At 32.9% G+C, this 51,632-nt stretch overlaps 4 protein-coding genes across 4 annotated transcripts; 1 reads left to right on the top strand and 3 right to left on the bottom strand.

The window, feature by feature from the left end:
• Window positions 1-235: 235 nt before the first annotated feature.
• Window positions 236-27,390, bottom strand: LOC140060238 (dermatopontin-like). Its single transcript, XM_072106364.1, has 5 exons — window positions 27,265-27,390; window positions 2,856-3,035; window positions 2,475-2,621; window positions 1,785-1,937; window positions 236-322 (listed from the first exon to the last, which is right to left on the bottom strand). The coding sequence occupies exons 2-5, from the start codon at window positions 3,029-3,031 to the stop codon at window positions 277-279; spliced, it is 522 nt and encodes a 173-aa protein (XP_071962465.1). The 5' UTR covers window positions 3,032-3,035; window positions 27,265-27,390; the 3' UTR covers window positions 236-276.
• LOC140060933 (uncharacterized) lies at window positions 15,957-30,153 on the top strand. Its single transcript, XM_072107304.1, has 19 exons — window positions 15,957-16,142; window positions 16,443-16,525; window positions 20,652-20,772; window positions 20,861-20,989; window positions 21,098-21,217; window positions 21,542-21,660; window positions 21,761-21,862; window positions 22,050-22,176; window positions 22,508-22,712; window positions 22,970-23,114; window positions 23,423-23,587; window positions 24,531-24,595; window positions 24,850-24,931; window positions 25,164-25,233; window positions 26,680-26,905; window positions 27,105-27,195; window positions 27,546-27,659; window positions 29,078-29,301; window positions 29,671-30,153. The coding sequence occupies exons 1-19, from the start codon at window positions 15,957-15,959 to the stop codon at window positions 29,817-29,819; spliced, it is 2,523 nt and encodes an 840-aa protein (XP_071963405.1). The 3' UTR covers window positions 29,820-30,153.
• Window positions 30,154-30,720: 567 nt separating this feature from the next.
• Window positions 30,721-33,580, bottom strand: LOC140060233 (uncharacterized). The gene is made up of 3 exons (XM_072106358.1): window positions 33,527-33,580; window positions 31,731-32,917; window positions 30,721-31,440 (listed from the first exon to the last, which is right to left on the bottom strand). The coding sequence occupies exons 2-3, from the start codon at window positions 32,882-32,884 to the stop codon at window positions 30,981-30,983; spliced, it is 1,614 nt and encodes a 537-aa protein (XP_071962459.1). The 5' UTR covers window positions 32,885-32,917; window positions 33,527-33,580; the 3' UTR covers window positions 30,721-30,980.
• A 4,249-nt stretch (window positions 33,581-37,829) lies between these two features.
• LOC140060232 (sodium-dependent multivitamin transporter-like) lies at window positions 37,830-49,013 on the bottom strand. The gene is made up of 16 exons (XM_072106357.1): window positions 48,953-49,013; window positions 48,166-48,331; window positions 47,021-47,240; window positions 46,532-46,649; window positions 46,354-46,421; window positions 45,613-45,767; window positions 44,703-44,843; window positions 43,949-44,034; window positions 43,799-43,834; window positions 43,203-43,255; window positions 42,507-42,595; window positions 40,956-41,086; window positions 40,532-40,685; window positions 40,202-40,304; window positions 39,144-39,283; window positions 37,830-38,723 (listed from the first exon to the last, which is right to left on the bottom strand). Exons 2-16 carry the CDS (start codon window positions 48,288-48,290, stop codon window positions 38,642-38,644), a joined length of 1,701 nt encoding a protein of 566 aa, XP_071962458.1. The 5' UTR covers window positions 48,291-48,331; window positions 48,953-49,013; the 3' UTR covers window positions 37,830-38,641.
• Window positions 49,014-51,632: the final 2,619 nt, after the last annotated feature.

The following is a 51,632-nucleotide window of genomic DNA, read 5'->3' as shown; positions in this document are numbered from 1 at the left end:
ACAACGCTGTCTTGATTCGACATCAAAGTTGGTGAGCATCAGCCAGCTAGATATGCCACTATTAAATCACCGCATAATAACAAATAATAAAAAAACATTCATGCAAAATTATATAATTCGTCTTTGTTTCTTTAATTAATCATTGTACTTTTACCATTTAAAGAATCAAACTTAATTAAAGCGAGTAGCCATTACGTGCTATTATTATAACGATACTTTATTATTTCGATAGTTTCTCTGAAATTGTTGATAACTTTCATTTAGTTTTGTGAGAGTTTAAGCCGCCTGTGCTTGACAGACGTGGTACTTCCATCTTCTATCCCTAAAAAACACAAATACAAACGAAACTTTATTAATAGAGCTAACATAAAACAATTAAACCTAACTAAAAATGTATAGACATATTGTATTGATTACGCTTGATATTAAAATAATATATTATATCCAACAGCTAAAAATGTATTTAATATTACATAGCTTGGTTCCCACTGGGAAGTAACGTAAGCGAATAATCAATAAAAGATAAAATTTGTATTCACGAAGCAGTATCTCAGGGGAGATACTTGTAATTATATATATATATATATATAAACACAAGAGGCAAAGAACATTAATTCTAAACCGCCCGGTGATATATATATATATATATATTTACACACATCAGGCAATGAACATTAATTCTAAACCGCCCGGTGATATACTGAAATTTAATTAATTAATTTGAAACGATAAAGATGAGGAAATCTGTGAGAATGAGAAAAAGTCGCCCCAACCGAGACTCGAACTCGGACCGCCTGCTTGATATGCAGATGTCCTAACCATTAGACCACTGGGGCTTTCATGGTATTGTTCAAACTCGATTGGATAGCGACTCTTATATATATATATATATATATATATATATATATATATATATATATATATATATATATATATATATATATATATATATATATATATATATATATATATATATATATATATAACACATTAGACACAGAACATTGACAATTTAAATCAAGAATAATTAAATCAATACAGATTTTATTTTGTAAATAATAGCTTCATTAACCATGGAGGTATAATACCTCCATGCATTAAACTGTGACCAATGCAATCTAACAACAGGACGCTGGAACGCGCTTTGTCAAGATGATAGGAACATTTGATCTTTGTCTGGGCTGCGATAAATATCAAGGCTGTTATTGTAAAAATAATGCATATATATTACTTTGAAATAATTAAACCAGGTCATTACTTGTCTTAAATGTACGTTTTATGATGAATTATGATAAAAAAAGAGAAACAATGCACTATGTACTCTGGTGGGCGGTCTTTAGTTTAGGCCTAGGCTAGCCTTGATAGGCTTAGTTTTGTAGCCTGACGTTGTATAGTTGCTGCATTAATTGTCTTTCTGTTTTTGCCAGAATCCGTTGATGCAAATTGGGGAAATTCGGTAATTTAGCTAAAAAGTTTGGAGTCTTCCATTTGTTTTGGCCTCACGATCGATCGAAAAGTGGGTGAATTACACAAGAAAAACAAAATTATCAATCCGGACGCAATGCATGTTGGGATTTATAGCGGGCCGCTTAAATGATTAGAATCGACTTATTTTAAAAATGTTTAACAGTTGATCACCATATAGTATTTATTTTTACATTAACTGTAGTTTGTGACATTAAACTAGATCTAAAAAAACGTATGGAATGGGACTTTAAGCCATTGTAATCTCTGAACTCAGGCATCCCTGTTGTTAGATTACTTTGCTGTGACAGTATACTTACTCCATGCTGTTGTCATGCATGCCAGCTACACCATGGATGAAGTATCCAGTGGGTGTAGTATATGTGTGATAGTCATCCCAATCGTTGATAAGAGGTGTGTCGTAGCAGTTGATTGCATTATAGGCAGAACTCTGACAACATTTCAATTTCCATCTAACAACAGAAAATATGAATGAATATTGTGTCTGTTTGGTTCATGCTACACGTACTGTGACAGTGTGATAATGTTTCGTAGGGTCGATCATATAGGCCTAATTAATATAATTATCTATTGCCGTTTGTCTCAATTGATCAGATTATTCAAAGTAAAAAATAAGTAATAAAATTACAATAATTTGGTTAACAGTGGAAAAAATCCGAAAGAAAGCAAAACTTGTGTGATGCAGCCCATAAACTAAAAAAAAAAAAACCCAAAACACACACACACACACACAAAACAGGACAACACCGGAACCGGAAACATCACAAAACAGACTTTTAGTTGAACCCTTACTATAACATGAATGTTCAGTGTTTTGTTTCACAGGAAGGGGGAGGGGGGGGGGTGGGGTGGGGATGTAGGTAATTATAATTGACATAAAAAATATATAAACATTCACGTTTTATTGTACAGTAGGCCTATATATTACTTTCAGCAAAAATTCTACGATAATTTTGAATTGAATGATAATTCATCAAAATAATACTTACATTCTATCCTCTTTGCTGTTGGAATGTTTACTATTTACGCCAACAACAACACCGTTATAGGGACAAGTTGCCGTGAAAGGTTGATCATACTCGTTAATATAACCAGTCCATGTGCATGAACTACTGGGAAGGGATGCCGAGAAAGATCTGCACAAAATATAGATACATGAAATGTGTAACTCCTATGGTATTTCAGAACATAGGTAGGTCTAGGCCTATAGATATTTCTGATAGCCTAGATAATAATTATATTGTAAAATTAATTAGGAATCGGGTTCACGTTATAGATTTAAATGTGATGTTTTGTGCACATTTTTGTTCATACAATAATACGGCCTGTGTTCTCTCCCGCATTAGATCCATAATTGAATAGGAATTTACCTGCAGAAGAATTCAAACTGCCTGTCTTCTTTGCTGTTAGAATGCTGCGACTTAACTTTATATATAACCTGACCAGTTGGACACGTAAAAGTAAATTCTTGGTCATACGAGTTCTGCCAACCGGCAATCACGTGATTGATCATGAGAAGCGCAAACAAACCTGTAATACACTTCATTTTTCTAAGAAAACAAATTGAAAAATAGTTAGTAGAGTATTCGAAACGCACTTATGGACATTCTATAACAATTCCGGCCGCGGGAAACATAAACTAGACCACGAAGTTACATAACAGTTTATAAGGACAGTGTCCTCATTTAAGCGTGGTTCCCACTAGCGACGCAACGCAAGGACGTAACGCAACGCAAGTGAATTGACCAATCACAAGCGATGGCTTATTCGCTTGTGATTGCTAACTGTCTATAACTTCGCTTGTCATTGGTTAAAACGCTTGCGTTGCGTTTACGTTCTTGCGTTACGTTCTAGTGGGAACCAAGCTTAAAAAAGAAGCGGGAGAACTCTCTATCTAGTATCTCTATTTGTTAAGCTTTTTATTTTGTTGTCTGGCCGCAACACGTCAATGTATATTACCTGATTATTAGGTTGTGGCTAAACTTCAGCGCCAGCACACCACACCCACCAATTAAGTCGAGCGACATAGTTTTACATGTCACTGAACCTAATGCTTTGTTCCCACCAGGACGCAACGCAAGGACGTAAGCGCACCACAAGTGATTTAGCCAATCACAAGCGATGGATTATCCGAGTTGTCGCTTGTGATTGGCCAACTCGCTTACTGTCTGTATGAGAATCACGTCATTTTTCTAACTTTAGGCAACTGTCAAGAAACTAACACGTCATTTTATGAATGAATGATTTTTGGTCTTTGTTTCTATACAGGGTTATTTTTAATATTCTATATACGAAATATCATGGATAAAATGATTTATATACGAAAATTACGAAAAATGTAAAATCATAATAATTGGAATGGATGAAGATTGCTGATGTACCACACATTATTATCGTACTGATTAACTTGAAATTCATTGAATGAGATTGAATGAACGAAGGAATGAAAATGGTTCAAGCCACAGAGACAGAAAAAAGTCCTAGTCCTAAACTAGCCTCTACTTACATACTAGCCACTGGAACAACCAAATACTTTTCAGAACTTGTATTGTGCTGAATATTGTGTTGAATAATATCAGCTTGTTATATACCTTTATTTATCTCAATTCACAGATAATATAAGTATTATCAATTCATTTATTTAACTGCAATACATTTCATATCATCAAGTGACGTTTGATTAATTAATTTTGTTGTCGATGTCGTGCCTTCGGATGATAAATATTCCTAAATTTATCATAGCAATATTTACCTAAATTTTGAAGATTGAACCATATGGTAGAATTGATAAAAATGATAACAAAAATAATATTCCTAATATCAATAATACTTTAGAATTGTGTTGAGTATTGTTTTTGATATGTCTTAATTTATCTCTATATTCCCTGCAGATAATTATTACCAACTAGATGGTTCTCGAATACACAGTAATTTCAGCGTAAAAAAACTGTTTTTGTAAAAGTACGTATCGCAGGAACAGAAAAGAATAAATAGACAGGATGATTTATATAGTCAACTAAAATTAGCACCCTGGGAATTACTTCCGGAAAAAGAAAAATGAGTCCACATTTTGTATTTGGACTCATTTAAACAAACCCAATTTGTGTTTTGTATATAACATTAGGATTGAGCAATTTAATACTTTGTTAAAACTGTGAATGTTCTAGTCGAATACAGGATGGTAACGATACACCACTATGACGTTTATATTTGTTTGTAATTATTAATTAATACAAACGTTGAGAAGCAACTGGCAGTAATAAAGTTTATTTGTATATGATGTGTTTATATATCTTACAGTAGGGCCTCCCACACTCACAGTAGTAAAGTTTATTTCTATATGTGTTTATAAGAAATTTGCGATTCAAATTACGACCAAAAATGGTAAATACATATTTACAGTATTGTCAAAGTATTGCAATATTATATCTAAAGGTTTTAAGTTTATCCTCAAAGACCCATACATTTACCTACTTGTGTTAAATTAAATATTTATATTGTGACTGAGAGATTGGAAGGTTCCATTCATCGCAAATCAATATATTTGTATAAACGTATATTAAACCTATCAAGGAGATTGGTAAATGCGAGCATCCTCGTATTATTGTGTGCGGGTATTTTTCAAGATGGACATCCATTAGACAGTGTATGCAATGATCGAAAAAACCCCTATTTGGGGCACATCGTTAATCAGTGCCGAAAGTACGAACCAACTTTAAAAACCATCGAGTAAGCATTCTAGAAATAACATCATATCATCAATTGTTTTTGTCGATGTTGTGTTTTTGAATGTGATAAAGATTCATATTTATCATAGCAATATTTACCTTTCATGTTTGGTAGTTTCAAAAATTGATATGATTGGCACATGACTACAGAGACTAATAGCTATTTACACACATTGTTTTACCTTATTAACACAGATCACGATGGAAATATAAATGTTTCTTTAATTCAATTTAATCATGAAATAAATATAATGTTTGAGGTGATGAATATTGTATGGATTTGTTTTGTCAAAAAATAGGCCCCTACGGTGGTTTTTTACTTATAGTAGGTGCACGAGAGAAGCTTAATGTTGACGTCCCTTTATTGTAAAGATGAAGAATATAAAGATGAATAATTACTTTATTTTATTTAATTCCTTTCAGTAAAGACAATACAAACATAACATAAAAATAAACGTTTGAATAGGCAGCTTTGTAGAATTCACTTTATTCAATTTCGCTTATAAAATAATAATAATAACCATTGAAACTCGTTTCCGATAGAATATGGCTCCCGGACCCCACCCCTTAAAGTTTTATCATGGTAAGTATTTATTTTTTCGATTTTTAAAACTAAAACTGAATATTATTATTTGACATTAAATGGTCTATGTAAAATATATCTTTAAGTACGTTTTTAAGTTTATTTTAGGAATGTTTGGAGAGCCACATCGCTTAAGGACAGTGGGTGATTTAGCACCCACCTTAACTAAATCTTAATTACTTGTTCTGTTGTTTAAAGTATTTTAATGTATAACCATCAATACAAACTAAGGCCTATATTCAGTTGAAAGTTTGTACCAGTAAACAAAATAGGACCAGGCTGTTTGTTCACATCAACATCTCGAAACGTACATTAAATAGATAATTAGTTTGACTACTATCGCTCATCAGTGCTATCTTTAAATTTGAGAAACATCAGGAAATGTCGAACATTTTGTTTTGAACAAATTCTATTGAGATAAAATGTTGCAATCTATAATACGTTAACAGTACACAAATATAGACCAGGAGCAGATGTCAGTATACCGAATCTAGCAAGATAAACTTTTTTTGAACCCACACAGGACAAAAAAAACAAACTTTTAAGCATAATTATGGATACTAGATGGTCGTGCCCACAGATGGTTCTCGAATACATAGTAATTTCAGCGTAACAAAACTGGCGATTTCAAATGTACTATTATATAATACATTGTCGTTTACAGAAACGAATAAATAGACACGATGATTTATGTAGTCAACTAAAATTAGCACCCTGGGAATTACTTCCGAAGGAGAAACTTATCACAAAATGAGTCCAAATTTTTGATTTGGACTCATAACAAACCCAATTTTTGTTTTGTATGTAACATTAGGTTTGAAGGGTGGGAAAGCGGATAGGTACAAAGAGGAACAATTTTTAAATATATTCTTTATCCACTCAGTAACGAAATATTTTGTTCATGTTATATAGGCCTATAAATAATATACCTCTAAATACAGTAAAACATTTGCGATTTAATACTTTGTTAAAACTGTCACTGTCATAATCGATTGAAATATTAAAGTACATGTCACGATACACCACTACGATGTTTATATTATTGGTAATTATTAATTAATAATTAATACAAACGTTGAGAGGGAACTGTCAGTATAAAGTTTATTTGTATATAATAATGTGTTTATATATCTACCAGTGAAGCCTAATCACAATCTCAGTAATAAAGTTTATTTGTATATATTTTTATATTACATCTAACAGTACGAACATTCACAGTAAGAAATGTTCGATTCAAATGAGGACCATAGTTAATAGGTATTTACAGTATTGTCAAAGTATTGCAAGTTTATTCTCAAAGGGCCCATATATTTACCTACCGTATGTGTTAAACCAAGGGCTCATAAATTTACCTACTTGTGTTAAACCAAACTCTGGCAGACTGAGAGATTGGGATGTTCCATTCATCGCAAACCAATACATTTGTAATCGTATATTAAATCTATCAAAATAGTATTTTTTAAGGAAAATCGGCCTGTCTTCAACATTATGATGGTGTACTCTAGCTGTTCAACCGGTTTTCAGCTATTATAGGAGGAGATAGGAAAATGCAAAGCCTCCTCGCATTTTTGTGGCGGGTATTTTTCAAGATGGACATCCATTAGACAGTGTATACCACGATCGGAAAACACCCCTATTTGAGGAAAATCGTTGAACCTAAATTCGTTTTAATCGTCAATAACTAATTATCTAACTTAATTTAATTAGTAAACAGGGTTACATCAGGTGGTTAAAATCAGTACCGAAAGTACGAACCAACTTTATATACCATCGAGTAAAAATTCTAGAAGTAAGGCGCGATTTACCGAATTTTGCCCTTACGTAAATTTATATATAGATAACTTTAATTTACTTCCGCCAAGGAGGTATAGTAGTCGATCGCGTGTGTTTGTTTGTTAGTAGCAGGATTACTCAAAAAGTAATTACAAGATCTTTTTAGACCTGCCAGTGTTAAGTAACTGAAATTGCCTTTTCTCGAGAACTACTTGTCCAAAAAACCAAGAGGCAAGAGTTATAATTTGTGATTTGTAATTTTAAAACATAATTTGATTTAATTTACAGGTTTTTTGATACGAGTAGTTTAAACAAACCTATTTCTTTTCAAATTCACCCATTTATTTTTGGCGTTGCTGTTCTATTGTTAATCAGCTGATACTATTGTTAATTGAAAGGCTGGTTACATAACCATTACACCAAATTCGCATACACATGCTTGTAGTGAAATTAGCCTAAATCACACACAGCATTAAGACACACACACATATATATATTTTCCCGGAGAAATCTTATGTAGGAAAATTTTACAGTAGGCGGAGGTAGGCACTCTCGGAGTGGCTTTCTTTATTTTGACATTGGAATAAAAATGTCGATGAATGATGACAAAAATGAGTAACAAACGATATAATTAATCCCATGCTGGATGTCTACAGAAAAAAAAAGACTGTAAGAGTTACTTCACCAATCACAAGCGATGGATTATTTTGTGGCTTGTCATTGGTCGACTCTCTTGCGTTGCGTCGTATAACCAGTATCAAAGTCAATGTTATTTGTTTATGAGAAACGGTGGGAGAACTTGGTATGATACCACCTGATCTAACAAAAAAATATAATTTTCATTACTATCATTATCGTCGCCTTAAAGTTATCGTCACCAAGCCTATACAATATTTGTTGGGTTTAATCAATCAATGATTTTCCTACGCTATCGTAATTAAAAAGTCACGCCTTAAACGCGATAACAAACACGCAGGTCTATTGTTTATAAGAGGCAACAAATACATACAAGTTTCAATACATTAGAAAACCCATAATTAATACTCTAAATTATGAAGTCCTTTGCGGTTTTGAGTATTTTGATTGTTGTTGTCGCCGTCCTTGCCACTGCTGTTGATTGGCATAATGAGTATGATGAAGATGTGAATTTCAGGTAGGTATAGTAATCAACAAATAATCATTATGAAGTATAACAAAGAATAGATTATCGTTATTAATGCCAGCCTCAATATGCCTCATCAGATATGTTCGTTGCTTTGAGTATGAATGAACCTTTAAACACAAAGTTTATAATAATTAGTCTTCTTTTTCAGATGTCCCCCCGGAGAGGTGATCAGCAAGGTCGTTTCTGATCACAGTGACAAGAAGGAAGACAGAAAGTTTGAGTTCACGTGTGCGTAAGTATGAGAATACTTGTAAGCAATCTGACGCTGCAGACGTATGTTTTGATATTCTGAGTGAAATGGAACTTGAATTTTTCCTACATACTATAGCGTTAAGTCTACAAAACACCAAAGAGGACGCAACGCAAGGACGTAAGCGCGCCGCAAGTAATTTGAACAATCGCGACGCCGATTGATCATCCGAACTGTCGCTTGTGGTTGGTCAATTCACTAGCGCTGCGCTAAGTTAGAGTCTGCTCTTTCCTCATTATTGCATTTTTTCACAGAAAGTTTGACCAGACATTTACAAGATGTAATTGGACATTCTACTGTAATAAATTACCATTCCCTAACGTATAGAGTAACATAGTATTTACATGAACATTCTAGAATTAGATGTTTTGATTTAAGAAACCATGTATAATTAATAAGAACAATCAAGAACATTCCAGAAGTGCTATTAATAGAAACTGTAATCATGTAATAATGAGAAGTATAAAGAATGATCTAGAAGGATAGGAGCATCTTGTATATAAAGGGATGTAAACTATTGTAAGGTTGTTGGATTAGAGGTTGGATGTTATATTGTAAAGTTATTGTGAAGCTGTTGTTTAAAGTGCTTACTGGATTGTTAAAAGTTGAAGTTGATTGAAATTAAAGCTTTGTTTTGAGTTATTTTACAACTTTGTGGATTTTGTGTGTATACTTTTATGTCACAAGGGAGTTCCTAAAGTATTTTCAACCGCTCGGAAACATACGTGAGAGGAGTTCGTGACATAATTTGGTGGCAGCGGTGTTCAGCCTAATTTGGTGGCAGCGGTTATTTCGATCTACTGTTCGACTTAACTGTGTTTTTATCTACAGTACTGTTGTGATATTTTGTGGTAGCAGTTTGATCTACTGTATTTTGCCATAGATTGGTGGCTGTTTAGGATCAACTGTACTTTTATTGATATTTTGAGGAAGCGGTACTTACGATACTGAGATATTTTACGGAAGCCGTGGTGCTACGTTTTGTTTAATCGTAAGTACACAAACATTGTTTTAAGAACAGTACATTATTTATTTGGAACAGTAGACTTGTGAACGTCTCGGTAACTACGATTAACTAGTAACAAGACCCTCATCCAGATTTAAAATGGCTGATAAACAATCAACAACAAGATCCGGTAGAGAATACAGCGGCGGCGATGAAACTGATTCGGATGTAGAATCAGTTCAATCAATACAACCTGAACAACAGGCAGAAGAGTCTGGACCAACCAGTGGACATAACCCTACAGGGGCTGACTCATTTTCAAAAAAATTTTTGTTGTTGATGCAGCAGCAAATGCAACAGCAGAATATTATGATGCAGCAGATGATGAAACAACAAGAACGTTTACGTCAAGAAGATAATGAAAGACGTCGGGAAGATATGGAGAAACAGCAAGCATTGGTAATGGCGTTAATGGATAAGCAAAAGGACAGTGAGGAGAAACGATTAAAAGATATAATGAGATTGAAGGAAGTTCAGATTGCAAAACTTTCTGATAGTGATGATATTGAAAATTATCTCACTACGTTTGAACGAATTGCTAACACCTATGAGTGGCGAAAAGAACACTGGGTAGTAAAACTGATACCACATTTGACAGGCAAAGCAAGAGCAGCCTATGCATCACTACCAGTGACAGAAAGTAACCAGTACAACATAGTGAAGAAAGCATTATTACAAAGGTATGACATAACTGAAGAGACATATAGGCAAAGGTTTAGGTCAATTAAAAAGAAAAGTGAAGAAAGTTATAGAGAAATGTATGTTAGGTTAAAAGATTTATTTACTAAGTGGGCTAGGCCTGCTGATAAAAGCAAAGATGATTTAGCTGAAATTGTTATTTTAGAGCAATTAATAGATATTATGCCCACAGGGGTACAAATTTGGGTTAAAGAACATAAACCAGATTCTGGATTAAATGCTGCAGAATTAGCAGATAATTATTTTCAAGCTAGAAAAGGTATCGATTTTGAGAAAAAGTTTCAAAATAGAAAACACGAAAATAGAAACAACCAGGAGAAAACAGTGAAAGGCACTCCTGAAGTTGACAGTAAGGGTAATAATAATCCCCCTGATAACTTTCATAAATCACAATCTGACGCTAGACAACCTCTCGTTTGTAGACGGTGCAAAAAAGTAGGCCATATAGAACGATTTTGTCGAAGTAAGGATGGCTTTTTGTCGACAAAGACAGATACTGTTTCAAAACCATGTACACCTTACGTTTGTAGAGGCCTAGTTGAAGGATGTGATTGTGAAATTTTGATAGACTCTGGATGTGATATGACACTTGTTCATTCTGATTTAGTAGCGGCTAAGAAAATTAATCGCGCGGAGCAAGCTAAAATTACATGCAGGTGCGTCCATGACCATGTCCAAGCCTATCCTACTGCATTCGTCAATATTAAGGTTAATAACGAAGACCATAATTTGTTGGTTGGCGTTTGCAGCGATTTACCAAGAGATGTAATTCTTGGTAGGGACTTTCCTAAATTTGGAGACTTATTAGGGAAGGGGGATAAGAATCATGATAGGCATAGTTTTGTTGCCACTAGAGATCATGCTAGAAAAGAAAAACTAAGAGAGGAAAACGAATTAAAGTCGGAAAAAGCTTCTGGGGTTATTTCACATCAGTTAGATGATGTGGTTAATTTTCAAGAAGAATTTGGACATTTAGATGGCCAACTACTCAGTAACAACCCTCCCAAGGAAAAAGTTCATAAAACCAGAAGTGAAAAACGAAAAGTTAGGAAAGAGTTTGCAAAAACAAAGGAAGCTCAATCTAGCCAAGATAGTGAATTAGACATTTTAGATATTGGCAGAGATAAAATTAAGGATTATCAGGTTAAGGATAGAACTTTAATTTCACTTCGAGAACAGATGTTAGTACAGAAAGATGATGACACTATAAAGATAGTCTGCAAGGATGGAATTTTATTTAGGCTGGTTTTCACTAAACACCAGACAGAACCAATAGAGCAATTAGTGGTTCCATACCCTTGCCGTAATAGTGTATTGAAAGTCTCACATGATATTCCTTTGGCAGGTCATTTAGGTAGGAAAAAGACATTAGATAGGATAAAGCAGAGATTCTTTTGGCCTGGTATTAGAAAGGATGTGACCGAATATTGCAACACTTGTGAAAATTGCCAGAAAACTTTAAAGTATAAAACTAAATTGAAGGCCCCGATGATTCCTATGCCAATAATCAGTGAACCATTCCGCCGAATCGCTATGGACATTGTTGGTCCACTAGCACGGAGTAAGACAGGAAATAAATATGTCTTGGTTATATGTGATTATGCAACTCGATATCCGGAGGCTATCCCACTGAGAAGTATTGAAGCTCCAAAGATAGCGGATGAGTTGATTAAATTATTTTCCAGGGTAGGGGTACCAACAGAAATTTTAACCGATCAAGGTTCTAACTTTACCTCTAAGTTGTTGAGTCAAATTTATAAGTTACTTGTTTCTTACATTTTGATTGTAATGAGAATTTGGTTTTCACGTAATGTAGTTTGAATTTATATTCATATATTAAACAGGGTTTCTAGGTCGAAAATGTTATATTTTGACACGTCCGTGTATACTTGCCCCTCAAAACTCCAAGAAAGAGTTTTGAGCTCAGAAAGAGGGGGGAGTGTAATAAATTACCATTCCCTAACATATAGAGTAACATAGTATTTACATGAACATTCTAGAATTAGATGTTTTGATTTAAGAAACCATGTATAATTAATAAGAACAATCAAGAACATTCCAGAAGTGCTATTAATAGAAACTGTAATCATGTAATAATGAGAAGTATAAAGAATGATCTAGAAGGATAGGAGCATCTTGTATATAAAGGGATGTAAACTATTGTAAGGTTGTTGGATTAGAGGTTGGATGTTATATTGTAAAGTTATTGTGAAGCTGTTGTTTAAAGTGCTTACTGGATTGTTAAAAGTTGAAGTTGATTGAAATTAAAGCTTTGTTTTGAGTTATTTTACAACTTTGTGGATTTTGTGTGTATACTTTTATGTCACAAGGGAGTTCCTAAAGTATTTTCAACCGCTCGGAAACATACGTGAGAGGAGTTCGTGACATCTACATAAACGATTTTGATGAACCATTTAATGCAAACTGTCCATACAACGGAATCATTGCTGGCGCTCAGAGTTACCATGACGACAAGCGCGAAGATAGAAGGTACAGTAATTTAATAATAACAAAATAACCATCCACTTTTAATTTTAAACACAAAGATGATTTTAAAAAATGAACAAAAAAGAACAAACTGTTGAATAATTTAGAAAAACAGAACATTTTATAGTTCTAAAAAATGAAATCTTTATTGATAATACAGTACAGTATGTGGTATGTGTTATCAATTATCATCATTATCGATTATGAAAATGATATAAAGCTCTGTTTACACTGTCAAACTTTATGGGACAAAAAAATGTGATGTGCCTATATGGACACAATGACATCTTATCACCTACCATATTTGGGCACAACGCACTTATTTTTTCAAACTAGTTTGATAGTGTAAACAGAGCTTTAAGAGTAGCTGTGTGTGTGTGTGTTTTCATGTAAATGAGTATTTTTAATTCTCAGATGGAAGTTATATTGTTGTGAAAATGACAACTATTATGTTGTTAATTGTTACAATACGCCATACGAAAATGCGTTTGATGGACATCATGAATATTCATTACCAGGAGCACCTGACTACTGGTTCCATGGCGTGGCAGGTTACCATAACAACAAACACGAGTAAGTGACACTGGGAAAAGTATATTACTTGCTTGTGTGTTTGTTTTCACTTTCTTTTGTAAAGTTATGAAATCCATACCTTTTGTTTAATTAAAGATACACCGACCGCGTCTGAGGTAAAGATATACAAAATAATAATTGATACCTTATTATTAATAGGCCTACCCCGTAATACTGTTTGATAATACTATTTTTTTTATTGGTTATTGTCTTTTTAGGGATAGAAGATGGCAATACAACGTTTGTCAAACTGAGTATGTTACATCAAGTTCTACTTGAGTTATATTGATACACTTTAATAAGAGACCTTTATAAGGATTATTCAGTTGATCAAAAAAGGGAACTAAAAAGTATTAATATTGTTAATAATGTTAGTAGGCCTATAATATTTTATAAAATTGTCTTTTTTGATGAAAAAATAAACACTTACGTTTTATTCCATACAGCCTTCGCTGTTTTATCAACGCAGTTCAGTTTCTTTTTCTGATCATTAAAAATGCACATTTTATAAAATACATATAATAATATCCAGATGAACCTTTCCATTAATGTTAGTATAATTATGTTAAACCAATAAATGAAACTTAAACATCAAATTTGTATTTGTTGTTTGTATTTACTTTTATTTATTTTAATAACCCTTTAAAGACGTGGTGGCCGTATCCCATACGGGGTAATTTACTGTCCCAGGACGCGTGGCCCGTATATGTACGGGTTGACTTTTTGGGGTAACTGAACATTTGACCTTTGACCTAGTTCCAAAATGATATACAATTTTTCGGAAGACCAAAACATTTTACATAGAAATACCTTATTTAGCCTCAGTCACTTTGGATAGAAACCTCGCGTCTTCAAAGGGTTAGGCCTAAATTGACAAAAGCAAATCAATGATTTTAAAAATAAGTGGTCAATATTCACCTTGAAAGAGAAAAATAAATAAATGTTATTTTGAATTGAAATTGATGACCTTAACAAACTATCCCATATTGCAATTTCTATGAGAGTACAAGACGAAGTAATGTGGCCGGGCGGTTAAGACAGTGGAACCGTAATCTATAGCCATAACATAGGCAAGTGTTCGAGGCTCACTCGCTCAAGTCTTCTCGGATAAGGACTATAAACCGTAGGTCCAGTGTATGCATATTGCTCGTGTGCACTTTAAAGACCCTTAGTACATTGGACGTTCAGGGGGTAACCCCGGTGTGCTAGTTCACTGTCGTGGACAGACGTAATGTCGCCGCCGTAGTTAGCTGCCGATGACACGATGTGACCCTTAGGGGAGAAGAATGTGGTTGAAAAGGTGTAACATCTAAGTCCACAGCGCTCTGATCTTCAGGAAATAGCGCCAAAAAATGGCGCATTATATATTGAACACAACCACACATTAAACAAACAATTAATATGAATTTTATAAGTAGGCCTATAGATAAAGACCTAAAGATTAAATAATAGTTTGAAACCAGGTATTTATGACATGCGCACTTGTGATATTAAAGTATACAACTTCTGACCTATAGTATAAACATAACGTATAAGATAAGATTAGATAACAAAATCATTTTCACAAAGGCAAACCGTAAATAACTAAGGATTTGTTACCGTTCTGGTCACTGGGATTAATAGTTAGTTGAGTCTTTACTTGAACATTTCAGACAGGTAGGTATGAAAACGCAGTAAAATCAGTTATCGAATGTACTAAATCTGTTTTAAAGCGTTCCAATCACGTACGTAAGATCTAACAGTACAATATCTTATCTAAGAGTTTATGGACCAATGTGTACCAGTGTGTACCTTTTGTACTAAAATGTCACATCCAACTAGTCTGCTGTTGTATACGATGTCCTTCAATAGTGAGGCGATGCAAAAGGATTATCAACAAGATTGCAGTCGCGTGCTCAAATTTGAGTTAGTGTTTACCGATCGACTGACCAACCGACCGACCAACTGACCGACCGACCAACCAACCGACATAGTGAGCGGTATAGTTGCGTTTGCACGCGACTAAAAGTAAAATTTTAAATAGAATCTCTAGAATCTCTTCTGGCTTCCTTTTCTCTTGTCGAAGTATTAACTCTATCATCGTAAATCTCTACTTCAAACAAGGAAGCAATCCGAAACTAAACGAATCACACCTTTTATGTAACATCACATACGTTATTGAGTTTATTTCATTAGTTTTTAGTGTAAGAATTACGTTTCCTTGAACAATGACTGCAAATGGACCAAAGCATAACAGAACTGTGAGTTTTACTGATCTTGTGGATGTACAGCCGTCCATCACACGTCCAAGACGGGTGAGTTTTAATACGTCAACGGAACATGTTAAAATCAATCTAGCAAACCAACCAGTAGAGCCAGACGAAAGAAAACCAGATACACCTCTAAGTTACACTGTAAGTTTCTAGTCTTTAGTATTGAAGTTTACGGTATTTAAACAATCAAGCTTAATATATAAATAATGGTAGGCTTAAATAGATATAGACGTCTTTTATGAAAATTGCCTTCCTTGGTATTTATTAGTACTGTATACAGTAATCAGAAAAATCAAATTTGTCTCAAAGATACCACTTTATGGTGCTCAAATGAAGTAGAAAAATATTGAAAGACTGAGGTCAATAATTAGGTACCGAAGTAAGTTTTATAATAAGCAATATGAGAGACTATCAATAAATACTTTTACTAATATAATTCAGGAATTATATCTTGCCTCAACATATATCATTGATGCCAGATTCGCTCGAAGTTATAAACACAAAGTAGAAGAACAGTATTTACAGTAAGGTTGTTTTCTCTTATAAATTAATTAATTATAACTAGTAAACCTATACAAATACATACGCATTTAAACCGATATCTAAAGCCCATCACGGGATTTAAAATAATTTGGGCAATTTAAGAGCCATTGTCTGTAAGAATCAAAGAAATATCAAAAAAAGTGGCAGACTCAAAAAAATGGATTTCTTTCAAATTTTGCACATGGCTATATATGTGTTGAGAGAAATCAAATATGAAGTATTTTTTATTTCAAACGTATATTTCCATGGCAACGGCCAAATTTGTGTTTTTGACAAATTTTGTCCTTTTTTAAGGTTTTTTAAAATGGATATTAGCACTACTTTGATGAGCGATATTTTTGTGTTGTTCATTTAATTATAAAAAATAATTAGTGTATGCATAATAACAATGCATTGTGTACCTGTTTCAAATTTTTTATTTTTTTTTATTTCATACTTTGGGAGATACCATTTATTTAAAAAGGGGTGTTTTTCACTTTTTTTAAATTGTTCAATGCAACTAAACTTTATTTCACCATAACGCCCAAAGTGGTGTATTTTTTTAGCTGATTTATTACAAATAGGTAGTTCTAATGTTTAATAATTGATTTCTAAAATAAAATACTGGGGTAAATTTAAAATCTACAAGCAGTGTTGCGAGAAACATAGGCATTTTTATATAAAAAAAAACATGGTATATTAGTAAAACATTTTATTTTCTTTGATTATTTGATTTGAAACTCATTGGTCAGAAAAATTCTTAATGTTTTATATAGTTCTAGTTGTGTTGTGAGAAAAAAAATTAATTTTTAATTATAGATTCTGTAATTCCCAGTTTTAATGTCATTTTTATAGGTTATATCCTCTGGAAATTTGAATAAATTATCAGATCGTTGTGAATTTTACTTCTTTTATTTGCTAACCTAAGCAGATCCCATATGCCCATCCACCACCACTTTCGACTACCACCCCTCCCCACCCCCACCCCGACTATAACCACAAAAAGATAAACTGCAACACTTTGGTCGATCATCCACTATAGAGTGTCAAATGCATGCATTCAAGCACCACCCACACTGCCGCTACTATCGCCCCAATGAATAGACGGATTCAAACTCCTCCATCCAACCACCTCCCCCTTTTCTCCAAGCCCCCACCCACCCCAAGTTAAAAATTGCAATGCAAAAGATAGGACATAAAGTTAAGTTTTTAGACCCTCGCCTTCAACCACCTAACTATTTAAAAGTCCTTGATCCACCACTTTCCCCTCCCCAAAATAGAACCAATCAAAAGTCAATGATATACTCAGGTATGTTAATGCTACATAACAAATATTGAAGCCCTGATTTGAAATTTCATTTCATTTAAGGTCAGCATGTAAAATATCACACTTTATTATTAAATATTGGTTTTAAATTCTATATTTTTTTTACTGTGATGGTTGGATTCAGCAATAATTATTAATTAATAATTATCTGATAATTATTTAATTTCCCTTAGTTATGCATAGCAACAGTTACTATGGTAACTAAAAATGAGATATTCTTTAGATTTTGCATATTTATCTCATACAAATTTAAATTTGTAGATTATTAGCAGGCATGCCTTATTTGCATTTTCAAATTACCGTTTCACAAGGTCATATTCGTAAGCACTTTCTTCTGTGATTATTTTTATTCATGAAAACCCCATATTTTATTTACAGCGGCCACCTCCCTTAACGGACGCACTTTGAAAAGCCTGTTTGTTCTTCCTATCTAATTAGTGCATTTGGTGCTTACCGTAAGCAGCTGCGAGCACCTTTTTATACTAAAAATGAGATTTTTTGTAAGCGGCCAATCAAAAAATGTGATACTTATTGCATGGACCTATGAATTAGAGGTGCATGTTTATTGTATTTCTTTATATATTAGCTTTATTTTGAAGAGGTTTTAAAAACATTACTGTGAAGAGATGAGAAAACTACACAGATTTTGACCGACCATTTTTCATATGATAAAAGTTTTTAAAATTTGTCTGAAAATGCTAAAAAATACTAAATCACCTGATTATAAATAATAATATGCCTACAATTAGCTGGAAAATTGAGAGGCTCGTTTCGTTAAGAATATCGTATATAGCCATAATAAGTGATTTTGGCCCTTTATCGGCAGAACCTCCCGTAAGGGGTCACCGCCCGTAAGCGGCCACTTTTCCAGGTCCCGAGGGTGGCCACTTACGGGAGGTTCAACTGTATTTAACAAAACAATTATCCTTAGTTACGCATAGAAACAGGTTCTAAGATAACATAAATAATACATTTTGACATAACTTGACCCAAAAAATTTTTTTTCACAAGGTCAGACATTTTCTGGGATTCAGTAGATAAGTAAATTTGGGAAAATGTAGTAAAGCTATGTAATCAATTGTTTGTAGTCATGAAACCCCATATTAAAAATATTGTACTTAGTTACGTATAGAAACAGTTGCTACAATACACTATAGGTAAAATGTTGATGTCATTTGACCTCAATATGTAAAATTTTTATTTTTTCATGAAACTCCATATTTAATTTTTTTTAAAAATATCATTTGTTACGTAAACAGGTTTAAGATAACACTAAAGGTCATTTTTTTTTATCTTTATTCAGATTCGTCAAGACTTTCTTTCTGAGATTATTAGGATTCAGTATTTAAAGTAAATTTGGCAAAAAGTAGAAATGTAAAACTATGTAGAAAAAATGTTTTTTATTTATGAAAAACCCCTTATTTTTTTTAAATTTTCGCATATAAACAGTTACTATGGTAAAATGTTGACCTCAAAATGAATGAATTTACAAGGTCAAGTTTGTCATTAATGGAATGCAGTAGAAGTAAAATTGAGAAACATGTACAAATGCAATCAATTCTTTGTATTTATAAAAACGCCATTTTTTACGTTTTTTAAAAATTACTTTCCTTAGTTACACATAGAAATGGTTGCTAAGGTAACACTATAGGTAAAATATGAAAATTGTTGAGAATTGTTATGAACTATCTTGTAAATTTTGATCAAACATTAATAGTTGTAGTAAAGTGGGGACCTGTCCTGTTTTGCAATCTGACCCCTTTTGACCTCAAATGACCTATTTACAAGGTCAGATTTTTTGGGAGGTCTTTCTGTATCTCTTTACACAAAATAGATTTAAAAATTTATAAAAACCATTGACTCAATTATTTTCAAGTTTAACATTATTTTCCATCAACTAAATATTTCAATGCAAAATACTGTTTTTCTGGCAATTAATTGAAATAAACCTGGCAACACATTCTCCTATTTTATCTAAACTATTCGTATGACTCTAGTAGCAATATGACAAGCCATATATACATTTTATTATTGGATTAGCCATATTTAAATTGTGTTTCATGTGTTTTGTTTGTTGATATTTTGTTATATTTTTTGCATTTTTCGTATTTTCCTGGCAACACAAAACCTATGTACGAAATTTACCCCAGTGTTTTTTCCGTGATTATTGTTGAAAAACCTATTGACTATCAAATTAAAAAACCTCATTGATTTAAAAACACCACTTTGGAAGTTATAGGTACGTTTATGAGGTATACTTTTATAAAAAAAAAATTTTTTTAAAACACCCCTTTTTAAAATAATGGTATCAACCAAACTCCATTTTGTAATTTATTTTTTTTCTACATTAAATGGAACTCAATACATGTTGTTTACACTGCTATAAACAAAAACTGTATAATGTAAGTATTTTTGGTTAAAATAAGTATACAAGTTTGTACTTTTTCACTATAGAAAATCTGTGAAAAATGGCAAAAACATCAAAATTTGGATAATTGACCGTTGTCATGGCAACGGAGGCTAAAAATTAAAATGAATGTTGTAGATATGCTTTTTATTGAAATGTCTATTCATGGTAAAAATTTGAGAGAAATCCATTTTTTTACATCTGCCACCAAATCTTTGATTTTTACAGACAATGGCTCTTAAAATGTTATTGCAGATTGTTGAATAGGAAACCCATGTCAGGCTCCATGGTACAATCACTCAATGATACAAAAATACAGTTTGAAAATGATTGATATATAAACTTGCATCTAGTGTATATTTATACAAATATTATTTGTTTACTTTATTTATAGGTATTATGCCTTATATAACACAGCATTGCTGACGTATGCTTTATATTTCTTCCTGTTGTTAAACTTGTCGCTGGCACTATTTGAGGAACCGGCAGTTAACAATTTAAGTTTACCGTATTGGGTAAGTCTCCTTATAGACGTTAAAATAGAATTCACGAGTTGTTTTGTCTTTGTATTATGACTAATAATACATTTTATTTTCTTCTCAGTCTACCATGTGTATGGAGTTCATGTGTCTCGGTTACTTTACCTTTCGTTTAGCTCACTCTAAAATATTCGTATCCGGAATAAATTGGTGGACAGATCCAAAGAATTTGGTGACAATGTCAGTTATAGTGGTAAGGAAGTTTCAATCGACTTATAGAGCGCTCAGAACTGTACTTAAAATAATGATTTTATTTTTTTGACAAGTATACTTGTGATATTGATACTCTTCTTTTGTCAAGTTAATGTTAATAGATATACTGATATATACTGTACTGAAAGCAACTGCACACGAAAACGCCGTTCGCTGGTCAAGATGCCTACGACCATTATTTCTAGTAAATTTTGCTGAAATGCGACAGGTTTGAAATTATTTTGTTTATAATCATTAGTACTCGCATGTAATTTTGCTCTTTACAACATTTGCTGAACAATTCGGAGCACTACTAAGCCTGTTTTCCACTAGGCGAATGTAAAAAGTGACTGTAATGCATTATAATACAATTATATATACACACACAAGTATTACTATTGCGCATGCGTATTTTGTGACGCGAACGCAACCAATCAGACCTCAGAAATGTTCGTTAGTGGAAAACAGGCTTTAAATCGTTTATTAAGTAAAACTTGCATCTGATGTATGTATATATGTAAGATATTTATTTATTCGTGTAATGTATTCACAGCTTCGACGTAGTTTTCGCAATATTCGTCGCACATTGCCAGAGATATTGTACGTCTTAATTTTACTTTTTATTGTGATTGGTCTGTTTGCTTTACTTATGAGGGAGCTATTCACAGACGAGTAAGTTAAGCATTTTTCATGTTTTCTTTCTTATCATTTGATATTTTCTAGTTTTTCTTCCTACTTTTCATTTCTTACTCATAAATACATGTTGTTTCAGGGACTTGGTTATGTTAGATGGAGTACCGTATATGACTAATTACTGGGATAATATATGGCACCTCTATGTTTTAGTTACAACGGCCAATAGTCCAGATATAATGTAAGTTAAATAATATTGCGTTTATTCATAATTTTAAAAAAAAGAAGATATAATTAAAAAGATACCACATCGTGTAATAGGGAAGTAAAGTTACGATATGCCAGTAAACAATAATGCACGCTTAGAAAAACATTGAACATTCGCTAAAGCACGACGATAAAATAAATGTTGCCTTTTTTCTTTTCAGGATGCCAGCTTATGACAAGAACCCATGGAACGTTCTTATATTCATCGCCTATATCATAATCTGTATATACATCCTTATGAGTATATTTCTTGCCGTAATCTACAAAAATTACAGGAAACATTTGAAAGTAATAAGAAAAATAAATAAATGCAATATTATCGTCTGCCTGTTGTTCATAATTATCGCCCTCTACCATTCTTTATACAAAAGCTATCATGGTAACACAACAAAACAGATAAGATAATGTGCATATAGACTTCAAGCCTTGTCTACACTGTAAAACTAGTTTGACAAAGAATGTGTGATGTGCCCAAATATGGTTGTGATATGGTCAAATATGGTAGTGATATAAACATCATCATGTCCATATATGAGCACATCACACTTTTTTGTAACATAAGGTTTGATAGTGTAGACAGAGCTTACGATATATTTTGCAATAATATTTTCATTTTTAGAATGAAGTTCAGAGATCGGTCTTTTCCAAAAGACGTCAACTCAGTAGAGCGTTTGATATTTTAAAAGTTTCTAATGGGGACAATTCATACTTTGTACCCTGGGCAAGATGGAAAGCTGTCATGAAGTTAGTCATTCCTCGTCGTAGCGAAGTGTTGGTTAGATTGTTGTGGGACATTATTGATCAAGATGAAGATGGCAAAATAGGTATGGTTAATTTCTGTACACAATTATAGAGACACTAAGTCAACGCGCGCGTAAACAAGTATCTGCTTTTGAGCGCGCGTATAAAAGTATCTGCCTTTGAGCGCGCGCGTCGAATTCTAACAATTATTTATTGTTCATATAATTATTGCGTGTATGTTGCGGCTATTGTGAAAGCGCGCATAAGGAAGACACCACTCGTACCATTTATGAACACTTAAAATGCCTATTACCCGTATCCATTCTTTTTCTTTCCTTAGAAAGGGCTGAATTTCTTCGGGTATCCGATTTATTAAATATGGAAATATCCGAAGTAAAAGATCGTATTCCGTTGATTGGAAGAACTTTTCCAAGATGTTATCAATCTAAATTAAGTGAAATTGTAAAAGAGTGTGTCAGAAGTCCGTAAGTACATATTGCACATATAATTATAAATCAATCCATCAACAGATACAACCACAAAAATGTTACACCAGCAGCGTATGATAATGCTTTCTCTACACGCGCGTCAACTTGTAGCGCGTATATCTTACAATTTGGTGTTGTCGACCACAAGTAAAAAAAATAAACACATTCATATTGTAATATAAATAGTTAAAAGCTTTTTAAAAATCACTTTGAAGTGAACAACTATGAGAGGTTTGACAGAAATCACACACATAGGCAATTACTAGTATAAATGATACTTAAAACTGTTTTTCTTTGTTTTTTAGTATTTTCCGATACTTTTTTGATGTTGTGATCACAGTAAATGCACTTTGCATCGGCTTTCGTTTAGACCAAGCGGAGTGGCTTTTCTTGACATTATTTACAATGGAAATCACACTCAAACTTTATACTTTAGGAGCAAAACAATTTTTCAAGAAACCTTGGAATGTGTAAGATTTTGATGAAGACATTTGTATTGTATTTGTATATATTTCTTTGGATGGATTGCATTTTCAGTAACGTAGTACTGCTTTTCAAAATGGTTCAGGGTTTAAAATAATCAAAGTAAAGAATAGTTAAACAAGGCCATATAGATGGCTGCAGTCGCGTGCTTAGTGTTTACCGACCGACCGACCAACCTACTAACTGACCGAAATTACTGAACATGATTAAAAATGTTGAAATGTTTAAAAACAGTTATATTTTTTTAATTTACACGTGCGTAGCCTGTCACTTTTGACGTACTCGTATAACGTAATTTCGAGTTGAAAAGTAAGTCAAGAAAACAGAACAACATTTCTGCGCACTCATGGCAATTTTGTAAACGCTTAAAATTGCCTGAAACGTACTCTTATTTCGTCGAAAATAAATTTTGAAAATTTTAAGCGCGCGTACGCATGCGTTACATGCGCTACGCACGTAATTGTATTGCCATATGATGATTTATGCCCTGAAATTTATGAGTACCAAATTTTATTTAATGGTGATTCATGGTTGTGAAGATATGATTACAAACGTGATTTCGTTAAATCGTGCGTAGACCGCGTAATTTTTTATTGCGCACCGTGAAAACATAACCACATCGATTCCTGGCCATAAGGAATATACTGTGAAAAATTGACTTAGCTAGATTAAACTGATATCAAGATAAGGTCAGAAAGCGATAAAACGCATAGTGATACCGGACCGACAGACCGACCGACCGACCGACATAGTGAACTATAGAGTCGCTTCCACGCGACTAAGAACATACAAAGCATAGGCCTATGTACAGAAAATTAAAATCATGCGGTACATAATTTGAACAATATACAGAAAAGTTAAAAACAATTTTGTTTTGTATGATAATTATTATATTGAATTATCCTACTTTCTATTTACTTCTTTGTTCAGATTTGATTTCTTTGTAATTATGAGTGCATTGATAGCCAGTATAGTAGAACTTGCTTTAAATGATGGTAAGATATTAGTCTTAAGCCAATTCTCAATTTGCATAAGTTGGTTACCTTTGACTGCCGTTATGTGTACACCCACCGTACCCCATTTCAGTCAATGTTGACATGATGCAACATCGACACAATCACTATTCGTAGTAGAAGTTACTTTATGTTTCTAGAATAAGAGTTTACAAATGTCAATTGCGGCCAACTACTGTACACAATAGTACACAATATACTGTACATTGATACTGTGTTTTGTTTGTTTTATACAGATAATTTAACAGAAGATACTTTGGACTTTCTACTTGTCCTTAGGGTACTAAGATTGGTTAGAATCATAGCGGAAATTAAAAGGTAATCGATTGATGGTTTACTATGGAGTAGCTTAGCTTCAAGGTCTTAAATAATTGGTCAGATGTTTTGCCCTACTCTGACGTAATTTGACAAAGTAAAAAAGATAAAAATGCTAACGTTAAAAAAATGTCACAAAATTACAAGCTTTCTAAAAAATAGTATTCCTCAATTCCATAAACACAACTATAATTGAAAATTATAAAAAAAATGTGGTACTCTATTTTTCTACTAGATTTCAAGTTATCCTGGCAACCGTCGCAAATATTGGGCCATCAATTCTGTCATTTGGTGCAGTTATATTTGTAAGTTCAAACACAAAGATAACAAGGCCATATAGATGGCTGCAGTCGCGTGCTTAGTGTTTACCGACCGACCGACCGACCAACCTACCAACTGACCGAAATTACTGAACATGTTTAAAAATGTTGAAATGTTTAAAAACAGTTATATTTTTTTAATTTACACGTGCGTAGCCTGTCACTTTTGACGTGCTCGTATAACGTAATTTCGAGTTGAAAAGTAAGTCAAGAAAACAGAAATCGAGCAAAAACAGTGCGCAATAACATTTAACGCGCAGTGCGCGCGCAAAAATCTGCGCACTCATGGCAATTTTGTAAACGCTTAAAATTGCCTGAAACGTACTCTTATTCCATCGAAAATAAATTTTGAAAATTAAATCGTGCGTAGACCGCGTAATATTTTATTGCGCACCGTGAAAACATAACCACATAGATTCCTGGCCATAAGGAATATACTGTGAAAAATTGACTTAGCTAGATTAAACTGATATCAAGATAAGGTCAGAAAGCGATAAAACGCATAGCGATACCGGACAGACAGACAGACCGACAGACCGACCGACCGACCGACCGACCGACCGACATAGTGAACTATAGAGTCGCTTCCACGCGACTAAAAACATTATGTTATATTTTTTGCTAACTTTGTGCAGTGCTGTCATGAACACCATACCTGTTCCACGAGATCATAAAGGGATCGATAATCTGAACAAATATCTATAAATAATAAGCAGTATAATAGACGTGACCTAAGATATAAAATTAATTATTTGTTTAAAAGTTTTATTATCTTAAGCAGTATAAGTAGGCCTAATAAATACAATTAATTGTTTTTTTTTTTATAGATTTTATATATATTATCTAAAGCAGTAGACCTAATATATAGCATTATTTTTTTTAAATAGGTTTATATATATAACATTGTTTTTTTTTATTAGTTTAATACTTTATCTTAAGCAGTATAAGTAGACCTAATATATATATATAAAACATTGTTTCTTTTTACTGGTTTAATACTTTATCCTAAGCAGTATAAGTAGACCTAATATATATATATTGCTCAGCCTATATATTGTGCCAGTTCTGCGGTACATTTCATTTCGAAACCTGAGCTGCACTGACGAGATCTAATAAGATCGAAACAGTACTGTCTGCAGTGGTCTAATGGTTAGGACATCTGCATATCAACCAGGCGGTCCGAGTTCGAGTCTCGGTTGGGGCGACTTTTTCTCATTCTCACAGATTTCCTCATCTTTATCGTTTCAAATTAATTAATTGAATTTCAGTATATCACCGGGCGGTTTAGAATTAATGTTCTTTGCCTGATTTGTTTATATATATATCTATATATATATATATAAAACATTGTTTTTTTAAATAAATTTGATACTTTATCTTAAGAAGTATAAGCAGACCTAATATAATAGATATAACATTGTTTTTTTATAGGTTTTATACTATATATTTGCAATAATCGGAATGGAAGTCTTTGGAAATAAAATAACATATTTTGGGTACCCAGACATTTATGAAGATCCATCACAGGAATATTGCGGAAATATCAAGCTAAAAGATTCGGAATTCTATCGTGAACACTACTGTCACAACAATTTTAACAATATAATAAATTCGATGATAGTACTTATGGAACTTACGATTGTCAATCAATGGCATGATATCCTTTGTTTGAATTATCTCACTCTTTCTGACGTCATAAATGTATCATTCATCTTTATTCATCACTATCATGGTGTATGACATTGCTAAGGTTATGAGACTGATGGGGAAAACCCCATTTTGTGTAAATACTAGCAATTATTTTGGATGAATTGCAAAAATAGTAGTCAAAATCCATTTCCTTAACTTGTGAATACTTTTAGCATCAGGATTCGTTGCCGTTACACACAAGTCAGCAAGAATATTTTTCATTCTTTTTCACATGTCAATTGTTATAGTAGTGGTAAAGTAAGACATTTGAAATTGACATCTTAACCTAACAGTAGAATAGGGAACATTAGTGTGTAAGGTGCTTACCTATTTGAAAAGTATCTATGAGATACTAAAATTCAGTGACCATTTGCTCCATCCCTTGCCGTCTTTTTCAAACTAGGTGACACCAACCTGAGTATGGAGGAGTTTGCCCTAAATGGTGTGAATCCGTACCAGAAATCTGTAGATTAGTTAGTTGTTTCAGTACAAACCCAAACAAAAAGATGTACTGTACTGACAGATTCGACTCTTTAAACAATTTTTTATCATTATATGAAAAGATTACGAAAAGGTATCGATATAAACCTAACCTGTTTTTCTTACAGCATCTTTATTGCATTTATTCTTGAGGTATTTATGGTAGAATACTCATTATCAACTAACAATTTTGAATCAATTGTTGAGCACCGGATTAACGAACTTGGTCTTGGAGTTACCGAGTAAGTAGGCTTAGTTATTTATACCGTTAACTGTTAGATATAATAAATCAGGACCAAATAATCCCATATTTTAACATTTGCAAAATGTTTGTATAAAGTTTATAGTTTATGCAAATATGAGTGTAGCAGGAGAAATGGTAATGCGTCATATTCGCACATACACGTGGTTAATTGTTCAGTAGATGTTCACAAACTTTTCAGCAAGTTCTGATAAATTCATAAATGCATACAATCCAACTTTGAACAACGGAAAACTAGCGAGTTGACCAATGACAAGCTACAGTTTGGAATGATCCATCGCTTGGGTCAAATTACTTGCGTTGCGCTTTTGTTCTTGCGTTGCGTCTTAGAGTTGGAACCAAGATTTAAGTGATTATTTGGGGTTAAGGATAAAACTAGTCAACAACACCTTCATTTAAGTGAATTTATTAATTAATCGTACACAATTTGGTGGCTACAAAGGGATTATAGGTCACCCGTGGGTGACCCGTGGATGAGCATAGTATATTAATTGTCAAACTAAATCCTGGTATTAACAGATTTGAACCAAAACCAACATTGAATTGGATCAAATATATACAATACACGATATACGATTTTTATCTTCCAAATACTATTACTATTTTACATAACTGTAACTTAAATTGTTTAAGTGTGCTTTATGATGACAATAAAGCAGTCACCGTTCTGGATTAGTGTTTGGGTGCTATCATCCATAAACCATAAACATTATCATAAACACAATACTACTATTATGGATTTAAGGTAATAAGATAACTATTTATGATCGCTTTGTATTGTAAGGTTAAGTCGAATACTATATCGCCATTGTGTTGTTTGTCAAAAACTATTTTAAGTGGTTTTTCACGGTTTGGTCCTGTTTATAAATCAGTTAAAAAGTACAAAATTGTTTATACACTAAGCCGTTCCTTTAAACTATTCTTCCTGCTATCGTAATTGTCCTGCTATTGTTGGCCAATTTATACAAAGGTATCTTTGTGAATCTTTTTGTGTCATTTTAAATAAGATCGTAGGATTAGATATTCACCAAGGACATGTTATACATTTTTGACAAGTGTATAATAACTTATGCATTCATAATTTATTAAAAGTAGGTTATTTATTTTCTGAATTTCTGCTTTATATTTCAGAAAAGTATCTCGTTTTTGTAATGAACAATGCAATGAATGAGAACATTTAGGCCCTAGCCTATATTATAAAAATTATTCAAAAACTCACCCTTTCTGGTATTATTGCATTAGAGTAGTTGTATTGTTTGAGGAGGAACTTAGGGCTGAGTGATCGTTATATAAAAACGAACCCTTTTCCCTTTAAAAACCCTGGATACGGACTTGTTCTATTTCATAAAAGTTCATACAGTTCAAGCTAATGACAACAAATTGAATGTTTTTAATCAGGGTAACAGAAGGCGAGTTTGAAGCACAAAGCCCAAAAAGACGCAAAAGGAAGGCACGTGGTACAGATAAAGACGATTTAATTCATAACGCCTCTGAACTCGCAAATGATCAAGATCACATAGAAGCAAATGGTCACGCAGAAGCTACCGATGGACAAGTCATTGAGAGAGGTGACGTCAATTCCAAATTGAGAGATGATGGTGTACGATTTAAACTTACAGGCAGTGAGTAAAAACGTTCATTGTTATCACCTTTTACCAAAGTTAAGTCAACGTCTCAATGCTTTTTGTTGACGACATTTAAAGGCAATTACCATCATTTGTACTATGGTAATACATATACACTACAAAGCTAAACTAAGTTGATACATTTAAAATTTAACAAGACCATATACATGGCTGCAGTCGCGTGCTCAAGTTAGTGTTTACCAACCGACCGACATACTGAGCAGTAGAGTCATAAAAATTAGGTCCGAGATATCAAAGGTATGTAATATACAATAAGGTTACGAGATCCAACAAATCATACGGTAATCTATACTTATACAGTATTCTCTTAGAAGATACATTTAACAGAAATATTTTTTTATCAAGGGACACGGAATGTTGAAGTTGTTCTGCAAAGGATGTTTGAGGGAGAGCTTGATGGTGACGACATGGGTCCAGAAGATATTCAAAACATTGATGATCTAGAGCCCGAAGACATGGCTTCTCTCCCAGTCACATTTGAAAATATAACGTAACAGAATTTGCTATTTCTATGATCTTTAACGAGAAAAGTGATCAGTAATTTCTGAAGTAAGGGTATTCATTTTCATAGAAACGTGTGTTTTTAATGTTTATCACGTTTTTCCTTTACTATTCTATTTAATCTAGATTTAACAATTCGAAAAAAACTTATTTCTTTCACACAAAAAAATAAATAAAAATATAATTTCTAACAATCAATATATACTTATGGTAAATTTTATTCTTTCTCTAAAATCTATAAAAAATAAAAATGGTTTAATATATATACGAATTGTAAAGCGCCAATTCCAGCAACAATTAGTGATCAAAGGCGCTGTGGACTTAGATGTTACATCTTTTCAACAACATTCTTCTCCCCTAAGGGTCACATCGTGTCATCGGCAGCCAACTACGGCGCCATTACGTCTGTCCACGAGAGTGTGTATGTATGAACTAGTACACAGGGTTAACCCCCTACTCGTCTCGAAAGATGTACTAAGTTCTTTAAACTGAACATGAGCCAGATGTACACTGGACCTACAGTTTATAGACTTGTTCTACAACCAGAACCATGGAGCGAGTGAGCCTCGAACCCTTGCCGATGTTATGGCTATGGATTACGGTTCCACTGTCTTAACCGCTCGGCCACACTCACTCACTTTAATTTAAATCTGGATAGACATTGGTAACATCTAATAAGCCCACTATTAGTTACTATATAATTTATTTGTCAATTTAGGCTACTGAAAATAGCCGAAACTTAGCAAGTAAGTACTTGACAACTGGTTTAACAAAAAAGTTAACATTTTAAATATCTATTTGAAACCAGATGAAATTTTTTGAGTATTTGTCAAATGTTTACTATGCAAACCTCCCGACAATAATTATAATACTATTGTAATTAAATTTATTTATACTGAAATACTATGTTTATATTAACACTAATAATGCAATTGTTTATAATGTATTATTTATATTTTCAAATGTATGTCCAAGATTTGAATGTTTTACAATTATTGAAAAATAAACTTCAATCATTCGTCTATGTACCATATGTATTTGTCATTGAAAGCAGTAAATTCATCACGACAACGTCTTTATTATGAATACATTTTAAGAGCACCGTGCCTTGATGAAAATACCGCAGTTGTGTATTTTAGAGTTGCCTGGTATTATCAGCGATGATATGACTTATCGACAGAATATTTTCCCGTGTTTGCATCAAATAAATACGGGTAGCAATTTCGTAGCCGGTCCTCATTCAACCAAGGCTGCCTATGGACGAAGACATACGGTTTTGTCAGGTCGTCATGATAGTACGGATAAAACGTACTCGGAAACCAGTTTGCGATAGGCGACGTCATCGATCCAAGTGGAGACGGTACTGATCCGAGAGACGACGCAACCGAACCTAGAGATGACGGTGATTTGTTAGAGATTATCTTAGTGCTCGAAATTGTTCGCTTTCTACGATTTGGACGTCTTTTGCGATGGAATTTTCCGTTGATGAAATCCTGTTCCACATCTGGATTAATGGTCCAGTAATGCGCATGCCCATTATGCTCAGCTTTGACGAAGCATTCGTAATGTGAGAGGTGATGACGGACAATGTTTCGCCAACATACTGTGTCGTCCCTATAAACAAAAATTAATGTTAATACCTACACCGTGTTTTAATTATTCAAGTCATCAATCATTATTTTGTTTATAAATAAACAACGTTAGTGTTTTTAAACAATTAAAATTATACCTTTTTTCCATAATATTGCATGCATCTAAAGCCTGGCTACAACAGCAAACTTTAGTTTACAAACATCAGTTTGATAAAGTTACTATATATTTTTAAGATATGTTTTTCACTTTTACCAATAAACAATTATCTTTTTAAAAGCAACGTTACGTTACCTAAATAAAACAAAACTTACCTGTATCGTGAATATGTAGTCGATATATACTTATAGATATCGGTCAGCATGCATCGCTTAGACTTGGAGTTAAGTATAGCCTTAGCAATCATTTCAATATAGCCTGGGCCGATAGAATCTTTGGACTTCTGTCGCACTGGTCGGTTAGGCTGCAATCCTACAGAGTTGTCGCCATGTTCAGATAGGTTTTTCTCCTCAGGTGCCTCGTTAGACGTCTTGATGTCCGTTTCCTCAGGGTCCTCATCATTTGATGAATCTAGTAGTATGCTTGATGATTTTGGCTCTTCCTTTTTTAAAGGTAAGTTCAACTTAAGTTCATTATCTCTTTCATAAATACGTTCGCGTTTTATTTTCATTTCTTCATCGTCTGATTCAACAAATGACGTAATTCTTTTTGGCGACTGTCTGTTATCGTCTGCGCCTTTAGTATACTTAAGTGTACTGGTATCTGAAGGTAAGAATCCGACTCGTTCTCCTTCATATTTCCATAATTCACATACGTCTTTTGCTGGACGATACATTGCTTCTCGATGTCTGTGCTCAGTTCGAAGATGGTCATAAAATGGTTCAACGCTAGCAAATGGATACTTAGATGCTGTCCCTAATATACCGGTAGCAGTTTCGCCTGGAACTCGACGGGGTGGCGTAAGGGTATCGATACCATAGTTACGAAAGGCAAACGCAGAAAAACACTTCGGCATTCGCCGTTTCTTGGCGTCAACTACAGGAGACTCATGCACATCTGAACAGCAGAAGCACCTGGGAACAGGTACCGTGTCAACACCCGGTATTACGTCACTTGCCGGTATTCCGTAATGCGGATATAGTTTTGAAGGCGGTACGGCAGTTTTACTATCTTCTGGTTTTTCGTCTGCTTTTATTGGCGGCGGGGGTACATAAATAAAGCCGCCACGGTGATAATGTGGCAACAGATCACGTGGAATGGACGTTGTCGGTATTGCCGTTCCAAAAGTACTTGACCATGCCAAACTACAATCTTTGTCTTTTTGTATGCCAAATTTTGGTTTGTGTTCAAACTTGCTGAAGATAGCGTGGTTGTGATGAGTCGTCAATGGATCGCCCAGAGAACCGGTACTTTGATTTTTGCTTTTAGTATTCGACAAATCCAAGGGTTGGAAAGATGTACTAGTCATAATGTGGTGTCTACGACAGCTCAAATAAAGAACCTGTAATGTTTAATTTGATAAAACGTAAATATCAATATATCATAATATGGTTAAATATTCCAAACTTCAAAATTTTCATAAAAAGCTACACATACAAATACAATATAGTAGGCCTACTGTGCTATTCAAAGTTAAAGTCCACGTAAATACCATATTTGAATTCTGTTGAGACTTTATAACTTTGGTCTAATAATAGTAGGATTTACTTTCAAACGCATGAAGACCGAATAAAAGAAGCTAATAAATATAATGATGTTCTATGGGTGGCGTTTATTTGAGAGGCGGTTATTCAAATCTTATTATTTTATTCGAATAAATACGGTATAGTAAAAATAATGAAATAAAATAAAGCATATAGTACCGTATAGTATAGTATATCTAAAATTAAATATATAGGCCTAAATTAAAAGTGAAATGAAAAAATTACAATGCTGTGGGTACATATAAAATAAGCATAAAGAATCAAAATGTAAAACAGCCAGAAAACATTTCAGAGCTTCTGGACACTAACCATTTCTCAGTTTGATTTAAATTTTAAAATATAATTATAATACAAAATTAATAAATGAAATAATTTAAAGAAACAAAGTATATACGAAGAATTCTTACCGTTTTATGCTTTAACAAATTTGAAAATCTTGAACGATTTCACGTCGCGTGGTCTCTACAAAATGTTTTATTGTGATAGAATTGAACGTGTGCGCTCTCTTTTTATATATTATTAACAATCAAGCTGGTTTCTGTACCCGTTCGCGCACCGTTGAACACATTGTGTTACCCACTAGCACTGATATAGAGAATATCGGATATTTACTTTGGTCATATGCTAACGCAGAAAACGTTTGTCAAATAAAACATAAGAACGATTAAAACAAATATAACACGATTTAGAATAAACAACATCTGATTTCGAGCGAGAAGTTTCTCTGCAATTGTAAAAATAAAAGTCATCGATAAATTAAACAAAATTTCGTCAATTACACACAAGTTAAAAATGCAAACTGTTAGTGAATTATCGATTTCTGATGCAGTGTAAACGCAAATTGACAAGCGTTTCACCATCCAGGCGACTTATTTATGTGGAACAATTCATTTTTATTATAAAAACAAGATTCCGGGTAGAAAAATATTGTTAGTTATTTAAGTTATCACTCGATATTTATTGAATCGAACAGGCCTTTGAAAAACTGTCAGTATCGCGTGGACGCCGAATGATGGACGTGAATAGTAGATTTGATAATAAAAAAAACCAGGGTTCGGAATGTGTAAAATTTTTTAACAAAGTTCTACCACATTTAGGATGAATGTTACAGATTAATTTTTATCTGGGTCTTATCATGTTTCCCCGTTTACCTCATATCTATTGCATCTCTTCAAAGATAGCTCAATGCAAAAAATAAAACTATCAACTATTTCCTCTGTAAGATCAAACGGGTTGCTAATCGCAGGGACTATTTTATGATTTAACTCTCGCCTATCTGTCGCACGACTTTTAACAGTACCAGCTCAAATAATGCAACTTTCAGCAAAACCTATTCAATAATATTCATAGTGCCATTATTTAAGCTGTCTTTTAGAAGTCAATTATTATCGTTAGAGACCATTAACTGCTTATATTTCGCTTATCGCTGGTTCCGCTACGTGAATCTATTTACTTGGGTATAAAAATGGTTTGTCGAGGCCGCATTATTGGGCTTTATGTATAATTACGAAGCTAACGTACAAAGAAATGACAATTTAATAAACAATGACTTTAAAAAATCTTATCTTTCAAATCTTCGGATTTCCCATAGTATCAGGAACGCTCGTTCAAACCTGCTTTTCTTCCTTTGTTTCGTTAAAAATTACAATATTTCTTCCTTAAGTACACGCCACTCATCAATACATCAGGGTTAGGTTTAATTCATGAGTTTTAGTCACGAGCATCAACACGCACGTACCTCATAGCATTAAGTAATAAATTAAATTATTATGTATCCTATGCGTTTGTCGAAAATATTTCTGACCACCATTGCTCCTGACGTAATCAAACATTAATAAGTTTAGAGAAAATTGAACAATGAAAGAATCGACGTTCAACATAAGTGCAAAACGAAGGTTTAGGAGGGCATTTGTCAAAATAAATAATTTACCCGAGCTGGAGTTGTGGCTTGGTGGTTATGATGCTTGGCTACCACTCCAAGGGTCCTGGGTTTAAGTCCCGTCACATTTTCTAAGGACAAAATTACAACTCCACTCCCAAATATTTGTAATAAGACTTTGTTTATGTAGAGCATCTTGTGTATATGTTTGTCTTGTGAACCTCTGAGGGTCCCTAATGATCAGCAATTGCTGGATGGCTCACCCTCAATAAATATGGTTAAAAAAAAGCTTTCAACAGTGCAGAAAAGTAGGGTTCAAACAGAAATACAGTAAAATAACAAACAACAACAATAATATTTGCTATATTTATTTGATTCAGTATCAAATGCAATCGTTGTAAAACTATTATTACTTGATAACATTAATAACAAAACCAATGTATATAGTAGTGTTACACATTTACGTTAATGTACCAGGATATGTCTCCGTTTTTACGGAAATGTCACTAGGCTTAGTCTACGGAGCAGTCGAGTGTCGACAACTCAGAAACACGGTGAGCGTGCGCAGAATGTCATTTAGACTCAATAGCTGCGTAGTCGCGTGACACGTAATGGAAACTAAGGGTCACTAATTCTAGATTGCTGATTTCACAAAATCGAAAATAAGGTATAGTTCGAACTTCCTTTTTATTTAAAAAACGGCACACAAAATATTTTACTGGTCCAGCCACACACTTTAGTATTGCATTTAATTTCATAAAAGAGTGTAGGAAATTGAATAAAAACAATTCTTATATATTTAATTGTTGTTGAATATGCCATTTTAATACCGGAAAAAACACCTAAATTTTCTGTCAAACAATGGTTTTTGGTTAAAATTAACTGTTTCTTTTTATAAGTGAAATCATTATTTTTGTTGATTTTTTCTACAGAGTTGAATAACTTGCTTAAAACTGCAAAATAGCCTATTCAAAGTCTGATTTCATTTATCTTTATTTTCCAGGTTTTTGGAGGACAATACATATTTAGTTTCTATAAATTTCTATTATAATTTAATCATAATTCCATGATAAAGTATCCACAAGGCTCAATGGGTTGTATGTAATCCACAATACGATTCCATTTACAAATTTTCCAACATCATTACAAAAACCATAGTAACGGTATTAAAAAAAGATTACTAATCGATCCCATTGATCCTTAGGATTAACACAGCGTTACTATAATATTATACTTAAGGTAGTAAGCAACCCAGGAGAACTGACACCGCTTATTGAAGCAACAACAAAACACACTGTTTAAAAACAATTTTTTTGGTCTTCCAAACAAAACAAAAAATAAAGTTAAAGTAAGATTTAATATAGAATCTTATTGGCTATAAACAGCTTAGCACAAAAATATGGACATATGAGGTATTGTACTCTAGGCTACATAGTGTGTAGAGGTCACGAGATATTGTTCTAACGTGTTTGTATAGAAGCACTATGACATGAATAAATATGAAAATATGTGTAAACGTACTGAATAAATTATTAATGGGAAACATGTTAAAACATACTACTGTACTACCAAAAATAATCATTTTACAACTCTCTGCTACTACTTACATTAATAATCACAATTAATTTAGTAAATATATCCTTATTAATATTATTTGCTGTTTGTAAAACGGACATAAAAAAAAACAAAGATACCATTTTTAGCTTTCAAATAAAAATTTTCTTGAAATATGAATTAAAAAAAAATTGATTTTGTAAACAAATGAATGAAAAAACAATTACATAAAAATAAATTTAATTAACTAGATTTGATAGTAATCAATTACTGAGCTTATCTATCATCTTTTTGTTGATATAAAGTTTGTGTTACACCACGTGTATATATGGTTCCTTAAAAGAACTGTTGAGTTTCTCGACGTTTCGATCAATGTACTTTGACAGTACGGTCAAATCTTCAAACAAATACTTTTTTTTATGAAATAACCATCTTTCTAAGACATTTTGTAGTCATGATCTTGTTGTTGATGTATTGTACTTCTTTTTGACTTTCAGAGCTCCCCATCAAAATTTAACGGTACGGATACACATTATATTTCCATTATTGTCATTTAAGGACATTTTGTCACAAAATGTGTAACAAATATTATAAATCATATGCCTCTCTATTTTGTTTTTCATATAGTCAGTATGTAGTAATATGTATCTATTTCCGTCTATAGAGAAATGGACAAAAAATGGACAAAATATTCTTCGCGTAAGGGAAATAAAATAACACAAAAGCGAATTTTGCATGAAAAGTCATTCTCCTTATGGTTGGAAAGGGCAGTATTATTACAATCTTTAAATTATCCCTGAGTTGGTCAAAATTCTGAAAATGCTAACGTTATTACAAATTAAAAATTATTGCCATAACCGATTATTATCGTTTGTATTTTATGAATTTGGTTGCAATAAGCAGGACATTTAATAATACCGTTTTCTAATAAACTCCCTGCTTTGAATAGCCGCCATATTCGAAAATAAACGACTCCCTTACTATAGTACATATGGCGTATATTTCAATTAAATATACAGTACGCTCCTCCCCTCCCCTCCCCCAGTCGTTTACTTGTTTCCTCAAATAAACGCCTCGTAATATTCAGCACACATTTACCACAATTATTATACTCATATTGTGTATGGTTTACTGATGTTTAAACTGTGTACAAAGGATAAAGAAGAATAAAGAACAATGTGTGCTATATTTTGTCAAATCTATATTGTGTTATAGATATTTCATATCATATTTCATTAAATATGTTACCAAGTTACAAAAAAAAAAAATTTAAATAAATAAAATAAATAAAAATGACAAACGTCCTAGGACATTAACCCATTTCAAGTAACATCCTGTGAAATGTGTACAGGTGTATCACAAAATGCAAACATTTACCATTTAGTCTTCACAGTACTACTAGGCTCATTTTACTTTAAATAAAGCAACACAAATTATGGTACCATACTTTACGGGTTTACAACACTTTGGTGTCATTGATTGGTATACTGTACATGATATGTACTTTCTTTAATTTTTTTTTTTTCCATTTTTTATTGCACAAGCTAAAAGCTTATTACCCTGGTCATTTTTTTATTATGGAAACATATTCTCATAATGCAGCTAGTGATCACCGCAAAGTTGCGTCTTGATCTAACCGGGTAACCATTTATAATTTTAAACCGGGTTGGAGAGAGGCAAACGTAAGTAAAGTGTCTTGCCTAAGGATACAAGCAATGTGAGGAGAGTTGGATTTAAACTCATGATCAGTACACTCTGTGTCACACGCCCTTACAAAAGAAAGTAAAACCGCTTCATTAGAAGTTTACAAATCCACTGCTGCACCATGGACCTATAATTAGAGGTCTATGGCTGTACCATCTACTACACATGCTGTAATATGTTTTCGGTTACACAGAGTTTTATATTACACAAGGTATATTTTAAAGTACTTTTAGTAAAATGCCATTAAAGCTTCTGATCATACCCCCTGTCCTTTGCAATACACAGTTTAGAATTATCAACAATACTAAAAAGCGTTTCTAAATTTGCATTGGCATTGCTTATTGTACTGTCTAATTTATCAAACTTACTCCCTTTCTTTGTTTTATCAAATTTCCTTTGGATTTTGATCAAGTTTTTCGAATTCCATTCGTACTCCATTTTGTTCAGTTGTCTTTTTCCGCTTTGGTCTAAAATTGTATACACATTTATCATTTTATTGAAATCAAACAATATTATAACGTTCAATGTTTTTCAATATTTATATTCATAAAAAAACACAATATATTCTGATAGAAGTATGAAAAAATGTGCTTGTTTTAAAAATTAATTAATTAGTTATCTGCACTCGGTGGATGACTCCTTGTTATTTATTTTGGTGACCTTTTGATACTATCTTTTTTTGTTCAGATTAAATCAATTTTGTACCATTTTCTATTGCAGTAATACTTACTATATACCATAAGCCCACCAAATAATATTGAATGCTACAATGGAACAATCTAGCCGTTCCACAGTGATATCGATATACAGTGCTTGACAATTGTTGATATATCTATAGAAAGAGGGCACTGTTCATTTGTGTAAGCAAAATACTTTTACAAACTTACCTTAAAAATGGCACAAGCAGTGAATGATCAACAACTTTGGCTTGTTCTGTTGAGTCAATCTTGCGGATAATTTCACTTGCTATTATTGCTATTACCACCGCTATCAACCATGTGAAGGTAGCATACCACATGAAAGACAACTGAAAGGACAAAAATCACATTATTATATTAACAAAAATATTACGGTTTAAAAAAAAAAATTGTTATGTCTTTAGGCAATGTGGCCAAGGATTACCAATAGTAAATGAATCAGTGTCCTATCCTGATACAGGGGCTATTTTGTAAACCAGTTCACCTGGGTAACCCCTACTCTTCTCGAATAATGAACTGGATTCTTTAAAGTGCACACAGGTTATAACTGTGTACACTGGACCTACGGTTTATAGTCCTTATCAAAGAAGACTTGTTCTACCACCAGAACAAGGAGCGAGTCGGCCTCGAACCCTTGCCGATGTTGTTGGCTCTTTAGGTACGGTAAACGGCGCCCCTGCCTTAACTGCTTGGCCATTTGACACACTCCAATACTTAATACTTACTAAAGTTGGTAGTTTCCATAAAATTAATTCTGTTTTCTTTACATTTCCCTCATTTTACAACAAGCAGGGAACGACGGAGAAAATATTACTTATATAGTCAACTCTGCCAATACCGGACACTTTTAAGATGGCCTAATATGTCTGGTTTTCTGGAAAGTCTGGTATTCGGAATGTGTTTTTAATGGTAAGAAAAGATTTATGGACCTTAGGAAAAGTTTTGGGAGAGTTTCTGGTTTTCAGAGAATGATAAAGTAAATAATACTTATGTTACATTATTTTACTTCTCAGTAAAAATAGCCATATATTACAGTAGAAGGAAGGGAGCCAATAAAGTGTCACATCATTACATAGGGGTAGATCATAGTATATATTGCCACTTGTTTGTTTCACTGGAAAGTGTCCTCTTAATAGGTGTCTCAAAGAAAGATGGCTCGCAATTCTGTGTTGGGCCATTGGCCCATATCGTCTTCTCTTTCCTATTGGGCTATTTGACAAATATTTAATAAAAACACTATTTCTAACCTTGAAAATTGAGAGCATGTCTGGATTGCCACTATTCACAGCAGCACCGACGCTTACAAATATACCAAAACAAAAACTAATCAGTACTCCAATTAACGTACCCCTGTAAAACAATATCCAATTATAAATTATAAAGTAACTCAACATTTTTATTAATTTATTTATTATCACATTAATTTGTTTTATCACATTTCCGAGGAATATTATTGATAAAAAATCTTGAAATTTTACAGGAATTAAACTAATTACAGATAAGCACCTAAAATTCTCTGATTTATTACAAGTAAATGCTAAAATATGTATAAAAATCTATATACTGTATAAATTCACCTTGAATTGGCCCGTTTCCAGAACATTCCTAATGTGAATGCTGCCAATAGAGGGCCTCCTGCAGCACCAAATATTGAGTTGGCCATGGTGACTAATGACCCCATCTTGGTTGCTAAGAAACCAAGGCCTACTGTAATAGCACCAAAACAAATAGCTGCAAATGAAAATAAAAAACAAAAGTTTGAAAGAATAATACCGATAATTGAATGATGTTCTAGATAATGTGGAGTCCCATTTAGCATTAACTTAAATCAGACGTTCCAACCCTCCTGTTTTCTCCGGGAGCCTTGCAAGTTTTCATCAATTCTCCTGAATATCATCAAAATCTCGGTTTGAAATACATTAAAATGTATCAAATTTGTAAACATCCCAAACTTGTTAACTTGAAGGTTCGAACGTCTGCTAAAATACAACTTCTACTTACTTAAAATTTTTGAAATTCTTGTATCCGTTGCATCGGTAACATCAAGGTTGGGAATGAACTTCCGTCTGAATGGTTTGATGACATCTTCTAGCGTTACAGCAATCATTGCATTAAGACCTGATGACACAGTACTGAAAAAAAAAACCATTTTATAGTCAACTCTCCAACCGGACTCTCTGAAAACTAGAAACTCCTCCAAAACCAGACTTTTCTTGAGGACCATTAAAACAAATTCCGAATACAAGACTTTGCAGAAAACCAGACATATTAACCCAGACCAAGTGCCCGGTATTGGGAAAGTTATTCACATGTATTGTTATGGTTTTTTTCACGCTGCTGCTCTAGCCCGCTACGTCCCATTAGGACTACTCAATCATAATAATAATAATACCACATTTATATAGCGCCCTTTTCATGAGTAATCATGCTCAAAGGCGCTTTACAAGGATTATTACCCCAGTATTTTTTGGGATCAAACACGTATGGAAACATACTCCCATAATGCAGCCGGTAACCAGCGCAAAGTTGTGTCTAGATCTAACTGGGTACCCATTTATACACCTGGGTGGAGAGAGGCAACGTAAGTAAAGTATCTTGCCTACGGATACAAGCAATGCGGCGAGAGTTGGATTCGAACCTAGGTCTGACGATCGGTAGTCCAACGTCCAACACACTGCGCCACACGCCCAGGTACTTGGGAAGCTAAATCAGAAGCTAAAGCAAGCAGCAGTTATAGTTCTAAGGACAGTTTTGCGAAAATGGAAACTCCACTATAATTTATTGATTCCAGCTGCTACAGTAGACCCAAAAAAACGTCTGGGAAAGGAGTCTATTAGGACATTTCATGCTAAATTACAAATCCCAAAGCATTTCTGGTATATTCACTGTCAGATATTCATTGAATTATTATCGAAACAGTCCATTAAAGTTTGTGTTTGTAACACTTGAAATATCTATGGTGATGAAGTGACCCCCAGACTTGACCATAGGAATAAAATTAACTAAAGTGACAGAAATTGAGTATTCACCTCTGTAACAAAAAAATAATATTTATTCACATATAAAAAGAGAAAAGAAACCCAAGAACCATTGTCTGACAGACAATTTAAGTATTTGTTGCTTTAAATTACATTTTTTTCAGGTAAAATAACTATTATGTGACAATAAAATGACACATTCAAAAACATTTGAAATAAAAAATATTTTTTAATAAGCGAGCAGCGTTTTTTGTAAGAAATATTTCTTGTCTATTTTGTACTGTATGTCATATAATTTACATATTTCTGTTTCTGTTTTATATACAATTTTGAGTATGTTGTTATGCTCTTAATTGTTGCTGCTTAGGCTTTTGTAAAAAAAAACCCAATTAATTTAGCATTATGGTTTCTAAGAATATTTGCTTTACCTATTTGGTTTGTGTTTTTATATGTAATGTGAAAAGATACTGAGATATATATCTAGTTGAGTAATTGAAAAGAAATCAAAACTATAATTTATTATTATTATAACTGTAAAACATAACAGTGCGAAAAGACCTGAGAATCCACAAACCTGAGAGTTCCTGACCACAAACAGGCAATAAAAAGTCCCTGGAAGGCTGGAATGTGACCAAATTGCTCACTAATAAAATATACCATTATCTGCAAGATAGATATATTACATTTATATTAAATAATAACTGAAAATTTATATACCACTGGTATCCTCCACCCAAGTGGTGCTATGTGCAATAAAAACTTGTAAAAACTTCAGCATATGGTGATAATTTATGATTATATTTATAAAATCAGAACGAAAATGATAAAGATTTTTTTAATAATAATTTGTGATACTAGACGTACCATTTATTTTGTATCAACAGCATATATAAATATATATAATAATAATGAATGGAAAACATGGTATTTGATACAAAATGGGTTATGCAACGAGCCAAAGCTCTTAAACACATTGCCCTTTAAATTATATCTAATTAGCAAAAACAATAAAAGTAAAAATATCAAATAGAAATAAAAAGTAACAAAAGTGAACTCTACATTAGTGACTATTTATTTATTAACAGTTCTTTGGCAGCATATTGCATGCACAACTAAGTGTACACAAAAAAAAAAAAACACACAAATATTTTATTATTAAAATAAAAAATATATAATCTAGTAATTACATAGAAAATAAAGAAATTAATAACTAAACAATGTTACCTTGGTCCACTTAACCTTTTATTTAAATATCCAGAATAAAACTAACCTGATCAGATTTAGATATATTTGGCCCTCCAGTCACAAGATCTACTGTAGAATCTGTAAAATAATATTAACATTAAAATTAAGACCTTCATAAAAATGGATCTACAAACAATTACTTTATCACATTGTATTATAAATATTACAACACTCAGTAGGAGATGGATTTTAGAATATAATTTTGTGAGGTGGTTTCCCGAATGATCGTAAAATCAAAACGGTACTGGGTATGACCAACTAGCGTTATTGTCACCAACTAGTCATCCATTCATAGAAGTACTGATGTAGTAGCCTATCTGTACGGTGACCATAGGATGTGACCCGAGACATGACTAACTATGACTTTTAGTTGATAGAAGATTGAAAACATTTTGTTAAGAAGAGTTGTACTGTATGTGGATGTTTATTGAAATTATGTCAATAATGATAACACACTAGGCAAATAAATAGTAATGTTTGTTAGTAAAAATAATTTTGAGTTAATAAGAATAAGATATAAGGAAGAAAAGCAAAGAGACTATGGAGCGGCTATTCCTGAATATACAATACTAAGTATCGTAGTTTTAAATTATACATTATGTTTGTTTCAATATAACTTACTTATTATATCTGTTGAATTTTCAAAGTCCATATTATCTGCAAATTGAGGATAAAAATAAAATTATGCATTGTCTTGTGGTTCTAAATATATTATACAAGGTAATTTATGCGTTGTTTTTTTATCGAGTAAAACATCTTGGTTTTTCTTACCATCATAAAATGTATAAAGTATAAGTCCTTGGTAACCCACAAACAATATTATTAATGTTACCATGGGGATATTTAAAAGAACTGACCTGAAAAGAAAAAGATAGTTTAATCTTCAATTGTACCTTACTTGTATATAAATCAAAATAGCGCAAAAAATGAAGCCTATTGTACTGTACAATTTGTAATTAGTTATGTAAGCTAGCTATTTCATGAAGATGAGAGCGCTGTGGACTTAGATGTTACACCTTTTCAAAAACATTCCTCTCCCCTCACATCGTGTCATCGGCAGCCAACTACGGCGCCATTACTGTCCACGACAGTGTGTGTGTGTGAACTAGCACACCAAGGTAACCCCCCACTCGTCTCGAAAGATGTACTAGGTTCTTTAAAGTGCACACGAGCAATATGAATACACTGAACCTACAGTTTGTAGTCTTTATCCGAGAAGACTTGTAAGAAAATTTTATGTACATATGAACTAACTGACCTTAAAAAGAAGTTTGTACTAGCTATAAGATAACTTTACAATAAGCAGATAAGAGCCTACTGTAACCTATAACCTTTGACCTTAAAAGGAAGTTAATACTAGATTAAAAATGTCTTAAAGTGCATTGAAGCATTACAATCAGCCAAAATGACCACCTACTGTTGCGCTGATCTTGGCACAATATAGGCTACACTTTGTGGTTAATGAATGGTGACATTTTATTCCGCACCAATAAAATATAAAACAAAGTATATAAAATGAGATTACACTTGAGCATCCTTGACCGTTCGTGCAGTTAGAAACCTCTGTACAGCAGTTTGGCTTATTGCCCATAGAGGCATCGCATTCATCCAACCACCAATCGTTAACGATAAGAAAGACATTCTAGCTGTCAAGTCAACTGGAAATCTAATTGTGTAAATAAAAAAAATAATTTTCGTGATTTATCGATGGTATTTTTTTTTTTAACCATATTTAATGAGGGTGCTTTACACCATAGATCCATCCAGAAATTACTGATCATTAGGGATCCACAGAGGTTTACAAGACAAACATACACAAGATGTCTTATTACAACTCTTTGGTAGTAGAGTTTTATTTTTTGTCCTTAGAAAAAATCCTGACATGTGACGGGACCCTTAAAGTGGTAGCCAAGCATCATAACCACCAAGCCACAACTCCACAATGAATGTGGTATTTTGTAAAAAAAAATGTGAAAAGTCTGGTTTTGGGAAGTTGTAAGTATAGGAGAGTTAATCGACTGTACCACAGGTTAATAATTAAAATAAGATATTTTTGTATATTTAAAGGACAACTTGACCGAGGACCATATTTTTTCAACGTATTAGGGATGTACATATGATTTCAGAACAATCGCAAGATTAAAGACACGACACACGCGCTCGCCGTACAGCCGTCACCATAAATTGCTGTGACGTCACAGGTGCATCACAAAATCTACTTAATGAGTCCAGATAAGCAAAAAAAATCAACAGTTATATTTTTTACGATATATTTACAAAGTGTGTTTACTAGAAATTTTCAAGATTTGCCAGACTTTGCTAGAAAACTCATGATGGCGATATCCTTAATCTCGCGATTGTTCTGAAATCATATGTACATCCCTAATACGTTGTTAAAATAAAATCAAGTTGCCCTTCAATGCAAATTAGCTTACTGTAGTAGATCTAGTCGACCAGCATCCATGTTTGATTCTATAACATGATCGATTCCTCCAGCTTTTAATGTACCAACAATCACTACCAGCATAGTAGTACCAAATATGACAAGAAACATAAACACATCTGTCCATATTACAGCTTTCATACCACCCTATAAGGGAATTCAGTAAATTCAATTAAGCGTGGTTCCCACTAGAACATAACGACGTATCGACACAAAGTGCTGTATTGCATAATCACAAGTGGGAACCGACGACACCGCTACGGGAAATCAAATCAGTTTGATTTCACGCAACAACGCAAGGAAAAGAACGCTGGAAAACATAGTTCAGCGCATACTCAAAAGAACGCGCTGTACTCTCAATGTCCATGCTAACGTTGACGCGCAACAAGCAGGTTTGATTTCACGCAGGCGGGGGTAAACACAATTACTGAAAGGGCAATTTGTTACGTTGCGTCATGTTCCGTCACTAGTGGAAACCACGCTTTAGGATACAAACTGATGTAAATAGGGGTTGTTAAGGGACACTTTTTATTTAATGTAGAAGTTTATGAAAGTGTGTGTGATTATCTCTCCACCCCCTCCCCCATCCCCCAGTAAAAAATATCTAAATAAGCATATCAATGTTAAGAAATAAAACATTGTAGTTGTAACTGCAGTAATTGCAGTAGATTAACAGTATCTTTGACTGTATTTGTAAATTTACTGTTTAAATAAAGAAATTTTTTAAACTTACTAAAGTTGTATAGAAAGTGCAAACGATACCACCAATCAGGATTGTCTTCCAAAATTCAAAATTTGTTACTGAAATATAATTAATGAAAACATGTAATTTACGTTTTCTATTAAAACATTCTGGCTTAATGTCCATTTCTGAAGGACCAGTCTGAAGTAAATAAACTTTGAATACTTACCAGCCTCAACAGCCAAAGCAGGTGTAAATAAAACTATTGCCATGTAAAAGGCAGTTTGAAACATGAATATGCTAGCGCCAAGAATCTGAAGAGGTGTTCCAAAACGGTGATAAAGATACTGTAGACAGAAATTGAAAATGCATGGTTTAAAATCTTGTTTTTTAAAATTCATACACAACTATATAAAGTAGTTTAAAATAATTTCAGCTACTGTAGGTGAACAAACAATTGCAGAGTTGAGATAAAATTTATAAATATTGAAGAAATAAAATCAGTTAAATAAACAGGCATGAACAAATGATTAGGACATGAAATGGGGGCTAGCTAAATATAAAAAAGGTATCAAACGAACCAATCCCTACCCCAGAAAAAACAAGAAAACCCTCTAAAATAACATCAAATCTTGAATGCAATTTAACAAAATCTAAAATGCCATTTAAGCAGGAAAAGTATCATGCCTGAATAAAATAAATTATGTAGAAATGTTACCTGATAGGCACTTGTTATCTTAAGGCCATGGAATACAGGAATAAAAATGAAAGCAATGGTTGGATAAAGCAAAATATGACAACAGACAAACATCATATATTGACCGCCATTGGTGTATATCTCGGCCGGGGTCCCAAGCAGCGTGACGGGAGAGATGAACGATGCTAGTAATGTCATGGCTATTGGTAAACTAAACATGCTGCGATCCGCAACTAAAAACCTAGAAAATGTGTGAATGAGTAAATGATGGATTATTGATACATTTATACAGTTTATTAAATAAATAATAATGTGTACAAACATGAGAAGAATGAATGAAATATAATACTATAAAACGATTGTTTAATAGTACTATTGCATGCCATGTGACCCACATTCATCCAATCAAATGACAGGAATTTATTTATGTGATATAGATATAATACAAAATATAGACTTTGCATAGTAAAGCTATTGTTACATGAATTAATCCCAAAAATAATTGCAGGTCTAATAGTTAGCAGGATATACTGATGATGACTCATTGTCAATACTATACTTCTGAAGTGGACAAACCATGGCATGGAAAAACAGGCACCAAAAACAAAATATTTAAAAACTAGACAAAACAAACAATGATTTTAATAACAGTGCAAATAATTTGATTGGTAAACAGACATGATTAAGCACCATTGCAGGAAAAAAATGTTTAAATTGCAATTTCTTTTGATAAAATGCAATAAGTTCTGCGCACTGTTAACAAATCCAAGATATTAAAGTACATTAATAAAGTATCAATTTTAAATTCCATGGACCTTGATAAAGATGTATTGTCCATCTGAAAAAATAATTTTTTAAATGTTTTTGTTTTATATGCCGTTTTAATGTCACATAATAGTTATTCACTTTGACCAAAGACTGGATCAAAAAACTAAAATTATTTTCCTGAAAAAAATGTAATTTAAAGCAAAATATTCCCACATTGTCCATCAGACAATGGTTATTTGTTAAAATTTACATTTTTTTTAAACTGGGATTTTAGTTTATTTTCTACAAAAGGATTAATTTTATTAAAACTGCGAAATGGCCTATTCAAAAACTTGTTTTGATTAATCTTCATTATTATTATTAGTGCCAAGTTTCAGCACTGTAAACCAGAAACTTACTGTGATGTTGTCTGTTGTCCACCATTAACAAAGCCGTGGTAGATGCCCGTTATTACTGCTATTGCCAGAACAACACCAATGACTAAATAGTCAAGAACACCTATAGGGTTTGTCACAAGAGTCATTATCCTTCTGTCTGTCTTTCTTTCTTGATACTGCTTTATGCCTACAACATAAGCATAGATAATAACAAATAAATTAAATTTTGTTATTTTTGTTCTTTCTTTATGGCATAGGTTAGGGGTATATATATCCGTGTGCATGGCAAATTCGGATGCCCTAATAAATGTTACTGGTATAAATGTTGATGATGGTGTAAACAGTGGTATTTCATTAAACATACAGTGTAGAGTATATTAGTAGTACTGTAGATAGTACCACCCACCTACCAGCATAATAATGTAATTGTTGTATATGCCTTTATTTATTTATATTTATGTAAAGAAATGCTAATGAATCCCAAGCATGGCAAAAGCATGCTTCGTAAATGGTACTGTATGGCGTACATTATAGCTCAATGGAGAGAGTGTGATATGATAATATCTAACTATAAAGCTAAGCTGAGCCTACCTAGAGCTAGGCCAACTCGCACCTTCCTTGTCACTCGATCAGACAGCACTATCTTGATCTCTTCTCCCCCGACCGAGGTAGGCGCGCCTACATAAATACTAATTAAATAGTAGGCCTAGCCTAGCCTAGAATTATTTGCCTGGCTGTTAATATATTTTCTATGTCTACTAAATACTACCAAACGTCAATATGTTATTATTGTCAAAATAGTACTTACACAATACAACAGAATTCAATTCAATTATAAACCCGACATTTGTGTCTTCACACGCATGCGACACAACAATGATAACACGTTTTTACGGTTTTCAATCTATAACAAAAATAGTATTTGAACAGCACATGCGCACAGGAGTGGAACCGTAAAAATTGCTGAATTAACAGAAAATTTGACCAATCAAAAGACGTATTTCAACTAACCATTCATCAATAGCAATGACGATTCGGATTTAATTTTACTTGCCAAGTTAAAATGGAAATAGTGTGAGAGTACATTTTCATACATTACATTCTAAAATGTATATTAATACGTTTTTTTTATTACTATATAAAAAATATTTGGCGCTAGTTCCGTTTCGCACCTGTTTTTATTTCGACTTCCTTTTGACTCCAAATTGTTAAGCAGCTTATTGTGAATACCACACCTTAAAATTGGGCCTCATAAGTACTTTTATGAAGAAGAATCACATAAAAAGTAACAAATAAATCCTTAAATTGATGATTTTACAGACATGTTTCTCGCATACCGTTCGCCGCGAATTTAGCATACTCGAAGTTCAATATTTTCCTTTCTATGGAGCGCCAAAAGAGCAACAACAATAGATGGTTAAAACCTCAGTGGAATGCGTCTTCTTTTAATGCATTTATTATTGAAATACACGTTTAATTGTAATATATTTTGTCAATAAAAATGCTGTAACATTTTACTGCTAATAATTTGCTGTTTTCAAATAGCAACCAACCTAAGAGTAAGACTAAGACTAAGAGGCATATTATTTAGATTAAGGTATACCCCTACATACAGTACATGTAATATGATGATGAATTTGTCGATTTTCATTCCTAACTAAAAGCTCCTGAAAAAACCATGTACAGTATCAACAGTAATATTTTTGTTGCATTGACAAAATATGATAAAATTGAACGTAATTTTCACCAATAAATGCATTAAATATACACAATTTACTGAGTTTTTAGCCCTCTATTATGATTGCTCTTTTGGCGCTCCATAGAAACAACAACATTGAACATCGAGTATGCGAAATTCACGAACCGATGTGCGAGAAACACGTCTGTAAATTCATCAATTTAAAGGATTTATATTTTACTTTTTGTGTGATCTCCTTCGTAAAAGTATTAAAGAGGCTTAATTCTAAGGTGTGGTACTCACGATAAAGTTACTTAACCAATTTTGAGTCGAAATAAACGACAGGTGCGAAACGGAACTAGCGCCAAATATTTAAACACACTTGAGACACTTGAGGGGGAGATAGGACAGAAGCTAGCAACTACAGACCCATATCAATTTTATTTACCGATTCTTTCTAAAATTATCGAGAGGGTTGTAGGCCTATTTGATCAGGTCTATCAATTTATTAACTCCAAAAATATGATTTATGCTTACCAATCAGGATTTCGTCCTAATTTCTCTGTATCTAATATTATTAAATATTACAGAAGATTGGATAAATGATATTGATTGTGGGAAGTATATTGGTTTTGTCATGCTTGATCTGAAAAAGCTTTTGATACGGTAGACCCTACCATACTTATAGACAAGCTTAAATGATTTAACTTAGATGTCTCTATTATAAATGGTTTAAAGACTGTCTTTGTGATCGTACGCACTTAACACAAGTAAATGGTGTCCGATCAGATAAATGCTATAGTAATTGTGGAATCCCCCAAGGATCAATTTTGGGACCACTCTTATTTATACTTTATGTAAATGATCTACCAAAGTATGTAAATAGTGTACAGATTAGTATGTATGCTCTTTACTTTGCATCTTCTGATATAAATGAAGTACTTGCAAAAATTAATGAAGATTTAAAAAAAATCAAATCATGGCTAGCAAGTAACAAGCTTAGTCTAAATGTAAATAAAACTCAGTGTATGCTTATAGGAACACAACAAAGGCTTGCAAAATTAGCAAACATTGATCTAAATTTAAACATAGACAATGTGTTGTTATTGATGAATATTTACTGTGGGATAAACAAATAGATAATGTTAAAAGTAAAGTATTGCCAGGCTTGTACTACTTAAAAAAATCTTCAAATCTTGTCCCAAAACATGTATCTTGCTTAATGTATAATAGTATTATCTCTCCGAAGTTTAACTATTGTAATATTGTGTGGGGCAGATCAAATAAAAAAAAATACTAATAAACTACAAATGCTACAAAACAGAGCAGCTAAAATTATTACAAAAACAAGGAAATACGACTCAAGTACACATGCCCTGCAAAACTTAAACTGGATAAATCTTAATACTCAACTACATAATAATGAAGCCAAAATGTTATATAAAATATTCCATAATCAAGCACCACCATCTAAACGAACTATTTACACCCAAACTAGACACATACAATACAAGATCAAAGGATGTATTAAAATTGGATAAACCCAAAACAGAATATATAAAAAAAAGTTTTTCATATCATGGTGCTAGTTTATGGAATACTCTAAAAAAACCAATGCAAAATGCCACAAATTTAAATACCTTTAAAAAATTATTGGTGTGATTTATTATTTATTTTGTACTCTTAGCATAAATGTAATTAAGGTTTCTGTTCATATATTTTTGTTCTCTAATTTGTTATTTTTAAAATTTGTTATTTTTAAATGTGTAATGTACTACTGTTAGTTGATCACGGCCTTGTAGAAGAACAC

The sequence above is a fragment of the Antedon mediterranea genome, chromosome 10 (genome assembly GCF_964355755.1).
Source record: "Antedon mediterranea chromosome 10, ecAntMedi1.1, whole genome shotgun sequence".
In the NCBI taxonomy this organism is placed as follows: Eukaryota; Metazoa; Echinodermata; class Crinoidea; order Comatulida; family Antedonidae; genus Antedon; species Antedon mediterranea.
The sequence above is the reverse complement of the archived record's forward strand: the minus strand, read 5'-3'. Positions and strand labels throughout refer to the sequence as shown.

Coding starts and splice junctions, on each gene's coding strand:
- LOC140060238 (XM_072106364.1), bottom strand. CDS start 3,031: ATGAAGTGTATTACAGGTTTGTTTGCGCTTCTCATGATCAATCACGTG. Junction 2,622..2,855: donor CAGTTTGAATTCTTCTGCAG/GTAAATTCCTAT, acceptor TATTTTGTGCAG/ATCTTTCTCGGCATCCCTTC. Junction 323..1,784: donor ATGCATGACAACAGCATGGA/GTAAGTATACTG, acceptor TGTGTTTTTTAG/GGATAGAAGATGGAAGTACC.
- LOC140060933 (XM_072107304.1), top strand. CDS start 15,957: ATGACTGCAAATGGACCAAAGCATAACAGAACTGTGAGTTTTACTGAT. Junction 16,526..20,651: donor GTAGAAGAACAGTATTTACA/GTAAGGTTGTTT, acceptor CTTTATTTATAG/GTATTATGCCTTATATAACA. Junction 25,234..26,679: donor CATTTGGTGCAGTTATATTT/GTAAGTTCAAAC, acceptor GTTTTTTTATAG/GTTTTATACTATATATTTGC.
- LOC140060233 (XM_072106358.1), bottom strand. CDS start 32,884: ATGACTAGTACATCTTTCCAACCCTTGGATTTGTCGAATACTAAAAGC. Junction 31,441..31,730: donor ACTACATATTCACGATACAG/GTAAGTTTTGTT, acceptor TTTTGTTTATAG/GGACGACACAGTATGTTGGC.
- LOC140060232 (XM_072106357.1), bottom strand. CDS start 48,290: ATGACTCTTGTGACAAACCCTATAGGTGTTCTTGACTATTTAGTCATT. Junction 44,035..44,702: donor ACGGTCAAGGATGCTCAAGT/GTAATCTCATTT, acceptor TTTTCTTTTCAG/GTCAGTTCTTTTAAATATCC. Junction 41,087..42,506: donor TTGTGGTCAGGAACTCTCAG/GTTTGTGGATTC, acceptor TTTTTTTTTCAG/TACTGTGTCATCAGGTCTTA.